This window comes from Phaseolus vulgaris, chromosome 8, assembly GCF_051622355.1.
Source record: "Phaseolus vulgaris cultivar YP4 chromosome 8, ASM5162235v1, whole genome shotgun sequence".
NCBI classification, from domain to species: domain Eukaryota; kingdom Viridiplantae; phylum Streptophyta; class Magnoliopsida; order Fabales; family Fabaceae; genus Phaseolus; species Phaseolus vulgaris.
The window spans coordinates 11,966,832-12,038,920 of record NC_143505.1 but is presented as its reverse complement, the minus strand read 5'-3'; the positions used below and the strand labels follow the sequence as shown (position 1 = coordinate 12,038,920).

At 33.6% G+C, this 72,089-nt stretch overlaps 4 protein-coding genes, 3 non-coding genes and 1 pseudogene across 8 annotated transcripts in view; 4 read left to right on the top strand and 4 right to left on the bottom strand.

Moving 5' to 3' along the window:
• The window catches only part of LOC150025427 (UDP-glucuronic acid decarboxylase 3-like), a 1,322-nt pseudogene extending 182 nt beyond the window's left edge, over positions 1-1,140 (bottom strand).
• Positions 922-7,363, bottom strand: LOC137824588 (uncharacterized). The gene is made up of 6 exons (XR_016514915.1): positions 6,647-7,363; positions 6,555-6,571; positions 5,852-5,977; positions 2,852-2,975; positions 2,431-2,495; positions 922-2,269 (listed from the first exon to the last, which is right to left on the bottom strand). It is a non-coding gene; the product is annotated as an uncharacterized LOC137824588 (transcript).
• A 1,840-nt stretch (positions 7,364-9,203) lies between these two features.
• On the bottom strand, positions 9,204-12,715 carry LOC137826380 (uncharacterized). 2 transcript variants are annotated; one of them, XM_068632327.2, is made up of 4 exons: positions 11,969-12,715; positions 11,124-11,870; positions 10,913-11,027; positions 9,204-9,657 (listed from the first exon to the last, which is right to left on the bottom strand). In XM_068632327.2, the coding sequence occupies exons 1-3, from the start codon at positions 12,611-12,613 to the stop codon at positions 10,914-10,916; spliced, it is 1,506 nt and encodes a 501-aa protein (XP_068488428.1). In that variant the 5' UTR covers positions 12,614-12,715; the 3' UTR covers positions 9,204-9,657; position 10,913. The 2 variants fall into 2 exon arrangements, with proteins under 2 accessions (XP_068488428.1, XP_068488427.1); XM_068632326.2 differs by having other exon boundaries at positions 10,918-11,027.
• Positions 12,716-23,199: 10,484 nt separating this feature from the next.
• Positions 23,200-24,870, bottom strand: LOC137824587 (uncharacterized). Its single transcript, XR_016514914.1, has 3 exons — positions 24,226-24,870; positions 23,390-24,130; positions 23,200-23,295 (listed from the first exon to the last, which is right to left on the bottom strand). It is a non-coding gene; the product is annotated as an uncharacterized LOC137824587 (transcript).
• Positions 24,871-34,509: 9,639 nt separating this feature from the next.
• On the top strand, positions 34,510-35,341 carry LOC137824585 (uncharacterized). The gene is made up of 2 exons (XM_068630250.1): positions 34,510-35,139; positions 35,231-35,341. Exons 1-2 carry the CDS (start codon positions 34,510-34,512, stop codon positions 35,339-35,341), a joined length of 741 nt encoding a protein of 246 aa, XP_068486351.1.
• Positions 35,342-35,367: 26 nt separating this feature from the next.
• On the top strand, positions 35,368-36,135 carry LOC137824584 (uncharacterized). The gene is made up of 2 exons (XM_068630249.2): positions 35,368-35,904; positions 36,043-36,135. The coding sequence occupies exons 1-2, from the start codon at positions 35,383-35,385 to the stop codon at positions 36,133-36,135; spliced, it is 615 nt and encodes a 204-aa protein (XP_068486350.2). The 5' UTR covers positions 35,368-35,382.
• Positions 36,136-57,563: 21,428 nt separating this feature from the next.
• On the top strand, positions 57,564-59,155 carry LOC137824583 (uncharacterized). The gene is made up of 3 exons (XR_016514912.1): positions 57,564-58,177; positions 58,269-58,997; positions 59,066-59,155. It is a non-coding gene; the product is annotated as an uncharacterized LOC137824583 (transcript).
• A 12,861-nt stretch (positions 59,156-72,016) lies between these two features.
• LOC137809552 (uncharacterized) overlaps positions 72,017-72,089 on the top strand; it is a 7,981-nt gene continuing 7,908 nt past the window's right edge. The window contains exon 1 of the mRNA XM_090294020.1: positions 72,017-72,089. This exon is cut by the window's right edge and continues 560 nt beyond it. Coding sequence (XP_090150146.1) covers positions 72,017-72,089 — 73 coding nt within the window.

The following is a 72,089-nucleotide window of genomic DNA, read 5'->3' as shown; positions in this document are numbered from 1 at the left end:
GCTCTCCTATCTCTGCTTTCACCTTTCGAAGTTGTACCAAAAGATTATTTAAGACTAGAAACCGACCTCTTTCACAGTCTCAACAACTTCAGTCATTGTAAATTCACCTGGAATGTAAATATACTCAGATAAGTGACTGAAGTCAGAGAAAAATATACTTTCCCAACAAAGGAAGTAACAACACTCAAATACAGGTCTTGCAGTAGAAACTAACCTGGGTTTTTCAAGGTTGATTGGCCCAGTGTTCGGCCCTTCCATGAGACGGATAAGGCCATCAACCTGGGACATCTCGTAAAAATCATAATCACATTCAGGTACTAATTCAACATACAAAGATTCAGTGACATAATAGAAACTTCGAGTTTGTGTTCCTGGACATTGGATTGTCAAGGGTTCCACCTTGTAATGAAACATTCATTATGTCAGAATTGAATCAAATTACAGTAATAGAAATTATAGTTTGTCACCAAATTAAAGTAAACTTTGAAACAAGTAAATCAAGGATTGATCTGGAGTTGCAGCCAAACATGATCTAGAGTAGCAACATTTTAGCATGAATTCAAGTAGTTACCGAAGTGCTTGACACGTCCATCATCAATATTCACGCGTGGTCCATATCTTGCAATGCGTATATTTATGTTGAAAAGATAAAAATACCTGGAGAAGTCAAAAAACAAAGGAAAACTTACTGCATATGTCTTAAACAAAATGAGAAGCAATTATGAGGAAAAGGAGAGAGCAATTATGAGAAACTTTGATGTTTGATTACCAAGCCCATGCTGCCTATGGTAATCAAACATCAAAGTCTCAGCCAAGAATGAAATAAAGGAACCTACCAATAGGGTTAACATTGCCCCCAATAGCTTTCAGGTTGGGGATGCACAAGAGGATCTCCATATACCTCTGAAGTTGATGTAAGCAAAATCCTATCAGTAAAATTCAAACTAATTAAGATCAACTTGCTCTACTCGCTTTGCATATTCATAGTGCCTATCACATTAAGTATGCATGTGAAGTACAAGGCAAGGGGGTTTCCTTGTATGCATGAAGTTATTGAGGATTTGGGATATATTTCCTCCACTTCGATAGGGAAGGTTATTAACAAAGTCACCTACATTCATCACGTTCTGTTACAGTCATGGATTTCCCAAAAATAAACACTAAAACCTAAACAATGCATTCAAAACCAAAATGGCCACAACACCAATGCATTCAAAAAGCGACCACAAAAAACCCAAAAAAAAATCAACCCTACATACCTTTTTGCCAAACAAAAACTGCGGGCACAACCTTTAAGTACCCGCAACCTCTTCAGACTCCGCCGCACTTTGCCACACTCCACCTACAATCCTTGTCTTCGCGATTTCGCCAAACGAAAACTCCGGGCTCAAGTAAGCACCCGCAACCTCTTCACACTCCTAATGAAACCTTTTCGGACTTCGCCAGTCCTCGCCTTCTTAGGGTTCAACGTTTTCGTGCTACCTCTCGAGCTTTTTCTATTTTCTCACTGCACCTCTCAATAGGGTTTTTTCAAAACAAAATCCCGTGCTATTTCATTTGACAAAAATGCCCCATGCCATGTCAGTTTCACAGCCACCTCAGCAAGGTGTAATCTGGAGCAAAGAGGGAACGGGTGTTGAAAAATCATTTTCCTTTTAGATATGAAACAACATAGATAGATGACATTGGAGTCACAACCAACTCATCTGTCACCATGTACATTACTGGTCCTTTCACAAATCCAGGAAGACTCGAAGATTCTCCAGTAGAGGATTTAGGATGAACAATATTAAATGATCTACCATCATATGAATAAGAACAAGGAAAACTTTCAACCCCAATTGGTAATATCTGGTTGCTGAGGTTAAATTGTGGAGCACATAGAGGGCTAGCTAGTTTTTCTTTGAGTTCCTATGAACTTAAATATCTGTATGAACTCAGTTCATTCATGCTCCTATATAATCTATCTATGCAACTTACTGAAGAAAATCCTTCAAGCATGTGAAGTACTCCTCCCAAGGGAAAAGTGAGAAAACTAAAAAGAAAGTCAACAAACTCTTCCTCAGCTTCAGCAAACAGAATCTTCCCATTTGATTTTCTTATTTGTATTTTCACAACCATTTGCCTACCCTCACCAGATGATATTTTTTCCAATCTCAAATAGGTTTTGGTTTCTAAGGGTGAAATTACCAATATATTTCTTCTTTCTTAAGATTAAATCTGTCAAAGGGGTTCTTGAGATCAATGAAAACTTGAGCATATCTAGTACCTACTTTTATCTTTCTGGGCCCTTTTTTCTGTTTTGTATGGGCCAAGCCCAATTGCATCCCGATTGCATCTTCAGGGTGTATTTAGCATATACCATTTTTCTCTTGTAATTGGTGAATTCAAGTTTAATAAAGTTTTTTTTTTTCTCCTTTGATTAATTACTGTGGTTATCTTCTCTCTCTGCCTCTTTACCACCACACACCGCTCCCTGTTCCTATCCTCTTTCACTGCACCGTCAATTGCCATGTACAAGAAGCACATGAAGAACCTTCAAAAATCCAAGATGAAGACCATGTCCAGCTATAGGGACTCTGAACGGGTAATGTGTTTCTTGAAAGGATTGGGAGAAATGTATAATGTTGTTAAAACGCAAATTCTTTTGACAAAACCTCTACCAGGAATCAGCCGTGTCTTCTCTTTGGTTCTTCAACAAGAACGTCACTTGAATGAAGGCATGGGGATGGATACAAAGATAATGTTCAACAGTGCCAATCAGAAAATCAACAAGAGCAACAACACTGGTCAAGGTGGACATAGTTATGGAAGAGGAAGAGGAAAAAATTATGGAAAGCAGTGTTCTTACTGCCACAAGATGAATCACACTGCTGACGAGTGTTATTCAAAACACGGGTTCCCACCTTGGATGAAGCAGAAGATGAATTACACTGCAAACGCTCTTGAGAAGGAGGGTGATTTGGCGTCTGAGACTGAAAAACAAGCACACAGTGAAACTCTCAATGAGCAAATCTTTAAAGCCTTTGGACCGGAGCAACTTCAACAACTGATAAACATGATTCAAGATTCAAAGAACAAAGACAAGGTGATAAACAACACCATAGGAGATTCTTTTGCCATAAAAAACAACATAGGTAAGAGAGGTATGCACTCTTGGATCATTGACACTGGGGCTACAGATCATGTAGCCTGCTCCCTCTCTTCTTTCACTAGCTATTATAAAATTAAACTTGTAAAAGTTAAGCTTCCAAATAATCAAACTGTCACTGCTGCATGTACTGGAACTGTTACATTGGCTAAAAATATTATTTTGTATAATGTTCTATATATACCAAATTTTATGTTGAATATTATCTCTGTTCAGCGACTGACAAACTCTTTAGGATGCCAACTTCTTTTCTCACAAAATGCTTGTCAGATACAGGAGAAGACTACCTTGAAGATGATTGGTCGAGCTGAGATCAAGAATGGTCTCTATCAGCTGTGTGCAGATAAGGAAGACAATCTTGTTTTTTTCTTTCAGAATGATAACACTTTTAAAGCTGTTGAAAACTTGAACTTTTGGCATTGTAGAATGGGCCATCCATCAAATAAAGTTTTAGAAAATTTAGCCAAGAATCATGCTAGTATACATGCTAATGACATAACTGTTTGTGCTCCTTGTCATCTTGCAAAACAGCGTAAGATCCCTTTTCCCCTTAGCAAAACTAATAGCCAATGCATTTTTTATCTTGTGCACATGGACATATGGGGTCCTCTAGGTGTTTCCTCCATACACGGACACAAGTATTTTTTAACTATAGTAGACGATTTTAGCAGATATACTTGGATACACTTAATGAAAAGTAAAAGTGGAACTAGAGAGCATATGCAACGTTTTGTCACTTATGCTAAGAGTCAATTTAATAAAGATATTAAAACTATTAGGACTGATAACGGAAAAGAATTTTGCTGGAAGGATTTCTATGATAAGCATGGCATAATGCATCAAACTTCATGTAATGAAACGCCACAACAAAACTCTACTGTTGAAAGAAAACACCAACATGTTCTTAATGTTACTCGCTGCATAATGTTTCAATCTAATTTGCCTAGAGCTTTTTGGTCCTTTGCTATTGTGCATGTTGTCCATTTAATAAACCGTTTACCCTCACCTGTTATTCAAAATAATTGTCCCTACAAGCTTCTGTATAATTGTGTGCCCGATCTTTCTGATATCAAAGTGTTTGGTTGTTTGTGCTTTGCTTCAACTCTTGAACAAAACAGAAGCAAACTTGATCCTAGAGCACGAAAGTGCATATTTCTCGGTTACAAACAAGGAACAAAAGGTTATATTGTCATGGATGTGCATTCTAGAGAAACCTTTGTATCCAGAAATGTGATTTTTTATGAGACTTATTTTTATGATTTAAAAGAAAGGAATGAGCAGGTGATTGCAGAAGAGACCAATGATCCAATGAGGTATCACTGTGATGATCCTGAGCAGATTGGAATTGAGAAAAACTTAACAGAACAAGAAGAACAAAGACAAAGCCAAGAACAAGCTGAACATGAAATTCTGAGACGATCTACAAGAGAAAGAAAAACACCTGCATATCTAGAAGATTATCATCATCAAATCATGGAAACACCATGTAACAAGACTCTCAGAAACAATGATAAGGTACTCTATCCACTCAGTTCTGTTATTTCTTATAGAAAATTGTCAGAAAGACAACTAAAGTATACTTTGTCTGTTTCAACACAAACTGAGCCACGATGCTATGAAGAAGCTAAAGAATTCCCTGAATGGGTGAAAGCTATGGAGATGGAAATTAAGGCACTAGAAGTCAACAAGACCTGGGATATGGATCTTCCTCCCAACAAAATGCCCATTGGTTGCAAATGGGTATACAAAATCAAACGAAGAGCTAATGGAGACATCGAGAGATACAAGGCTAGGCTTGTAGCGAAAGGATATACGCAGCGTGAAGGTATTGATTATATGGAAACATACTCACATGTAGCTAGACTTACTACCATACGAAGTATTCTAACTATTGCATCTATCAAGGATTGGCATCTAGAACAGCTGGACGTAAACAATGCTTTCTTACACGGTGATCTACAAGAAGAAGTATACATGGAATTACCTCCTGGAGTCATCACTAAAAAATCTCATCAGGTTACTCGGCTAACCAAGGCTTTATATGGCTTGAAACAAGCTAGCAAACAATGGTACGATAAACTCACTTCCTTTCTTCTTACCATTAATTTTGTTCATTCAAAAGCTGATAGTTCTATGTTTATAAAAAAAAACTGAAACCTCCTTTATGGCTCTCCTCATATATGTTGATGATATTCTTATTGCTGGAAATAATATGAATGAGATCAATAAAGTGAAAAGTTCTTTAAATGTTGCCTTTGAAATCAAAGACCTCGGTAATCTTAAATTCTTCTTAGGATTAGAAGTAGCTAGAACTAAGAAAGGTATCCATATATGTCAAAGGAAGTAAGCTCTTGAGATTTTGGCAGATGCAGGTATGCTAAATGCTAAGCCAGCAACAACTCCTATGGTTAAAAAGAATGAGAAGCTTTTCGAACAGAACCACCCTGTGCATGACATTACCGCATATCGAAGAATTATCGGAAGGTTACTTTATTTGGTGCACACTAGACCAGACATCAGTTTCTCTGTTCAGTTCCTCAGTCAATTTGTTCAAGCACCAACAAAGCTACATCATCAAGCTGCTCAGAGAATTCTAAGATATGTGAAATCATCACCAGCACAAGGTATATTCTATCTTAGAGACACAAACATTCAAATTCAAGCCTTTAGTGATTCTGACTGGGCCTCTTGTGTTTCTACTCGATGGTCAACTACTGGATACTGCATCTTTTTTGGAGAATCTCTTGTATCATGGAAAACAAAGAAGCAGAGCACTATATCAAGGTCTTCCTCTGAAGCTGAATATCGAGCACTTGCATCCACATGCTGTGAAATTCAATGGCTCAAATATTTGCTTGAAGACCTGGATATCAATACCAACAAAACAGCAAGCCTCTACTGTGATAGCCAATCTGCGAGGCACATTGCACATAACAGCAGTTTTCATGAAAGGACTAAACATCTTGATATCGATTGTCATGTGGTAAGGGAGAAACTGCAACAAGGTTTATTTCACTTACTCCTTATAAGCACCGAAAACCAGCCTACAGATCTTCTCACAAAACCGCTACACAGTGAAGTTTTTCATAGGCTTCTTAGCAAGCTTAGTGTACAGAACATTCACCCACTAGCTTGAGGGGGGGTTTTATCTTTCTGGACCATTTTTTCTGTTTTGTATGGGCCAAGCCCAATTGCATCCCGATTGCATCTTCAGGGTATATTTAGCATATAACCTTTTTCTCTTGTAATTGGTGAATTCAAGTTTAATAAAGTTTGTTTTCTCCTTTGATTAATTACTGTGGTTATCTTCTCTCTCTGCCCCTTTACCACCGCACACCGCTCCCTGTTCCTATTCTCTTTCACTACACCGCCAATTGCCATGTACAAGAAGCACATGAAGAACCTTCAAAAATCCAAGACCTACAATAAAAAATGAACGAACCAATGAAAACAAAGAATGAAAAAATATAAAAACCAAGTTAAAAATAGACATACCTCCTATCCACAATTTGTTCCTAAGAGTCTCCATGTCTTCAATCGCAAGCTTAAGAAACAGATTTGCACTTGCTCCAAAAACATTAGGCATTATATGAAGATCATCAGAAACTAAAAAAGAAGCAGATTCCTTCACAAAGCCATTTTCTGAACTCAATATGTCTAAAGATCTCACCACCCTGTTCATTAATTTTCCACAACCACATCTTTGATTCCTAAAAGTGCTCACAAGATACGGCTTTATAATACATTGCAACAAGTTCTCACAAAAGTAGTAGCTTTTAGGTTCAGTGTCATCAATATTCAGCTTCAATTTTTGGCAATAATCTTCCATAGAGTTCCTTGGTTGCAGTAACATTTCCTTGCACCTTTGAATCCATAGAAAATTTTCTTTAAGATGTGACACACTTTCATACAATGTGCTCAGACTGCCAACTTTCAGTGGTTGTACATTGGACTCTTGCGCCACCAGTCTAGCAATAGTCCCTAATGGCAAAGTTAAGAAACTGAGTAGAAAATCCACAAAATCTTTCCCTGCCTCAGCAAACACAACTTTATTTTTCTCTTTGTGTACCAAAACATTCAGGGAAACTGTGTGATCTTGATCCCCTGATGGAGTTGCATTTCCAACCATTGTGGCTTCACAATCACACATCTGCTTTGCCAAACTCTACTTATAGAGCATTATTGTTTTAAATTAGAACTCTTCATATTTGATTTGGTTGACCTGCTACCGATAAAAGAAGATGATAATTCACCTGTTCTACTTTTTAGACGGTTTTGAAAAGGAAAAGTTTGGTTTTGCTACCCATTACCATATACCTTTTCAATTAACAAAATATTACAAAAATCATGAATATTTAAATAATATTTCCATTATAATTAAAGCTTGTTTCAATTTTTTTACTATACTTTTGTTTAAACTCTTCATCTTCTATTTACTTCAGTTATAACCTCTTTTTTTTCACATTCCTCTTAAAGAGGCACCTCAATATCTTTTTTTTAAAATTATCAATAGTTATTTTTTTAAACACATAACTTTCATTAATTTCTATTTTAAAGAAGTGAAATTATATTATACGGTAGTGAATCTCAAACTTAATGAAAACTAAATTTGAAAACATGTTACTATATTAATCATTACTAAAAAATAGAGTTGTGATAAAACATTTTATCAATTATTTTAACGGCTTGTTATTTTAAATATTAACTTGATGAAAAATACTTAAATAATAAAAAACATTCGAGGACCGATTTGTTTTTAAATATGAAATCATGAATATGTATATAGATAATTTATCACTAAACTATCATATTTAAAATGTTAGTTATGTTTATTTAGCATGAATAAAATTAAACAACTATCTTGTTCTATCGTGTGGGTGTTTTATTACATTATAAAGTATTCTCATCGTGTTAAGGTGTACATATTTTTTAAAATGTTTTTAATGGATATTCATTATAAGCTAAAATTAAATAGAGAGGTGAAGAGTTTAAGAAAAAGGAAAAAAGAATAAACACTGAAATAAATTAATTTTGATTACAATAAAAAAAATTACGTTATTTTTTAAGGAGGTATTTAAGAGCTCTATGCATATATTACCAACGTGAATTAACGAACATCCAAGAGACACTTACAAAATATTGTAGCACAGAAAAGAATAAATATATTTTAAGAAAATTAATGTATTAAATGCAATGGCATACCGTTTACTTTATTTGCTTTATGACCAGGCTTATTTAAAAATAGAGTTTTTTTTTTAAACTAGTGTAATTTTGTTTCGATTTTTTTAAAATGGATAATTTCTTTTCTATTTTTAAAATGGACAAATCCATGCATGTTTTAGATAAGACAAAATCGCCCCAATCGTAAATACTTTAGAGAAAAATAATAAATTGTATATGCTAAATACAATTTCTAACATATACATTTTTAATATTTTAATACATTAAATTAAAAAAATTATATATATGATTGAAATCGTATTATTTTAAATATTCTAGTATAATAATATATAAAATTAAAAAAATGTATACAATATATACAAATACGTTTTAAATATTTTAATAGACATTTTTTAATATTTAAAAAAAATAGAAATTTAGATAACTTTAATTGAACATACTGACATTTTTCTTTATGTACGCTCCTTCACTTGTTTTGTTTCACTTGTTTTGTCTTTTTTCTTCATGTACTTTCCTTCACTACATAACTTGATTCACGAGAGAATATTGACTGAAGTTGCACCGAATTACTCCACATCATAGGTGAATTAAACACTACATTATGCTTGAAAGTTGTGTTTTGATAGAGATTCTGAATAATGTTTCCTATTCACTTGTGAAAGCATGACACCGTGGATATGTTGTTTGAATGTGTTGGATTGCATTTAAATTGGTTTGTTAGTTCACAAAAGCATACCATCATTTCCTTCATTGTTGCCTCCTCCTTGTGATTCAAGAGATAGAATTTAACTTGTGTTTTGTACCAGTGTCTAGTCTTCCATATCATCAAGGAAGTATTAAATTTATTTTGTCAACTTAGAAGTCTAAATATTTAAGAAATTTAGAACTTTCATATTTTTATTTTTTCAGCTACCAATGACAACCAATGTACGACTACCATCTGATCCCTTTTGTGGTTGCAACATAAACATGTGACAAAGACTTTATGGGAGGGGAACGAAAGACTGATTTATGGAAGGCCTAGACGACATTCCATTTGGGTTCTCAAACATTTCAAAAGAATTGATCACCGAGTCTGAAATTTAATTGAATATGTTGGGTTTGGACATATACCGACATTGAACAACATTGACATAAATCACATTAGTCGAAAGGTGGAGAATTGAAATGCACACCTTTCATCTGCCACTCCAAGAGACGACAATCTCCTTAGAAGATATTGTTGTTCAACTTGGGCTCCCAATTGATGGGGAACCTGTTATGGACATTAGTAGTGGTGACTTGGTATCTCTCAGAGACATTGTTCAAATCCTTGGCGCTAGAAACTGTAATTCAAGGAAACACAATCAAGATATCTTAATTGAATAGTTCTTTTCAGGACTTGCCACACGATGCAACGAATATTAATATTGCACAACATGCACGAGCACACATATTGAAATTAATTGGAAGTTCATTGATGCCTAACACATCGGGTAGTCGGGTTCATTTGATGTATCTACTGTTATTAACTAACTTGAATAATGTATGAAACTTTAATTGGGGGTCAACTTTGTTGGCGTGTTTGTATCGTGCATTGGATCACAAAATTAATTATAATAAAGACAATATTCGAAAGTGCATGTCGTTATTACATTATTGGGTGTGGGACCGAATGCCTAAAGGTTACTATTAATTTTTTTCATTCAATATTGTACATTAAAAAACTTCATATTAATTATGACATAACAAATATTGATCGTAGGTGAACTCAAGATTTTCATCGATCAAACACAAGTGCGATAAGCATGGTTGAAATCCAGAAAACGTTAGATCAATTGCAACCGAAACAGGTTATCCTTTTCATCCTCTAACAACTAAATTCTTTATAAGTAATCTAACAAATTAATAACGTTATTTTCTATTGTTTGACTCTTTTTTGTGGATTTCATATCGACAACATCAAATTAGTGGTCTAATTACAATTCATGTAACAGTTGTAAGTCAGATAGTTGTACCTTTAATCTATTTTACAACCGTCAAATTTAATCAATTTGAGTATTGACAACACATTCCATACAATACATGCTACCAAGATAAAGTGTACAAAGAAGATATGCGTGGGAGAACAAATATGTACTAACCACAATATCACAAAAAGTGGATAAAAATGTGAAATAACATACAAAATCATTAAATTGAGGAAATACCATACCACGATTTTTTTTTTCAAAATTTAATATATTAAAATATTTTAAAATCATATTTCGCATATAAATATTTTCAAAATCGTATTGGCAAAGTTGTCTTATCTAAAGCGTCTATCGTTTGACGGTTATTCATTTTGGAAATAGAAAAAAATGTTTATTTTAAAAAATAGTGTAAGACTTTTTGTTGGACTTCAGCCCCATCATTTAATTAAACAAAAACACTCATATATACTTGATATTAAGTATTCAAATTTTATAACAAACCGAAAAGTATCAGATATTTTGAAAATGACAGATTCAATAAAATTATACTGAAAGAAGAAAGATTTAATAATTATTTAAGGAGTCTCATAAAATAAGTAAAAGTAAGTAAGTACTTATTTTGTAGCACCTTACAAGATAGAAATAGTTGATAAATTCTCCAGCTCATTGATTTTTGTGAATTGTTGTAGAGCGTTTGATAAAGCAGATGTTGAGGTGAGGGAAGCTTTTAGTATGGCCAAACCCTGCACCATGAAACCAACAGGTATGAGTATACTATTGTAATCTGATTCAAGCAATAGTGTGTGATGGATAACTCAGCATGAGAGAACGTGTCTTACCTCCTTCACACCAACGCTAATGACCCTTTCTTCCAAGTCAGAGAGAGGGACTTGTGACCTATTTAGATATGAAACAGCAGAAATGGATGACATTGGAGTCACAACCAAATCATCTGTCACCATGAACGTTGATGGTCCTTTGGCAAATCCTTTACCAATCCAAAAATCCCCAATAGAGGACTTTCCATCTAAAATCTCCAATCGAACATTTTTGTCATAGTCATAATAAGGAGTTCTGGTTGAGGTAGAAAGAGCGAAAGTGTGCCTTACGCCATCAAAGAAAGTATTGCAATAATAAACAGGCAAGGATACCTCGCCAATTGGTAATATCTGACCACTGATGGTGAATTGAGTGGCACACTTAGGATTAGCTAATTCCTCTTTTAGTCTCTGTGACCTTAAATATCGATCAGGACTCAGTTCGGAAATACTTTTGTGTAATTTATCTATGCAGCCCAAAGAAGAATTTCCTTCCAACATGTGCAACACCCCACCCAAAGGTAAAGTCAAAAAACTAAAAAGAAAGTCTGCAAAATCTTCCTCTGCACCAGTAAACATAATCTTTTTATTTGATTTTCTTACCAGTGCCCTCACAACTATCCTTCTACCTTCATCAGATGATTCTTCTCCTCTCTCAAACCAGGATTCGTTTATTGGGTTGAAATCATCAACTCGTGGTTTCTTCTCAAAGATAAAATCTGTCAAAGGGCTCTTTGATATCATCGACAACTTTAGAAGATCAACCACCTATACAAAATAAAAAGAATGAATCAGAGAGAAAAAGCAATAAAACTAATAACAATAAATGAATATAAAAAACGATATCCTAGCTATTTAGCACATACCTCCCTCTTGCTGATATCCACAGTTTGTTCCTCAATAGCATCCATGTCTTTGATTCCAAGCTTCTGGAGCAGATTCAGACTTGTTACAAGAATATTAGGCAACACAGAAAGATCGTCACAAATTATAAAAGTAGCAGTTTCCTTAACAAAGCCATTTTCTAGAGTATTATTTTCTGGGGACACTATTCTGTTCATTAGTTTTCCACAACTGCATCTTTGATTGTTGAAAATGCTTAAAAGGCTCCCACTTGGCTTTCTACTACAATCCAAGTTTTCACATAGGAAATAGTTTGTGGGGTCAGTGTCGTCGATGTTGAGTTTCAGGTGTTGGTAATAAGATTCCATAGAACTCCTTGGGTGAAGAAGCATTTCTTTGCATGTCGGTGTCCATAGATGCTCTTCTTCAAGATTTGACACACTTTCATACAATGAACTCAGGCTGCCAAGTTTCACTGGTGGAATGTTTGACTCCTTAGCAACGAGTCTTGCAATAGTACCTAAAGGCAATGCTAAGAAACTCAGTAGAACGTCAACGAAATCTTTACTTGCCTCAGCAAACACAACTTTGTTTTCACTTCTGTCCACCAAAACTTTGAGGGGAACTTTGTAAACCTGCTCATTGGATGGAGCTTTTGTTGCAGCCATGGTTGCAATCCCTGAACAACACCTAAGCAAAAATGAATGCTTTTTTTCTTTCTTGCTTTTTCAGCTTTGCCCGTTTGTTTATTTTCAAAGTTTATCAGTAATGCACCGTCCCATCAAATCAAATCGATTAAAGAAAAAGTTACTCGAATAAAAAAAGTTATTTTTAAAAGGTGTCGTGCACTAGTTAAAAAAATTCCTGATATTTGAACAACCATCGTCCAGTATACTGTGACAAAGTTAATATTATTTTATTAAAGTTGTGGGGTTCGCGTTCAATAGACTTAACATTTTATTTTACGGCTAAAATGTAAAGAAATTAGGATTAAGAAACTGCGACATCTCTTCACTTTTTTTTCTCTTTCCATGGTGTTTTTTTTTTTTTTCGTTGGTTCCGTTTTTGTTCACCTTCATTCTTCAGTGGATTGCTGCTGTGACATGTACCTTCTCCTTCACATTTTTGTCGTCCTGTCGTCATCTTTCATCTTTTTATTAAGTTTTCTTCTCCCCTTTCTCTTCTCTTCTATAGTGGGATTAGGGTTTAGGGATTGGTGACAAATGATAATACATTTTCTATTTTTTTTAAGTAAAACATTCATGTTGTGTGCTTTTGTATTGGATGATTCATGTTATTTGTCATGTGTTGACACTTGTATGAGTCAAAGTCTGTGTTTAAATCTGATGCGGTCATAGTTGTCTAAGTTTATTATTTGTTTTTTTTATGGAGCATGACTTGTTTTTTTGTGGAATATATTGTTAAGAGTATATATTTTCGTTTACTTAGTTTGTGTAACTATGTATGCTTTTTTAGTATTATTTTTCTCTAAAAAAGACATTTTCTAAAGCTATTTTGGTTGAGTGGGGCATGATGTGGAGAGAAAGTGAGTTAAATAAGGTTTTTAGAGGCTAATAGTGTAAGGCAATGTTAAGTAAGCACAAAATTCACTGAACTTAGAGGGTGACAGTATGTGGTAACCCTAGTAGGAATATGTGGTGACCTATATTAGACTTCCTGCACAAACCCAAGTAAACTTTTTATGGAATTGTTAAGTGGGTGTTCGTGTTGGTTCTAGAAGGCATGAGGTGGGGAGAAAGTGGGTTAAACGAGATCTTTATAGGCCATGATAGTAGTCCAGTGTGAACTAACCACAAAATCCACTCAACTTATTGAGTGACAGTATGTTATGACCCTAGTACGAATATGTGGTGACCGACATTACACTTCTTGCACAGACTCAAGGAAAATTTTCATGGAAATGTCAAGTGAGTGTTTGTCTTGGTTGAGGAGGGGCATGAGGTGGGGAGAAAGTTAGTTAAATGAGTTCTTTAGAGGCCATGAAAGTAGGAGACTGTGAAGTGAGCACAAAAATTCACTTAACTTAAAGAGTGACAGTTTGTGGTGACCCACATTACACTTCCTGCACATACCCAAGGAAAAAAAATTTGGAAATAGGAAGTGAGTGTTCGTGTTGGTTGGGGTGGGGCATGAGGTGTGAAGAAAGTGATTTAAATGAGGTATATAGAGGCCATGAGTGTAGAGCAATGTGAAATGAGCACAAAAATTCACTGAATTTAGAGGGTGATAGTATGTGGTGACTCTAGTAGGAATATGTGGTGACCCACATTACACTTCCTGCACACACCCAGGGAAACTTTTTTTTTGAAAATGTCAAGTGAGTGTTCGTCTTGGTTGGGGAGGGGTATGAGGTGGGGAGAAAGTGGGTTAAATGAGTTCTTTAAAGGCCATGAGAGTAGGACAGTGTGAAGTGAGCACACAAATTCACTCAACTTAGAGGGTGACAGTATGTGGTAACCCTAGTAGGAATATGTGGTGACCCACATTACACTTCCTGCACATACCCAGGGAATTTTTTTTTTGGAGATGGGAAGTGAGTGTTCGTGTTGGTTGGGATGGGGCATGTGGTAGGGAGAAAGTGGGTTAAATGAGTTCTTCAGAGGCCATGAGAGTAGGACAGTGTTAAGTAAGCACAAAATTCACTGAACTTAGAGGGTAACACTATGTGGTGACCCTAGTAGGAAGATGTGGTGACTCACATTACACTTCCTACACAAACCCAGGGAAACTGTTTCTGGAAATGTCAAGTGAGTGTTCGTCTTGGTTGGGGAGGGGCATGAGGTGGGAAGAACTTAATTGTTTCAAATGATGTATAACTCTGAATAATATGTAATAATAACTAATATTATTGTTTCGCTCTTGACACCATTAGATAGTAATTTGATTAGTTCACACCACTGAAGTGCACCTCAGGTCATTCGATTATTTCTATTATAACTTGTTCCAATGTCTTATTCACTAAATTTGTTATACATCAAGATGTTTTTAAGTCATCTTTCTTATTCCTTTGCAGGTAAAAACAATGCCTTAAGTAAATGTTGACAAATGCGACAATGTATTGAGGATGGAGTTTATGAATTACACGTGTACAATTTTCTTATGTATTATTGAACAATGGTGGTAGATGTTTCGTCACCCATATGCAATGGGTGGGTTGTATATGTTTGTATGAAAATTTTGTGACCGTATTGAATATATTTTGTAAGATTAAAGTAACATGGTTATCCCAAAAAAATATATTTTTTACAAAATGTTATGTTTTCTCTTCTTTGAAAAATCGTTATTCAAATATTTATTTTGGAAATAAGAATGCAAAAGGTATTTCTAAATTAAAAAATTGAGTACTCTTAGCAGTGGTGCATTTTCACTTGACACACCTAATTTGGTTTCACCCTGATGTGACCCAAAAATACATGAAGATGACAAAGGATGTTATACTTTAAGGGTCATCTCAACAAGCAAATAAAGATGTCATCAATAGAAGGAATGGTCATGAACCACAACACTTGAAGTTTTTCTTATTAGTGTTCTTAATACGGAGGCCCAAACTGAGGCCCAAGCCCAACACATGATTTCATCATCCAACATGCCTCAAAAGATTATTAAGAGCAAGGGCACAAGCCATAATAGATGAGCATAAATTGATTATCTTTTTATAATTTCTTTAGAGTAGAAATTAAGTAGAACATAAAAGGAAGGTGTAGATATAAATATAAGGGGTGCTAATGTACAAAGATGAGTCACACCTTCCATGTGACATAAAAAGAAGATATAGGTGTAGTTTTAGGAGGTGCTAAAGAAAGAAACCAAGTCACACCTCCCTTGTGACATGTATTAGGCGCCAAATTGAAATGCTTCTCATTTGAATTTTCCCACTTTAATTTCAGCCCTCTTACATTATAAATAGAGGTGTTATGCTCATGTAAATTCAGATTTGGAATTTGAAGAAAAGTTACTATACACAAATTGTGAGTTGTGAGAATTGTTTCTCCTTCTACTAGTCTTATCTTGTGAGTTTGGGAAGCTCTCAAGTGGCGACATCTTGCCCTTATCTTGGATCAATCACCATCCAAGTGACGTGTTCATCCCTTCCATGGCTTCATTCACATAAGTTATTCCTATCATTCATCTTTTAATTCTGTTTTTCTCCATTCCATTCAATTCCAAAATATGTTGTGTTGTCTTGTTCTTCAATTCTACTGATTGTTCTGGTTATTCTTGTGTTTTCCTTTTCAATTCTGCACTTAATTCTTCATTTCAATCGGTTCATTTGCTTTATATTGTGTTTTTATTCGGTTTAATGTGTTGTTATTGCTTTCCTTTCAATTTTCACATTCTATTCTAGTTTTTTATTCGTTATTTTGTTGTGTAAGGAAATGACACTCATGTTCTATGAGTTTGGTTCATCATTTGGAAGGCATTGAACTCCATTGATGTTTTCTTAAGCCTCCTTATTGTGTTGCACCTTGTCTTCTTTTAGTCCATTCCTCATTTTGTTCTTAAAGTGTATAATGAATCTCAAAATCAACTTACATCACACCCAAAGGCCAAAATTACTTGTATTTAAGAAATGATGTTTTTTTCGCTTGAACTAAATAATTTCGGTCGAGCTAAACATGTCCAGTGGTGAAGGGGTGCCTTTTCAGTCACACTAAATTAATAGCTTGAACGAAATTGATCCAGTTGTGAAGGGGTGCACTCTAGCTTACACTAAAAATATTGGATTAAGCCAAAAATGATTCAATGGTGAAGGGGTGCCTTTTTGGTCACACTAAAATTAATGGCTTGAACAAAATTCATCCAGTGGTGAAGGGTTGCACTTTAGCTTACACTAGAAATATTGGATTGAGTCAAAATGATCAAGTGGTGAAGGGGTGCCCTTCCCAAAATGTACTCTGTGTGCAGAAACTTTGTCACAAGTCACCACATATTTCTTCATAGGTCACCACTTATTCCCTACCAGATCACCACCAAGTCTGACATGACCTAAGTCCATATGTCATTGCGCTTGTTCACATGCATATAGGTGGCCCCCTCCTCATTCACTTAACACAGACATGATGTTCATGCACCGCCCTTTCGAGAAAATGCACTTTTCTCTATGGGTCAAATTAAGAAAATGTACTATGTGTGCAGAAACTTTATCACAGATCACCACATTTTCCTTCATTGGTCAAGACTTATTCCCTACCAGGTCACCACCAAGTCTGACATGACCCAAGTCCATCTGTGATTGCCCTTTTTCACATGCATATAGGTGGCCCCCTCCTCACTCACTTCACACGGACATAATGCTCATGCACCGCCCTTCCGAGAGAATGCACTTTTCTCTGTGGGTCAAATTAAGAAAATATAGTTTGTGTGCAGAAAGTTTGTCACATGTGATATGATTCCAATAGCAAGATATAGATGATTCTTTGACATTTTATGGAATCAACTTGAGTTGGAGATTGAATAGGCACTTTTATAGAAATGGATCAATGTTTTATGTTTCAAGAACTCACCAAAACTTGCACCAATACACCAAAACTCATATGGAAGCCCCTTTCTTGTCAATTGAACCGATTAAAAGGTATAAGAATTGAAATGAACCGATTAAATTGCCTTAGAAGTTAAATGAACTGAACAAAGCCATAGAAAGGAAGATGAACCGATTATATTCAGCAAAGAAGAAGATGAACCGAACAAAATAACAAATGAAGCTAAAACACCGAATAGAATTGCAAGAAAAGTCCCAAGACATGTTTAAGGAGTTCATATGGACATGGAAATGGAAGAAATAGATGGAAAAGAAAGAAGACATATGTGGTTATAGTTCTTGGTTGATGAACACGCCACTTGAAGTGTGATTGCTCCAAGATAAGTGTGAATTGCCGCCACTTGAGGAACCAAGGCACTCAAGATGAGACTAGGAAGATGAGAAGACAATTCTCACTCACTCAATCACCAATTTGAGAGAGTTTTGTTACTTCAAAAATGAATTCTGTATTTAGAAGGACCCAAGCCCTCCTTATATAGGAGAAGGACCGGTCATGAATTTTACAAAGCTTACACAACAAGCTAACCAAAGGTCTCTTTCATGCTACTCACTTCTAACGCCTATAGTGAGACATGAAGAGTCACCTTCTAGAAAATTCTAATGCCTAAAGATGCTTTACAAAAGAGATATCTTAAGGTTTCCGTCTAAGCACCTTCCTAAACACTATTCTATATTATTTACAATTTTATACAAAAGAAACTATAAAGAGAGATATTTAAATGAAGTCCATTCTTGAAAGCTTGTAGACTTCTTTGGCTTTAGGCTTGATCCTCTCTTTATTTTATGTCTTCTTTTTAATTTTGAGAAGACTAGAAGGAAGAACTTCAAATGTGTGGGTGAATGACCTCTTCCTTCATTAATAAAAGCCTCTCCTAAGAAAATATAGTTTGTGTGCAGAAAGTTTGTCACATGTCACCACATTTTCCTTCATGGGTCACCACTTATTCCCTATCAGGTCACAACCAAGTTTGACATGACCCAAGTCCATTTGTGTTTGCACTTGTTCACATGAATATAGGTGGCCCCCTCCTCACTCACTTCACACGAACATGATGCTCATGCACCGCCCTTTCCAAAGAAAGCCCTTTTCTTTGTGGGTCAAATTAGGAAAATGAAATCTGTGTGCGAAAACTTTGTCATAGGTAACCACATTTTCCTTCAAGTATCACCACTTATTCCCTACCAGGTCACCACCATATCTGACATGACCCAAGTTCATTTGTGATTGCACTTGTTCACATGCATATAGGTGGCCCCTTCCTCACTTACTTCACATGCACATAGAGTTCCTTAACATTTCCTTGCACCTTTGAATCAATAGAAAATTTCTCTAAGATGTGACACACTTTCATACAATGTGCTCAGACTGCCAACTTTCAGTGATTGTACATTGGACTCCTTCGCCATGAGTCTAGCAATAGTCCCCAATGACAATGTTAAGAAACGGAGTTTTGATCATCATGGGGACTTTTTTTCCGCTTTTACCAAAATGGGGTCACTTTAAAAAAAATAAAAATATGGGCAAGTCGTGCCAACATAGCACAACTTCATATGTAGAAGTCGTGCTAACTTGGCACGACTTTGTCATGTCAGCCTGAAGTTTATATTTTTAATAAACTTGTAAAATTTTCTTATTTATATTTGTCATGTCATGTCTGCCACGTCATATATATATTTTTAATTTTCTTGTAAAATTCTCTTATTTATATATTGAGTAGTAAGTTATGTAATGTTTAAAATTAATTTGATACATAATTTTCTAAGGGTGTTAGTTTTAAGCAATAAAAACATGAATAATTGTGTGTGGATCATGGTTGATAATAAAATTCAATTTCAAGTTTGATTATTAATTTTCTCATTTTCTTTACCTAAGTATTTATTCCTTCATAAAAAATTTATTTATCAAATTAATTTCAAATATTACATAACTTATAATTTTAATTATAATTAAATAATTATAATATATATATATATATATATATATATTTAAAAATAAGAAAATTTTAAAAAAAAATGACGCGGACAAAGTCGTGTCAACTTGATACGACTTCAGGTTAACGTGGCAGAAGTCGTGCCAAGTTGACACGACTTGCCCCATATTTATAATTTTTTTGACAACGATCCCATTTTAATAAATAAAAAAAAAAGTCCCATGATGATAAAAAAAAAACTTTAAGAAACTGAGTAGAACATCCATAAAATCTTTCCCTGCCTCACCAAACACAACTTTATTTTTCTCTTTTTGTCTACCAAAACATTCAGGGAAACTGTGTGATCTTAATCCCTGATGGAGTTGTATTTCCAACCATTGTGGCTTCACAATCACACAACAGCTTTGCCAATCTCTACTTATAGAGCATTATTGTTTTAAATTAGAACTCTTCATATTTGATTCGGCTGACATGCTACCGATAAAAGAAGACGATAATTCACCTGTTCTACATTTTAGACGGCTCTGAAAAAGATTATTTTGGTTTTGCTACCCATTACCATATACCTTTTCAATGAACCTAATATTACAAAAATTCACGAACATTTAAATAATATTTCCATTATAGTTAAAGCTTGTTTCAATTTTCTACTATATTTTTTTTAAACTCTTCATATTCTATTTACTTCAGTTATAACCTTTTTTTTTTTCACATTCCTCTTAAAAGAGGCACCTCAATATCTTTTTTTTTTAAATTATCAATAGTTAATTTTTTTAAACACATAATTTTCATTAATTTCTATTTTAAAGAAGTGAAATTCTATTATACGGTAGTGAATCTCAAACTTAATGAAAACTAAATTTGAAAAAATGTTACTATATTAATCATTACTAAAAAAAATAGAGTTGTGATAAAACATTTATCAATTATTTTAACGGCTCGTTATTTTAAATATTAACTTGATGAAAAATACTTAAATAATAAAAAACATTCGAGGACCGATTTGTTTTTAAATTTGAAATCATGAATACCTCAGTGTATATAGATAATTTATCTCTAAACTATCATATTTAAAATGTTAGTTATGTTTATTTAGCATGAATAAAACTAAACAACTATCTTGTTCTATCGTGTGGGTGTGTATATATATTGTTTTTTTATTAAATTATAAAGTATTCTCATCATGTTAAGGTGTACATATATTTTAAAATGTTTTTAATGAACATTCTTTATAAGCTGAAATTAAATAGAGAGATGAAGAGCTGAAGAAAAAAGAAAAATAAAATAATAAACACTGAAATAAATCAATTTTGATTACAATAAAAAAATTACGTCATTTTTTTGAGGTATATAAGAGCTCTATGCATATGTTACCAACGTGAATTAACGAACATCCAAGAGACTGTTACAAAATATTGTAGCAAAGAAAAGAATAAATATATTTTAGGAAAATTAATGTAGTAAATGCAATGGCATACCGTTTACTTTATTTGCTTTATTACCAGGCTCATTTAAGAATAGTTTTTTTTTTAAAGTAGTGTAATTTTTTGTTTCGATTTTTTTAAAATGGATAATTTCTTTTCTATTTTTAAAATGGACAAATCTTCTAACATGATGCATATTTTAGACAAGACAAAATGGCCAATCTAAATACTTTAAAAAAAAATCATATATGCAGAATACGATTTCTAACATATACGATTTTAATATTATAATATATTAAATTAAAAAATTTATATATATGATCGAAATCGTATTATTTTAAATATTATAATATCTAAAATTATAAAAATATATATAATATATACAAATATGTTTTAAATATTTTAATATAAATAATTTTAATATAATTTTTTTAGTATTGAAAATAAAAATAATAGAACATTAGATAAATTTAATTGAACATGCTCGTTTTTTCCTTCATGTTCCTTCACTTGTATTGGCCTTTTTCTTCATGTGTTTTCCTTCACAACATAGCTTAGTTCACGTGAGATTTTTTATTGAATTTGCAAGGAATCACTCCATATTATAGGTGAGTAAAATACTCCATTATGCTTTATTTGAAAGTTTGGTGTTTTGGCCGAGATTCTGAATAATGTTTCCAAATCACTTGTGAAAGCATGACACCATAAATGTGTTGCTTGAATGTGTTAGATTGCATTCAAATGCATATAAATTGGTGTTAGTTCACAAAAACATACCACAATTTTCTTTATTGTTGTCTCCTCCTTGTGATTCAAGAGATCAAGAGTTTAACTTGTACCTTATACTACTGTCTAGACGTTCATATCATCAAGTAAGTATTAAATTTATTTTGTCAACTTAAAAATCCTGGTATTTAAAAAATTTAGAACATTCATATTTTTTATTTTTCAGTTTCCAATGGCAACCAATGCATGACTACTATATGACATGTCCCCTTTTGCAATTGCAACATAAACATGTGACAAAGGCCTAGATGACATTCCATCTGGGTTCTCAAACATTCCAAATCTAAAATTTTATTGAACATGCTGGATTCGGGCACATACTGACATTGACATAAATTATCATCTACTTACGGCATTAGTCGAAAGGTGGAGAACTGAAACACACACCTTTCATCTGTCACTCAGAGAAATGACAATCACAAAAGATGTTGTCGTTCAACTTGGACTCCCAATTAATGGTGAGCCTGTTACGAACATTAGTGGTGATGACTTGGTATCTCTCTATGAGACATTGTTAGAATCCGTGGCACGAGAAACTGTGGTTCGAGAAAAGACAATCAAAGTATCTAATGTGTGTTTCATCTGTCACTCAGAGAAATGACAATCACAAAAGATGTTGTCGTTCAACTTGGACTCCCAATTAATGGTGAGCCTGTTACGAACATTAGTGGTAATGACTTGGTATCTCTCTATGAGACATTGTTAGAATCCGTGGCACGAGAAACTGTGGTTCGAAAAAATACAATCAAAATATCTTGATTGAATAGTTCTTTTTTTAGGACTTGCCACACAATGCAAGGAATATTCAAGTTCATTTGATGTATCTATTGTTACTGAATGAATAATGTATCAAACTTTAGTTGAAGACTATGTTGGCATGTTTGTATCATGCATTGGATCAAAATATTAATTATAATCAAGACAATATCAAAAGGTGAACATTGCTACTACATTATTGGGTTTGGGACAATATACCAAGAGAACACTATTTATTTTCTTCCTTTCAATATTGTTTATTAAAAAACTTCGTATTAATTATAAAATGACAAACTTTTGAAATTTCCAACAATTAAACAAAAATACAATAAACACGGTTGAAGTCTAAAAAACACGCTAGACTAGCCGCGACCAAAATAGGTTATCTTTTCATTTGTAACAACTAAATTCTTTATGAATAAACCAACAAATTAATAATGTTATTTTGTTTAGTTTAAGAATTTTTTAAATTCGACGACTTTTGCATATTGACAATTATGTCTTAAGTACATAATGTGTTGACGGTCTATTCATTTTGAAAAATTTTGGAAATAGAAAAGAAATTTGTTGATTTTAAAAAATAGCCCCATCATTTAATTAAACAAAAACATGCATAATAGATATTAAGTATTCAAATTTTATAACATACCAAAAAGTATCAGATATTTTTAAAATGATAAATTCAATAACATTTTACTGAAAGAATAAATTTATAGATTTAATAAACATTTAAGATGGCTCATAAAATAAGTAAAAGTAAGTACTTATTTTGTAGCACATTAAAACATAGAAATAGTTTACCAATTCTCCAGCACAGTGATTTTTGTGAATTGTTGTAGAACTTTAGATAATGCAGATGTTGAGGTGAGGGAAGCTTTTAGTATGGCCAATCCCTGCACCATGAAACCAACAGGTATGAATATATAATTGTAATCTGATTCAAGTAATAGTGTGTGATGAATACCTGCATGAGAAATCGTGTCTTACCTCCTTCACACAAACGCTAATAGCCCTTTCTTCCAAGTCAGAGAGAGGAACATGTGACCTTAGATATGAAACAGCAGAAATGGATGACATTGGAGTTACAAGCAAATCATCTGTAACCATGAACGTTGATGGTCCTTTAGCAAATCCTTTCCTAAACCGTAAAACCCCAGTAGAGAACTTCCATCTAAAATCTCCAATCGAGCATTCCTGTCATACGCACTACAACAAAGCCTGATTGAAGTAGAAACAACCAAATTGTGAATTTTGCCATCAAGGAAAGTATTGCAATAATAAACAGGCAAGGATACCACGCCAATTGGTAATATCTGACCACTGATGGCAAATTGAGGGGCACACTTAGGATTAGCTAATTCCTCTTTAAGTATCTGCGACCTTAGATATCTATCAGGACTCAGTTCGGAAATACTTTTGTGTAATTTATCAATGCAGCCCAAAGAAGAATTTCCTTCCAACATGTGCAACACCCCACCCAAAGGTAAAGTCAAAAAACTAAAAAGAAAGTCTGCAAAATCTTCCTCTGCACTAGCAAACAAACTTTTTATTTGATTTTTTTACCAGTGCCCTCACAACTATCCTTCTACTTTCATCAGATGATTCTTCTCCTCTCACAAACCAGGATTCGTTTGTTGGGTTCAAATCATAAACTCGAGGTTTCTTCTCAAAGATAAAATCTGTCAAAGGACTCTTCGATATCAACGACAACTTCAGAAGATCAACGACCTATACAAAATAAAAGAATGAATAAGAGAGAAAAGGCAATATAACTAATAACAATAAATGAATAACAAAAACGATATCCTAGCTATTTAGCATACCTCCCTCTTGCTGATGTCCACAGTTTGTTCCTCAATAGCATCCATGTCTTTGATTCCAAGCTTCTGGAGCAGATTCAGACTTGTTACAAGAATATTAGGCAACACAGAAAGATCGTCACAAATTATAAAAGTAGCAGTTTCCTTAACAAAGCCATTTTCTAGAGTAATATTTTCTGGGTACACTATTCTGTTCATTAGTTTTCCACAACTGCATCTTTGATTGTTGAAAATGCTTTAAAGGCTCCCACTATACTTTCTACTACATTCCAAGTTTTCACACAGGAAATAGTTTGTGGGGTCAGTGTCGTCGATGTTGAGTTTCAGGTGTTGGTAATAAGATTCCATAGAACTCCTTGGGTGAAGAAGCATTTCTTTGCATGTCGGTGTCCATAGATGCTCTTCTTCAAGATTTGACACACTTTCATACAATGAACTCAGGCTGCCAAGTTTCACTGGTGGAATGTTTGACTCCTTAGCAACGAGTCTTGCAATAGTACCTAAAGGCAATGCTAAGAAACTCAGTAGAACGTCAACGAAATCTTTACTTGCCTCAGCAAACACAACTTTATTTTCACTCCTGTCCACCAAAACTTTGAGAGGAACTTTGTAAACCTGCTCATTTGATGGAGCTTGTGTTGCAGCCATGGTTGCTATCCCGGAACAACACCTAAGCAAAAATAGAACTACTTATTTATAGCAAAGAAGTTAAAATATTTTAAAACTGATGATTAAAATGCAGAATTAAATCAATTCTAAGTAAATACTACTTTTTATAATAAAACTGGTTTTTATTTAAAATTTACATGTATTCCAAAAGTATTACCTTTTTTCTATTTTTTACCTGCTAAAACATGGTTTTGATTTAAATTTACATTTAAAACTGAAACTAAAATGTGTGGTTAATTCCCAATAAATTTATCGTGAAACTATTGCACTCCTATAACCGTTCCACTGATTGGTAAATTGGATTTGAGTGTGTTAGGAGTAAATGAGAATATGAAAAAAGGCTAGTTAAGATAACTACGTAAGGAGTCTCTATGAAACTCTTCCATTCCCTTCTATTCCAACTACTCTTCATTAATGAAACCGTTTCATTGTACACTCTCACTTCATAAATCGTGACATATTTTCAATATTAGGAAGCGAAAAGGCGATGCTTGCACTGTGAAGAAGATAATTGATTTAGATCCAATGTTGTCAAGAGTTTTGTTATATATTTAATGTTTCAATATGTTAACTTTTTTATTTTATTAATTTTGGTAAATATTTAAAAATAAATTTAGTGATCTGATAATCAAATTTAATTTTTTACTTCGTTGTGTTGATTGAGTAATTTTAAATTTGTGCCTATACGAATTTGACTTGGTCTAAGGTCATTTTTAAAACCTTTTATCAATTTGTACAGTTGGTAAACAGTTTAAATTGAGTTCCACTGTTAATTTTGAAAAACGTTTTTCAATATCGTGAAAAACAAGTTTATACATTTTGTAAAATAATAAAGATTTTTTGACACTTCAATAAGACACTTTCATTTGACAAAGTGCTACATGCCGCAGGGACGAGGTGGTAGTCAAAGAATATATTTGTTTGGAAGAGAGACCTAGAGCTAATGAAGAATGCGGAGGATGGTAAAAAGGATGGTCTCTTATGATAATTGTCAATCTAAACATAAGAGGCTTGTGGGAGGAACTAAGGCTAGGTACTTGAGGCATATAATAGAGCGTGAGGAAGCATAATTTGTGTGTCTGCAAGAAACGAAAACAAGTGAGCTTTCGGATGATAGATGCTTCACCCTTTGGGGGGATAACAAAGTTGGCTGGATTCATAATACGGGTGATAATGGTAGTGATAGTCTGTTGTCTTTGTGGAATACAGAATCCTTCAGCTACGAAAGTCACATGATGGAGAAAGGCTTTATTGTTATCTCTGGTCAGCACCTGAGATCCTCATCTAAATGAGTCGTGGCCAATGTTTACTCTCTATGCTCTTTGAGTGGAAAGAAGACTCTATGGGAGGATATTTCCAAAGCCATATCGGTCTCTGAAGATCTAGTATGGTGGTTGTGTGGTGATTTTAATGCGGTAAGAAACAGAAGTGAAAGAAAAAGGGGTTATGGAAAGGGGTGTGCAAGCAAGTGAGTTGAACGAATTCAATTCTTTCATTGACTCTAACCTGTTGATGGAGTTACCTATTGTAGGAAAGAATTTCACGTGGTTCAAACATGATGGCTCGGCAAAGAGTAGAATTGACAAAGTTCTTGTCTCTGAAGACTGGCTTCGGTTAGGGCCTATGAGCAAACAATACGTTTTAAGGAGGGAAATGTCAAACCATTGTGCGATTGTGGTAAAGTTGGTGGAGAAGGATTGGGGTCCCAAACCCTTTAGAACAATTGATGTCTGGAACTTGGAAAGGGGCTTTATCAGGATGGTAAAGGATAAATGGTAGTCCTACTCAACCCATGGGAACAAGTTAATACAGCTCAAAGAAAAATTGAAACTCCTTAAGTTTGATCTCAAAGCATGGAATAAGGAAGTGTTTGGTAACCTTGATTCTGCCAAGAGGAAGATTTTGCAGGAAATAGAGGCCATAGATTGCTTAGATTGTGAATGGGGCCTAGTGGAATCTGACAGGTGGAAAAGGATGGAGCTGGCAAGTCGTTTAAAGGAGAATGATATCAAACTTGAGTCCCTTATCCGTCAAAAGGCTAGAGCAAACTGGTTCAAGTTTGGGGACTAGTGTACTAGGTTCTTTCACTCATCTGTAAGATGGAGAAGAGTCAGGAACGAAGTGAAGGGTGTTCAAGTGGGTGACCAATGGTGTGAGGAACTAAGTAGAGTGCGAATTGAGGCGAAAAAGTTGTTCGAAGTCAGATTTAAAGCAACGAAGGACCTAGGGGTAAGACTGGATGGAGTTGAGATTAAATCTATTAACCCGCCTAATAATGAAAGCCTTCTAGCTATTTTCTCTGAGGAAGAGATTAGGGACGCTGTGTGACAATGTGAAGGTTCAAAGAGCCCAGGGCCAGATGTGTTCAACTTCAACTTTCTTAAGCAAAGTTGGGAAATTTTAAAAGACGATATTGTGACAGCGCTGTCTTTCTTCCATGAGTCGGGGAACCTCCCAAAGGGGTGTAATGCATTCTTCATTGCGCTTGTTCCGAAGGTTAAGGACCCTATAAAGCTTGAACAGTATCGTCCCATCTCACTAGTAGGAGCCCTATACAGAATCATTTCGAAGGTGTTTGCAGGAAGATTGAAGAAGGTGTTGCCCTCTGTTATTGACGAAAGCCAATCAACTTTCTTAAAGGGCAGGGATATTCTTGACAGTGTGCTTATGGCCAATGAAGTGTTAGAGGACCTTAAGAAAGTTGGACTTTGAGAAAGCTTATGACTCGGTCAGGTGGGACTTTCTATATGACACACTCACTAGGATGGGTTTTAACAACAAGTGGATATCGTGGATCCGAGGATGCTTGGAATCCGCCTCAGTGTTTGTACTAGTCAATGGATGTCTGACGGAGGAATTTAAACCTTCAAGGTGACCCCCTAGCACCTTTCCTTTTCCTCGTGGTTGCTGAAGGCCTGTCGGGGTTAGTAAGACAAGCCATGAAGAACAACCTTTTGACAGGTCTCAAGATAGGCAAGAATGAGCTAGAGGTGTGCATCCTTCAGTTTGCAGATGATACTCTTTTTCTGTGTGAGAACACCTTCAGTAATGTGGTAACCCTAAAGGCAATCTTAAGGGGCTTCGAGCTAGCATCTAGTCTGAAAATAAACTTCCACAAGTCAAAACTAGCAGACATCAATGTGCCAAGTAATGTAGTGGTAGTTTACTCTAAGACTTTGAACTGTACTCAGATGAGGGTACCTTTTAAGTATCTGGGTCTTGAAGTAGGAGGAAACCCAAGGAAGAAACTCTTCTGGGAGCCTGTTATAACCAAGTTAAAAGCAAGACTCAGCATGTGGAGAGGGAGATTTTATCTATGGCGGGGAGAATATGTCTTATTAATTCTGTTATAACGACCATTCCCTTGTACTATCTATCACTCTTCAAAGCACCAAATTCGGTTTGTAAAAGCATCATTAGTATTCAGAGGAGATTCTTATGGGGATGGGGGAAAGTGAACAAGCCAATTGCATAGGTAAGATGGAAGGACGTATGTAGACCTAGAGAGGAGGGAGGCCTGGGAATTAGAGACATACATATGTTCAACCATTCTCTCCTAGCTAAATGGAGATGGAGGTGTTTATCACAAGAGAGTGGTAGGTGGAAGGAACTTTTGGGTTCAAAATATGGATTAGAGGTTGGAAGCCCCCAAACACCTGTCAAGCTTCAGTCTTGGTGGTGGAGAGACCTAGCAAATGTGTGTGGGGAGGGAGGGGGAAAAGGATGGTTCCAAGAAGAAATAAGGTGGGAACTAGGATGTGGAGATAAAGCAAAGTTCTGGGAAGATATCTGGGTAGGAAATTCTGACCTCAAATCTTTGTTTCTCAGATTGTGCTCTCTGTCTCTAAACCAGGGATATACAGTGGGAAATGTCGGTGATTGGGTGGAATCGAAATGGAGATGGTGTCTTAGGTGGAGGAGAACCAGGTTTGAGTGGGAAACTTCAGTGGAAGCAAACCTCACCATGCTGTTATCCAGGGTTGTATTGAAAAAGAATAATAAGGACGTACATGTATGGGGTAAGGAGTTATCGGGAACATATTCTGTTAAATCTGCTTATGAATGCATAGCAAAAAAAAAAGCCTGACATAGGCTCTCAACACGATGTATTTAAAATTCTCTAGAAGGCAAAGGCATTTCCTAATGCAACGACAACTGCTTAGAGAGTTTTTTTGGGTAGAATGCCGACAAGACAATACTTGAGTAGGAGAGGGGTCCTGATAAACACTATGCTATGTACCTTTTGTCAGGTACATGATGAATCGTGCCAACATTTGTTCCTGGAGTGTAAACATGCACAATGTGTATGGTCTTTGTGTTTCAATTGGATTGGAATCTCTTTTGTCCAACATAATGATATAAAGGTGCACTTTGAAAGTTTTGCTTTGACCCAAGCTAGTTCTAAGCAGAATTTGGTCTGGAAAGGAGTATGGGTTAATATTATAAGAGGCATTTGGGATCAAAGGAACTTGATTGTCTTCAAGCAAGGTGTAGTGGATGAGGAAGAGGTTCTTCAGAGGGCGCAACTCAAGTCTTGGCTCTAGTTGAAGCATAAGGTGCATTCCTTTAATTACTCCTTTGTAGACTGGATTCTTAACCCTTTGATTTGCATTAATAGTTATAAATAAGGCCAGTGGACGGATGAGATAACTATCGTTCAAGTATGTTGGGGTGGGAGGTGTTAATAAAGTTGTGAAGGGTGTATTAGTAGGTTGCAGTAGAATGTTGCAGCAGTTTAAAGCTGCTGGATGGAGTTGATGCTGATGACTACGTGGACTGAAATATGGTTGATGCACTCTGGCTGATTGGTTGCAGCAAGTGCACCTATTGGACGAGATCCTTGAAGGAATTGGTGTGGTACTCAATAATCAAAAGAAAGTGGAAGCATAGTGCAATGACAAGGAAATGCAAGTACTCTGGAATATGGTTGCTGGTTGGCTGTTTGGCTGCAGCTAATTCACCTGCAAGAGGAGATCCTTGAAGGACTTGCTGGGTTACTCAACTACTCAAGACAAAGTGGTGAAGCAAAGTACATAGAGATGGAGAGGCAAGCACTCCTAAGCTTCAAAGAAGGCACCAAAGATGAGTTGGGCACGATGTCTCTCGGACCAATCATCACAACAAACCAGATTACTGCAACTGGTAATGTAGTCTATGAAACGGTTGTTCAATATGGTGCAATAGGAAGGTCTGATGTGGAGGAAGAGCTAATCACTGCTACAAGATTAAAAGAGAACCTAACACTACAGGAAAATGTTGTCTTAAATAGAAACACTTTGTAGATATGCTGGGTGATGCGGTCTGGAAAGCTGGAAAGAAAGGTTGGTGTTGTTGATTACAACTCTTATAGCGGATCACTAGAGGCATGCAAAGTATCAAAGTATGGTCATTCGAGATGCAGTGTTTTGGTGAGCAATGAGGTGTATACTGTCTTGTTTTTGGTGTTTTATAACTGTTGGCTGGGATGGCTGGGGTTCTGGTTTTGGTTGCTGTAAGGGACGGTTTTGGTAGCTATGTGGGCTGGTTTTTTAGGTTAGTATAGATTGTATTTGTCTTATGTAGGTGGTGTTACAGCTGTGTGGTTAATTAAGATGGCTTGGATTTCGGCAGAACTAAGGATAGGGGAATCGTGTAATGCCTTACTGCTGTGTGGTAGGATGATATGGTTAGCAGATGGACTATGTGTTGTTTCAGTTGCAAATATGCTTTAGCTGGCTGGAGCTTAGTGTGTTGATTATGTTCCCTATAGCATGAGTCCAATTATATATAGATGAAGGAATGGTAAGGTTGGCCTGACGGTTCAAGAGTAAAATCAAAATTTATGGCTTAATACTGAGGTTGCAGGTCTTATTTCCTTTGTATGCTGGTGCTGGAAAATTTTTGAGCCACGAAGAATGCACATTTATATTATGGAGACAGTGTATCTTAAAGATGCTTATGCAGGGATAGCTTGGAGGAAGTTCTTTATGTTGTAGAGTTTGGATTCTTAGTGGCCCCTGTATTTGGTTCACTCCCTGGGCTTGGCTGTAGTAATTTATATGGGTTTGGTCTAATGGTCTAAGGGAGTTGTAATGTATTGTTATGACTGTTTTTTGGAGAGGTTTAGGATAGATCTTAGGTCTTAAACCTTTCTAGGCTTTGTATACGGGTTGGGATACCCCTGAAGTATTCCTCTAATTAATATTAATTCTTTGCTGATAAAAAAAAAATTGACAAAGTGTTTTTTACTATTTATCATGTCGAATATCAATTCTTTGTATAACGATTATGCAAACATGGAGTTACGTAGCTCTTTAGTAAATTAGAAGCATAGTTTAATCAAAAGTTTTGACAAAAGAAAACATTTCTGATAAATTATATATGCCAATTTGTTGGACTTTTTAACTCGAGTTACAACATTCGTTTATGCAAAATCTTGTTTTTGATGAATGTAGATGAACTTTTTTATGGTGTTTCGAAGGCTGCCAAATTTCTAGTTCTAGATGAGATTATGCATATTTTATGTTACATATACTAACAAGAAGTAAATGTTTAGTATGGAATTTTGTTTGGGGGTCCTTTTGACACTCAAAAAGTGTAAAAATTTGTAGAAGTTCTTCCTCTAATGAAACACAATTTTGTTCTTAGCTAACAAAGGAAGATTGAGTGGAACTTTTTAATTTCGATGGATGTAGTTTATTTATAAGGTTTTATCAAGGGATATTTTGCGAAAGAAGTTTCGATGTTTTTTCTCAAAATATTTGCATAAAGGCGTTGTACTACACAGTGCGAGATGTTTTAAGCATGACCGTAAACATTTCAAGCATACGAATCAAACAGTGTACTAACTATTCTGGTTGAGTCTACCTCGGTAGCTTAAGGCCAAAGTCTTCTAAATATGGAGTTAAGAGGAATTTGTAATTTATGTAAAACTAATACAAATATTAACTATAAAATTCGTACTAATATAAGTCTACCTAGTGAGAGAATCTAACATATCCCTATAAATAGGTTTATTAACACCAAGTCAATGTATACATTTAATATCTGTCACCCTCACTAACCGAATACTAAATACTAACTTCAACATCAAATGACCTTTTGTAGGTATTTTTCCCTCTTGATTGAGAACTAAACGCTTAGAACTAGTAGGAGTCATCCCAATAAGTCTAAAGAATTCATGCAACGATGTAACCTTCCTGACCTATACAATAACAAAATACACTACTCCATTTTTTACATTAGGCAACAATAAACTAGGTCACACTTATATGATCATTGTCTAAACAAAGAAAAGTCATCGATTTTATAAGTGTGATTTAAGAACTACCAAAGTTCACATTCGTAAAAGTGTTGCTTATTTATAACACATTTTCTTAAGTGTTCTCTTTAGAATGTGTGGACTAAACAAGAATATTGTTCTAAAAGTGGAAAATGCAACACTTTTACGAATGTGACCTAAATGTAAATGCAATAATTAAAAAATAGTTGCGTGAAGTTTATGATAAAAAATGTTGCATAAAAAATGTTGCTTACATGTTGACAAAAAAATGTTGTCTATTCCATCAATCTAAGACAACATAAAAAAAAAAAAAATTGTTGCATATTCTACTAGCCTAAGACATTGAGAGAAAAAGTTTACATAATATAATAAGTGTGGTGTAGTAGTTATAAATATTAGGTTCACTCATGACCCGAGTTAGATTCTCTCCATCAAACAAATTGTTCATAATAATTATAAAATTAATAATAATAATAACAATAATAATATTATCATGAATAGAATAATATATTAAAAAATAGACTTTAAATTTAATTCAATTATATAAAAGTGAATATAATGTTTAGCATAAGAATTTTTTACATTTTCTCATAATATTTGCATAAAGGTGTAAATATAAGACTAAATAGAAAAGGAAGAAATTATAATGATAATAATATGTTATGTAGATTTTTCTGATTAATTTTCAAACTAGTATGTATGATAATAGTATTTTTATCCATTTGTTTTCTTTATAAACTCTACTTTCAATCACTAACAAATAAGTCTGTCATTATAGAGAATATGATGAGATTTTAAATATGATAACTCTAAGGAGAAAAGGGATCAAGACTAGTAAAAACCACTATTTCAGTGAATGGTTAAAAATTAGAACCAAGAAAGATGATATATCATTTCAAGCTACCTTTTCGGTGGTTATATATTTTATATTGACTTCAAGTTATATAGAATCCCAAGGCTCCCAGAATAATTTTATATAAAAAATTATTATTACTCCTTAAATTCTTTTGTAAAATTAAAATGTCAATTATCTTTATGTGCGAGGCAACTCTATGCTATTGAGAATAGTCACACCTATGGTAGTTAGTTTGACAAATAATAGTTTTGACGAAAATTACAATGGTTATAGTTTCGTTTGAAAGGAAGACAACTATCGTGCAGGTGATGTTGATAATAATAAGTTGACATTTTAATCTAAAAAAAAGTAAATAGAACTACTTATTTTTAACAAACAAGTTAAAATATCTTAAAACTGATAAAATGCACAATTCAAGTCCAATTTAAGTAAAAACTACTTTTTATTTTAAATTTACATGTATTCCAAAAGTGTTACTTTTTTATTTCTATTTTTTACCTACTAAAACATGCTTTTTATTTAAATTCACATTTAAAACTGAAACTAAAATGTGTGGCTAATTCCCAATAAATTTCTCCTCAAACTATTGAACTTCTATTACCCTGCTTCTTCAATTTAATTGAGTGTGTTAGGAGTAAATGAAATTATGAAAAAAAGGCTAGTTAAGATAAATTTTTAAGAAAATATCAATTGTGAATTCTTTTGTTAAGACTAATAATTTTAAATTTTTTAATTTTGATGAATAAATGTATCAATAAATTATGGAAATACTAGCAGAAATGCACTAGTTATTGTGAAAGCTGTAGCTATTGATTGCATTTAAAATCAATTTTAATTATAAGAAGAAAATTAACGAGACTATACAGGATATCCTGTACTCCATCTCATCAATATATTTGTGTATAAAAAAATGAAACTATATTATTAATGAGAGCTATGATTAAATTATTAGTAAAAAATTTAATTGTCATGGTTATTGAAAAAGAATACAGACAAAATATGCGTGTAAACGGAAAGGAAAACTATGATTATGAGAAACGATGATGAGTTTTGAAATGAGAGGGTATTATCTCATTCAGACATCATCACATTCAAACCCCAAAAGATTATTAAAGATATTCTTTACGTTTCTTCTGGACTCTGCATATTCTACCACTCTCAATGTACACTCACACTTCATAAATGGCGACATATTTTCAATATTAGGAAGCGAAACGACGATGGTGACAGTTCTAAATAAAGTGCCGTCTTATTTCACCAATCTTGGAAGCAGTACTAATTATATTGGTTTTCCTTCTATTCTTTTAATCTCCTTACAATTAATGAACAATTCCACCCAAAATACTACTTCATTAGAGTCTAAGTGTCTTTACGTTTTCAATATAAATACTTGAAATGCTTACAAATTTTATTATGTGAAATCAAAAGAGAAATCCTTTCAAGCATTCTACAACAAAAGGTTGTATTCTTAGATACTCGATACTTGTTTTTTTCCGCTACAATGGCTTCAGTGGGAACAGAGAAATGTATTACCTTGAAGCTCAAGGTACTCAAAGAAGAAAACAAAGTTATCTTTGCCGAGGCAGGGAAGGATTTTGTGGATGTTCTGTTTAGCTTCTTAACATTGCCGTTAGGAACAATTTCAAACCTCGTGCGCAAGGAGTCAAAGTTGCAGCCACTTGAAGTTGCATCGCTGAGCTCAATCTATCAAAGTGTAGAGAATCTTGACAAAGGGTGTCTTCGTACAGATATGTGTGAAGAAATGCTACTGCGTTCGAGAAACTCAATGGAAGATTATTGTAGGAGTTTGAAGTTAAACATTGACGACACAGAACCCACACAGTATTTTATATGTAGCAACTGGGATGAATATGGACACGAAGACCCAGTCTTGATAAGCACCTTTAGAAATAAAAGTTGCAGATGTGGGCTTATCCTTCAAAAACCAATTTCTCTTGAAACCTCTGATGTCTTTGATGGTTTTGTTTATAGTAATGCCAGTTTCTTGATCACGGATGATCTGAAAGTTTTCCCAAACTTATTGGCTACATGTGTTAATGTGCTGAAGGATAGTGGAATTAAAGACATGTCTTCAGTAAGCGAAATGACGGTGAATTTAACAAAGAATCAGGTTTGCATTTCATCTTCGCTTCTTAAGATACAGTTTATTAACTGTGTGACTTAACACTGTGATGATTATGCATCGAGTTTTGTTTTTTTAGGTTGTGGACCTGTTGAAATGTTGTTTCTTCTCAAGGACAGTTTTGACAGATTTGTTCTTAGAAAAACTTCCTCGTGACATATCACAGGAAAGTGGAAGAATAACTCCCTGAATCTTAAAGCAAATAATTGTGATGAAATCATAGTGAAAATAATGATGAGAAAATCTAATGGGAAGATACTGTTAGCGGAAGGAAAAGCAGATTTTGCAGACTTTCTTTTTAGTTTGCTGACTATTCCTTTAGGAGGAGCATTACGTTTGATGGAAGGCTGTTCGTATGTTGGAAGTGTGGATGGATTGTACAAGAGTGTTGTTGATCTAGATGAACATTATTTTACCACAAAGGAAGTAAAGAACAAGTTTGTTAATCCTCTACTTGCCCCACAGTTCAAATTGTGTAATTTGCTACCTTTAAGTTGTGACAATCTCCCCGATGATTTTTGTTTCGATAATCGATACTACGGTGACATGATAAACAAATTTTTGTTTGTGGATCCTCTATCTGATCCAATAAACAATGGTGAAGGTTATATTAAAGGACCGACGGCATATGTAGCAACTGATGATTTGGTTGTGACCCCGTCGTCGTCCTTTTGCCTAATATCTTTGTTGAGCAGTATGAGCATTCCCGTTGATGACTTAGAAGAGAAAGTGGTTCGCATTGGAATGGAGGAGGTAAGAGCAGTAAAATAAAAAGATTATGCTTTCTATGTAATCTAGTCCTAACCACTTCTTTGTTCATATAATTTCTGTGAATCTACTCCTCACTTTTTAGTTTTCTTCTTTACATATAATATATTTTTTATGTTGCAGGGTGTGCGCATACTACAAGCGTCTTTGACCTCTAAATCAGCATTAACATTAGGTCTGAGCCACTTATTAACTAAAGTGAAGGAGGAGAACTGAGTTATCAATAGCCTTCTCCACAGCTCACTATACATTTTGGGAGCAAAAGCTTTATCTTGATTTGAATGAGCTATATTTACTAGCAATCCTTTTTTTCTTGTTTTTTTTTCATTTCCCGTAATTCTATTTCCATATTTAGTAATGTTCTTTTGTCGTACAATGATTTTGCAGTATTGCAAGCTTGATTATTATATTTCATCTTTTTGTTTTGGTATGATGTTCCTGATTTTATGCAGGAGAGAATGTCTTCTTTAAATATATGGGTTAATTTTGCTTGAAGAAATAATGTTTTCTTTGCATATATGAGTTACTTTTGCTTGCACAGTGAACAATTAAGGCTATCTTTGAATTGGGGAGGGAATTTGTAAAGATTTGGGGGAGTAAATATATATGAGGATGTGAAAAGAAAGTGTGAAAAAAGTGGGAGTGGATGTGTGAAGAAAGTTTATGGAGTTTGTGAGGATGTGATGATTGCGAGAAAATTTTAATTTTTGTAAAGGTGTAAAATGTTATTTTACAGATTTATCCTTGTCTATTAAAAAATTTAATAATGAAATGAGTTGTTTTTGTTTAAAAGTGAACAACTTTGACATATTTCGTAGATTTAAAAATTATAATTAAAAAAAATGTTAAATTTAAATATGTATGATATAAAAATTATAATTGGAAAAAAAATATGTATTCAACAAATTAAATAAAAACAGAACTTCAAGTAATTTCTTTAAAATATTAAATGTGTGCTATAAAATTGGAAAATAGATAAGATCTTATATAAATAAAAAAAATATTTATCCAGTAGTAATGATAAATAAAAAATACTACAACAACAAAAATATAACGTAATTAACAATAGAAAAAAATTTCATAAAAAATTATAATCAAATGAATTATAACTAATTATAATAATTATACATAAAAATATATTAATATAAACACAACAAATAAATAAAAACAGAAATTCAAATAATTTCTTTAAATATTAAACATATACTATAAAATTAGAAAATAAATCACATCTTATATAAATAAAAAATTACTACTTTTTAATATTAAAAAAATACTATTTATCACCATGGTCTTGGTCAAGAAAAACATCACGAACCTTGTATACCTTTTAAGAGAATATGTTTTGCATGGGTCATCTAAAAAGTATTGTGCTCATTAAACCAAATAAAACATAACATAATACATATTTTAATATATCAATTATCTGTTCAGTTTCTAATGAATAATTTAAGTTATAATAAAATTATTTTAAGTGTTTAATTATCACTACACTCTTTTGAGAAAAAAAAAAGAATACAAGAAATTTTAAATTACCCAAACAGTGATTACTTATTTATTTGAATATATTTGATTGACTGAATTCAAACAACATTATTTATATAATTTTAAATATTTAAACATGGAACCATAAAAAGTCTTCATTTTAGGATTTTCTGAAACTCCATCAACATTCAAATTTGAATATAAAATAATATAAGATACAAAGATAAAAAATTTGGATAAGTGATGAGTTGTTTTTAGGGATTTTTTGTATTAAATAAATTAAATATTTAGAATAAAATAAAATGAAAAATGATCCATGATCCAACCTTTTGTATAACCTTTTGGTGATGCCCATGATCCAACCTAGGTAATATTTTCAGTGTTAATTAGATATAGTATATTCTTTTCTTTAAACAAAACTAAATCCAACCACATTTAATAAAATATCTTATTAGAACTTGAAAAATATGTATCACATGATTTACTCTAATAACTAATATATAAATGGAAGATTTTATTTAACTATATATTTTTTTACACTGGATTATCATTATTTACATAATTTATATTTTATAAAATAATAAACAAACTTAAAACTTCCTTAAAATTTATGATGATTTGTTTCTTTATTTTAAATATTATATATATATATATATATATTAAACATTGTACACTATTTTTTTAAAATATTAATACATTTAAATGAAGCACTGTGATACATTCAAATGAGAGTAAATTTGGAAATAAAGGATGCTGATATGGTTTTTCTCTAAATCTCTTCATTTTGAGAGGAGATAATATTTACTATTCACATGTATATCCTCTCATTCTCTTTCCCACACAACTCTGGATCCAAATAGTTGATATATCTTCACTTTTTTGCCCGTGAACAGGACATCCATAGAAGCAAACAGTGAGTAATTGATTTAGATCGAATGTTGTTGAGATTCTTGTTATATATTTAATGTTTCCTAATGTCAACTTTTTTTAAAAAAAAATTTGGTGAATATTTAGAAATCAGTTCGGAGATCTCAAAAACAAATTTCGTTTTTTTACTTCATTGTGTTGATTGAGTAATTTTAAATCTGTTTCCATACGAATGTGGGTTGTTCTAAGATCATTTTTAAAACATTTTCTATCAATTTGTACAGTATTGTTGAAAAGTTTAAATTCAGTTACCGTGTTATTTTTTATAAACGTTTTTTAATATCGTGAAAAAAGTTTATATATATTTTAAAATAATGAAGATTCTCATTTGACAACTCTTTATAATAATATAACAATATTTTAAAGTAAAAAATAAAATAAATATAATCAAAATGTTAATTAGTTAAGTTATTAAATGAGTGTTTACTATTTATCATGTTAAATTATCAATTCTCTGTATAACTATTCAGCAAACATGGAGTTTCGTACTTCTTTAGTTTAGGGTTTAATTAAATGTTTTGACAAAAGAGAACTTTGCAGTTGCGTAGCTTTTTAATTAATTATAAGCATAGTTTAATTAAATGTTTTGACAAAAGAGAACATTTCTGATAATTACATATGCCAATTTGAATTTCACAACATTCGTTTCTGCAAAATCTTTTTTCGATAATTGCATTTGAAACTTTTTTACTGTGTTTCAAAGGCTGTTTAATTTGTTAAAGATATGTTTAAAAGTGTGTGAATGATATTGAAAGGAAATAAGTCATTACAATTTTGCATATTTCATATTACATTTCGGACCGGACATGTTACATTCAGGACCGGACGTATACAAAAACATAATACACTATAATATTTTTCAAATTAGACAATATTTTTTTAAGTATTGTCTTTTAAAATATGTAAATTAAATAATAAAATCGTGATTTATAAATTGCTACAGATATACTTGTTGATTTTGGCTTAACCCAAGTCCCACATCGGTGAGTTCATTGTTTGTGAAGGAGGTTTGAGGGTTATATATTAACATCCCCTCATTCACTGTTATAGATCCCAAATTGTAATATCTTCTCTCATAGTAATAAAAGTGAGTTGTTTTTGCTGTGCTTGGATATTAGGCTAAACAGGCCGAACTCCGTTAACAATTTTCGAGTGTGTTTTTTCCTCTTTATCTCTTTCAGTATTCCGCTTTATTTATTCAATATTATTTGTCGGGTAGCTCTGTTAGGGTTTTATTTTAGTGGGAAAATTACCCGTTTTTCCCAACAAGTGGTATCAGAGCTGAAAGTTCGCCTTGGGTTGTTTGAAATTATTTGTGATATTGAATATTATATTTTGAGTTTGTAATGGCAAATCAAGAAGAAGAAGCGAAGGATGTATCCAGAGTGTCGGGCTCCTCGTCATCATGGTCGAGGTTCCCGGTGTCCACTTTGAAATTGGCGGTAGAAATATTTGATGGCACTGGACATTTTGGCATGTGGCAAGGAAAGGTCTTGGACTCTCTTTTTCAGCAGGGTCTTGATATTGCTATTGAAGGAGAGAAACCAAAAGAGGTAGAGGAGAAAGACTAGAGTATCATCAACCGGTTAGCATGCGGAACTATTCGATCCTGCCTGTCCAGAGAGCAGAAGTACGCTGTAGAAAACGAGACTTCTGCACACAAACTGTGGAAGGCATTGGAGGACAAGTTTCTGAAGAAGAGTGGTCAGAACAAGCTCCTGATGAAGAAAAGGTTGTTCCGATTTGACTACCAACAAGGTACTACTATGAATGCACACATCACTATGTTTAATCAATTAGTAGCAGACCTGTTGAATTTAGATGTGAAGTTTGAGGATGAGGATTTGGCTTTGATGTTGTTATCATCTCTTCCTGATGAATTTGAACATTTGGAGACTACGCTCCTTCACGGGAAGGAGAATGTGTCGTTAGATGCTGTTTGTTCTGCTTTATATAGTCATGAATTGAGAAAGCAGGATAAGATGAAAACCAAATCAACGACATCAGAAGAAGCATTGGTGGCAAGAGGTTGTCAGCAAAGCCAAACAAAGGAGAGAAGAGGGATGTCTAAGTCTAAAGGTCGAGCCGTTGCCAAAGATGAGTGTGCTTTCTGTCATGAGAAAGGACACTGGAAGAAAGACTGTCCAAAATTGCAGAAGAAAGAGAAGGTTCCGCAAGATGCAAATGTTGCAGAATGCAAAAGTGATGTGGAATCAGATATCTCTTTAATTGTCCCGCTTTCAGCATCATCGTATCCAGATGAGTGGATATTGGATTCAGGTTGTACTTATCATATGTGTCCCATTCGGGATTGGTTCTTTGAATTTCAAGAACTCGATGGCGGAGTTGTTTACATGGGTAATGATAATCCATGTAAGACAGTCGGGATAGGTTCAATCAAGCTGCGGAATCATGATGGATCCACCAGAATTTTGCGGGATGTACGGTACGTGCCAAAGTTGAAGAAGAATCTCATCTCATTGGGGGCTTTAGAATCTAAAGGCCTAGTCGTGACGATGCAAGATGGAATTCTTAAAGCAACTTCAGGAGCACTGGTGATGTTGAAAGGCGTGATGAAGAACAATTTGTATTACTATCAAGGTAGTACAGTGGTGGGGACAGTAGCGACAGCAACTTCTAGCTCTAAGAAGGATGCTGAGGCAGCGAAGTTGTGGCATATGAGGTTGGGACATGCTGGAGAGAAATCCTTGCAAATTCTTACCAAGCAGGGATTGTTGAAAGGTACGAAGGCTTGCAAACTTGAATTTTGTGAGCATTGTGTTCTGGGAAAACAACGAAGAGTGAAGTTTGGCACTGCAATTCACAATACCAAGGGTATTCTGGATTATGTGCATTCAGATGTGTGGGGACCTGCCAAGACTCCATCAATCGGAGGTAGGCATTATTTTGTCACTTTTGTTGATGATTTTTCCAGGAGAGTTTGGGTGTTTACTATGAAGAACAAAAATGATGTGCTTGAAATTTTCCTTAAGTGGAAAGCTCAAGTTGAAAACCAGACAGGAAGGAAGATTAAGGTTCTCCGAACAGACAATGGAGGAGAATACAAGAGTGATTCGTTCCTGAAGGTATGCCAAGATTGTGGCATAGTTCGGCACTTCACTGTTAGAAAAACACCACAGCAGAATGGAGTGTCAGAGCGTATGAACAAGACACTTGTGGAGAAAGTTCGTTGTATGTTGTCTAATGCTGAGTTAGGCAGAGAGTTTTGGGCTGAGGCTGTGACATACGCTCAACATCTCGTCAATCGTTTGCCATCATCTGCTATAGATGGCAAAACCCCGTTAGAGGTATGGTTTGGAAAACCTGCAACTGATTATGATTCTTTGCATGTTTTTGGTTCTATTGCATATTATCATGTGATTGAATCAAAGTTGGATCCATGGGCAAAGAAGGCTCTTTTCATGGGCTTTAGTCTTGGAGTGAAGGGATACCGTTTGTGGTGTCTAGAGGCAAAGAAGACGATTTATCAGCAGGGATGTTACCTTTGATGAATCTGCCATGTTAAAGAAGGTAAATCCAGAAGGAGCTGATAGTACTCCACAACAGGTGGAGTGTGCCCGGAAGCAGGTGGAGTTTGAGCCGACAGTGGTGATCCCAACACGAAATACCACAAGTGACTCTCCTATGGTAGGAGAAGAGTCAGATGAGGAAGAGGTTCCTACCCAAGAATCTCAACAACAATCAGCGCCAATTGCAGTTAGAAGATAGAGACGAGATATTCAGAAGCCTGCTCGTTTCATGGATATGGTTGCCTATGCACTTCCAGTTGTTGATGACATTCCATCCACTTACCCAGAAGCCATTCTGAGTTCAGAGAGTGGTAATTGGGCAGGTGCGATGGAAGAGGAGATGCAGTCTTTGAAGAAGAACAAGACGTGGAAGTTGGCACAATTACCAAAAGGTAAGAAGGCAATTGGGTGCAAATGGGTATTTGCAAAGAAAGAAGAATTTTCTAACAAAGAAGATGTTCGCTACAAGGCAAGGTGGTTACACGGGCCAAGTTTGAACATTGTTTAGACTTGGTTAATATTTTGCACATTTGAAGTTGGCGCCCGGAGGCGCAAATTTGAAGCACTGCAAAGTTTGTTTTTGTTATGTTGTGAGAAGATTTGTTTTAGGTGGGACTTGAAATTAAGCCAATGTGGAGATTTGTTGATTTTTGGCTTAACCCAAGTCCCACATCGGTGGGTTCATTGTTTGTGAAGGAGGTTTGAGGGTTATATATTAACATCCCCTCCTTCACTGTTATAGATCCCAATTTGTAATATCTTCTCTCATAGTAATAAAAGTGAGTTGTTTTTGCTGTGCTCGGAGATTAGGCTAAACAGGCCGAACTCCGTTAACAATTTTTGGGTGTGTTTTTTCCTCTTTATCTCTTTTAGTATTCCGCTTTATTTATTCAATATTATTTTTCGGGTAGCTCTGTTAGGGTTTTATTTTAGTGGGAAAATTACCCGTTTTTCCCAACAATACTGTGGCATAAAAGTAGAAAAAAATTTATTTTTAAAAATGTGACTTAAACATAAATGTAATAGTTAAAAAACTGTTGTGAAAGTTTATGATAAAAAATATTGTTTATAAGTTAGTACAAAAGTTTTGCTATTTACAAATCAAAATTTAAAACTAACTTTAATTCTAAAATCTAAATTCAAATTATTAATGCTATTATTATTATTATTGATAATAATATTTTTAACAATAATAATAATTATATTTTTATTATCAATAATAATAATATTATTATTTTTATTATCAATAATAATAATAATAATAATAATAATAATAATAATAATAATAATAATAATAATCATAAAAATTGTAATATGATAACATAATTTGTTTAATGTAATGTAGTGGTTATAACTGTTATCTTTATTTGTAGGATTTAGGTTAGATTTTCTCCAACAAAATTAGTAGTAATATGATTAATGTAATAATTTTTTTAAAATTATATTGTACCGGACTGAAAAGGGACCATGCACCCCAACATAACATTTAAGGGACCACGCAGCCCAACATTCCTTGACGGAGAAAAAACATCACCATCAGTACAATCTTAAAGAGGCAGAGTAAACAAAGATATATAAATAGTTCACAAATGAAAAATACACTTTGTGGTAGATATTTTTATGCTCTAACAACATTCACATTACTCATTTCGATGGATTTATTTAATTAATAGTTTATTCAAAAGGTTTTATTATTAAGGTAAATCTAGTAGAAGAAGTTTTGACATTTTTGTTAAAATATTTTTATAAAGGTATAAATATAAGGGTAAATAAAAAAGGAAGAAATTATAAGGATAAGAATCTATGTTATGTAGATTTTTCTGATTAATTTTCAAACTGGTGATGTATGATAATAGTATTTTTATCCATTCTTTCATTTATAAATTCTACTTTAAATCACTAACAAATGTCTATTATTATAGAGAATATGATGAGATTTTAAATGTGAAAAGTTTAAAGATAAAATGAATGAAAAATAATAAAAATCATAATTTCAGTGAATGGTTAAAAATTAGATCCATGAAAGATGATGCATCATTTTAACTTAAAGAATTGTCTCGTGCTTCTAATAATGTTGCAAAGAAGTTTTCAAGTTATCTTTGTTTGTGCTTATATATTTCATATTAGCTCCAAGTCAAGGAAGTTTTGAGTATGAAAATCCAAGGATTGAAAATACTAACATAGAACATGTCACTTATTATGGAGAATAATTACATAATTGACTTAGATTATGGTCATTTTAAATTACTATTGTTTAAGTGCAGCTGGTTTAAAGATGGTGAAGATAAATATGGTGACATGATTTAATAATATTTTATATAAAAAAATAGATATTTATGAATTTTAATTGATAAAATAATTATAATTCAACATTTAATTTAGGAATTTAAATATTTTAATATATTTTTTTATTATAAGATGAATATGAACGATTTATTCTCAAATTTGTATTAATTTCAAGAATTTATGAAAAAATGGAGATAAAAGGGCTAAAGGAGAATGAACTAGTTAAAGACAAGATGAAAAGACAAAGTTGGAACATTGAAAATTCGCCCAAACTCATCTAAGCAAGATCACTCCAGAAGAACTCACCCAAGGCTCGCTTATGCAAGTTCACTCTAGTGAAGTTAGGTTTTTTCTCATGAAACTCGCGTATGCAAGTAATATCTCGCTTGAGTGAGATGTCACTTAACCCAATCTCAATTAGGTTAAATAGAAGACGTAAGGTATAACCCTAAATATCATTGGGAGGGTATTGAGAGATAGAAAACCCTAGAGGAGACAATCGTCAAGGAGAAACATCATGAATCTTTTTTTCTTGCTTTCTATGCTTGTAATGGCCAATATGAGTGACTAATTCTTCCATTTGGGATTGAGAGTCTGTTCAAATTCTTATGTATTGAGGTGATATTTATTTATGATATTCTATTCTTGATTGATGATTGATATTGTTATTTTATTATTAAAGTTTGAATCTTTATTTATGTTTTTGATCCTTAGATTTGACTGGAAAGTATTTTTAAGCATCTATGGAGGAGCGACGAGCCTGTACGCCGAGACGATAGGAAAATAATTAACACAATCGATGCAGGATTCCCTGGAGGGGGTAGCTCGAGTTGGGCTCAGAAGAAACACCTCCGAGCTCTACGATCGGTAAATTATACTTCGTTTGCCTTCCGACAGAGGATTCCCCCTATCACTTTTACGGATGAAGATTTTAAGGCTATCGACCCCGCCTAGGACGACCCTATGGTCCTAACCGTAAATATCGATAATTTTTCGATAATGAAGACATTAGTCGACCAAGGAAGTTCGATCGATATCCTATACTGAAAAACCTTTAAAAATATGAAGTATACATAATCGAAGATCAAATGGTACGACGATCAGATCGTTAGTTTTTTCGGGCGAATGAGTAGATACATGGGGCTACATTGATTTGTACGCCAAGTTTGGTGAGGACAAGCGTAACCAGACGATCAAGATACGATACCTAGTGGTGGAAGCCAACAAATCTTATAACATCCTGTTGGGACGACCGTCTCTCAACCATCTAGGAGCAATTGTGTCAACGCCGCATTTAGCAATGAAGTTTCCCTCGGTGTGTAGGATATCCTGATCCTGCACGTGGTTCAGAAGGTTGCATAAGAATGCTATGTGGCTAGTGTAAGAGTGGAGCCAACAAACAGAGACACACCTCAAACGAGCCGGGGACGATCACAAGTATGAAAACCCTCCCGAGAAGGGCCTAGACCCCTGTGGTGAGGACACACGGTTGCATTGGTTGACCTAAACCCTTGGATAAATGAGGTCCAACTCGAACCTGAAAAGGATCCTCGACCGATCCTTTGCAGGACTATGAGCATACAAAATATTTAAGGACAACATTATCTACTGTTGACGCATCAACAATTCATCAAACACTCAAAGAGAAAGCCGACCTCTTTGTGTGAACCGTGTCCAACATGCTGGGGCTAAGCCTTGAGGTAATAACACATAGACTCTCGGTCTATAAGGAAGCACGATCGGTCGCCCACAAGAAATAGAAGCTAGAAGAGGACAAGTGCATGACTACCAAGGCGAAAGTCAAGAAGCTTCTAGAAGCTGAATTTATCCGGGAAGCCCACTACACTACATGCTTGGCTAATGTAGTGATGGTCTGAAAGGCAAGCGAAAAATGAAGGATGTGTATCGATTACACAAACCTGAAAAAAGCTTGTCCGAAGGATGCTTACCCCATGACGAGCATCGATCGGCTTATCGACAGAGCAGCCAGTCCCCGAGTTTTTAGTTTCTTAGATGCATATTCTGGGTACAACCAGATCTGCATGGATCCAAGAGATAAGGAGAAGACAAGCTTCATGACCGATGATGGTAATTACTTCTATTAAGTCATGCCCTTTGGTTTGAAAAATGTCGGAGCAACTTATCAACGACTAATGGATAAGGTTTTTAAGTGGATGATCGGATGGAACATCGAGGTCTACGTTGACAATATAGTTGTCAAATCTGATTCGTGCGATCAACACGTTAAATACCTGGAGGAGGTCTTCAATGCGTTGAAGGTTACCAACATGAGGTTGAACCCCGAAAGGGTGCATTCTAGGTCAAAGGAGGAAAGTTCATAGGCTTCATGCTCACATACCGAGAAATTTCAAAGGCCTGGGCGTGATTGGGCTCGCCTAGACGAGTTGGACAAAAATAGGCCCAACTTCATTGGAGTGATCTCGCCTGGGCGAGATTAGGCTCGCATGGGCGAGATCCTCTGGGAGCTTCTGTCTTGGGACCCTAAGTGAGTGCTAGTGCGTTCCAACTTTTCCTTTTTATCTTTGTATATTCTCCTTTTGCCCTTTCATCTTCATTCTTCTCTGGAATCCTAAAATTAACACAAATTTGGGAATAAATCGTTCTTATTCAATTAGGGGTTGTATTATGGTTCTTTTATCAATTAATACTCAAAAGTGTTTGTATTTTAATATGAAATATTACTGAAATATGAGACTTATCATAGTGCCTACCGCTCAATATGTTATATCTAGAGTAAGCACTAAAATAACAAGATGTCATATTAGAACACATAACATTATGTAATGTAGAAATAATAATATATGTTAAATATTTTTTTTAACCAATCTACTATTTGTTTGAAATAGTTAGGAGGTTTTTTATGCAAGGAGCGAAACCATGCAGCGGTATGATCTTGAACAAATATGATTGATAGTTTTCAATGATGCATTAAAAAACTAGTTAGTCTCTTTTATTTCAATAATTTAGTATAACTTTTTTTTAATGAAAACGCAACTTATGCAAATTGTATGATGCAGACCACAAGCGCACGAGGGGACATAAGTCTCTCCACCACCTAGACTTCCCTTTGGTACAATGTGCTTTATTCAAGTTTCTTCATAAGCCATACACTACAAGAAAATAACTATTTAGCCACTGAATTTAGCGACCGAAAATGAGTGGTCACAATTTGCGACTGAAATAGCCACTGAATACCCTCAGTCTCAAATCTGCAACCGAAATCGCGACCGAATAAATTTTTAGTGATGTTACTTAATTTTGCGACCGAATGAGTGATTGAACATGAGAGTGACAAAACCATCGGTCACTAAAGTGGTGGCTGTTTTGAATAAATTTGAAAAAATATATCTGCAACCGAATTAGCGACCGAAAATGTTTATTTTTTAGCCAGCGATTTTCTTTTAGTCGCTAAATGTAATTGCTTTTTTTTGTCACTGAATTAGTGACCAAAAATGTTTATTTTTTAGCCACCGATTTTTTTTCGGTCGCTAAATGTAATTGTTTATTTCTACCACCGAATCAACCACCAAATATGTTTATTTTTTAGCCACTAATTTTCTTTTGGTCGCTAAATGTTATTGCTTATTTCTATCACCAAATAAGCCACCAAATATGTTTATTTTTTAGAAAATGTAATTCTTTAATAAAATAATAATAATAAATAAAAATAGAAATAATAAGAATAAAATAATAATAATAAATAATAATGATAATAACAAAATAAAAATAAAAATAAAAATAATAATAAATAATAATAATAAAATAAAAATACTATAGTTATCCCTAGTTCTCCCTCTCCTCCAATTCTCATTACTCATCAACGCCAATAAACCAAAGACCAATGATACAGCCCTACACAGACATATTAAACATACTACTCAACATATTCGGTGGCTAAAAAATAGAGAAAGAGAGCGTCCTACAATCTGGTTGTGATTTTCTTCTACTGCTCAACTTAACCTTTACGCGCTCTTCCACAATTAATCCTAACCGACCTATTGGACCTTCCCCTAATTTTTTTCTAACATTCGATCTCCACGATCCGGTGCGATGACTCTCTCTGTTAGGGTTCAACCGCTTCATTCTCTCTCACTCAATTCCTTAATAGTAGGGTTTCTGTTCGCGACACGTTCCACTTCTCCCGATTCAACTCCACGGTTAGGGTTTTGTTGTTTCGTGGTTCGCCTCTGCGATGCTGCGTAGTTCGAAGCACAAATTGAGCAAGCATGGTTCTCGGATGCGAGGGAGCACTCCGACTCCGACTGAGATTCCGACGCGAAGGATCGGAGGAGCAAGGAAGAGAGAAGGCGTCGAAGGATTCGAATTCCAGGGAGAAGAGGAGGTTGGATTCGAAGAAGGCGCATGGAAATGGGGAGTACTTTGACGAGTACGCATCGTCGTCAAAGCGACACAAGGAAAGCAGTGAGGGATACAGGTGGAATGGCGGCGAGGAGGGAACGAAGAAGTCGAAGACAACGGGGGTAAAGTAATTAGTATTGAGAACCCACCAATAGCACTAAGTTGTGAAGCTTTCATAATTTTAATTTAGTGGTAATGTAGTTGGAGCGGGCCATGATTTTGTCCTCAGAGTTCAATCGATGATCCACTGTGAAGAATTGCTTAACACTTTATGCATCAACACAGGAAGAAGTGGATTCTCTAAGAGGGTGATAAATCCTCCTCCATGCCTTTTTCTTTTGCATCTGCAATTTTTTTGCAACTTGGATGATAAAGCATTTTGATGGATTTTAAGGCTATTTATCTGGGAACGCATTCATGAATTTACTTCATTATTTCATAATTCTCTTTACTATTTAAATAAACAAAGTAGCAAAGTGGTTTGCCTAAAACGTATCACTTGTTGATATCTCTGTTTTAAATTTCTCTAGGTTTAGGTGGATGAATCATATGTACCAGCTCTTCAAGATGAAGTAATGGAAGTTGAGCTTTTCTGCAACCTAGAATCAATCTTGCTTCCCAGGATGGTATATTCTATTTTAATGAGTAGATTAAGAAGAAATGCTATGTTGCTGAAAATCTTTCCTCTATATTTTGAATTTAGTTTTAAATCAAGTAGTGGTCATTCTTAAATGAATTGAAACTATTATTTTTGATTCTATATTGTTTGATAGAGATTGCTTAGAAGTTTATTAGAATTGATGTTGCATTGTAAGAAAACCAAACTTTTTATATTTGATATATTATCATTGATTGGAATTTCTCCTAGTCCATTTGGCTCAATTAGATAAATTTAATGGTTGATAAAGTTGTATTGACAGTGTCCTATATTCAGAGCTTAACAATAGCTTTTGCTTTTAAACTTTTTATTGGGGAGATATATCTAATAGTAGTAAAGTGTTTACATTCAATAGGTTGTTTGGATTCTGATACCACTTTGAACAAAAGGATGATTTGGAACAGGATATATTTCTCTTCAATCTCTTTGTTGCTGTTGGGGTGATATTTAAGCTAGATTTCATATATTTTTTTATATTCTGTGCTTGTTAATAATTTTTTACTTGAGTTTGTCATCTGATGTTTATATCACCTTGTTTAACATCAATTCAAATTGCATAACATTACTAGTTAGTTACATAACATCACGTACTGTCAATTTGATGGATTCATTGATCATTGGGTAAAATATAAACAAAAGTTCTAATTTATGAAACAAAATATCTTCTTATTCTAAATTATAATCTCTTGAACTTTATTAAAATAATGTAGTGTATATTATCATAACGACTGCCTATTGCACTAAGATGTGGTGGAATGAACTTAAAGATTAACAGAACAATATAAAATCAAGAAAATGTTACTTAATTTTTTAAATTGAAATCTAGTTTTAGAGAAAAATTAAATTGAAAAAAATATTGTGAGTGGTATTAAGGGATTAAAAAAAGTATTGCAAGATGTCTAAAGATGCTCTTAAGTACCTACGTGAGTATTTTGAGTGGATGATTGAAGTGATTTAATAATTATTTATTTGATATGTCTTTGTTTTCCTAAATTAGGTTGACAGTTGTCCTTTTTATTACATTAGCTAAAAATAATGGGAACAATTGGTTAAGGGTCTTGCACTAAAAGAGGAAGTTGGGGTACATTAATTTATGGGATAAAATTTAGGTGGTTTCCTTAATGATTTGTTAATTTTTATTAGTTTGGTAACACACATTCAGTCTAGAAAAACCAAATTCCAAATTGTATCTTTTGTACACACTAAACATGTCACTAAATAATAATTCCAAATAAAATGAATTGAACAATTGACAATAATGAAAGTCATTTCACAAGGAGCAGACACTTCAGTTCTAAACACAAACCATAATAACTCTATATTTTTTTTAATATTTAAATTTCTTTATTCCTTTTTGCAGAATGGATTCCTTATAGTGGCGGTGAGGACAAAAGTATCATAGCATGGGATATCAAACCTGGAAAAGTTGCATTGCTTGGAAGACGCACATACTTCTCATTGCCAATTTTCAATATGTTTATATGTTTCTTATTATTTAACACTTGGATATTTTAGTTTGTATTAGTATTTGTCACTTTAGAAAACCATAAAAAATTGATTATTTTTTTAAGTAATACCTCTATTTTTTAGTTTCTCATCTAAATTAAATGAATAACAATTATAGTCATTTGATCACAATATAGAAAATATTTTATTATATAATTTGAAACTGGCAAGAGACAATATTTCATATAAAAAAATATCATTTTAAATAGGTATTAATAATAAATATAAAAACAGCCATTGAAACTAATTTTGTAACTATATTTACAAAGCTGCCTAGCGACCGAAACACAACCGGTCGCTGTAATTAAAAGAAATATTTAGCCATCGAAATAAAATTGGTCGCTATAAGGGTCTTCATTTAGTTTCGAACTTAAATTAGTCGCTATAAGGGTCTCCATTTAGTCACCGAATTAGTAACCACAAGTTTTTTTTAATTAATTTTTTATTTATTTATTAGCGACCGAAAATGGTGGTCACTATCACATTCTATTTCAGCCACCGATTTAGTCACCGAAAATAGTGGTCGCTAATTTGGTTACTATATTTTGGTGACCAAATTTTCTACGACTGATTTAGCCACCGAAATTTCGGTTGCAAATTTGCGACCACTTTTTAATTCGGTCGCTAAATATTTTGCGACTAGGGTTTTCGCTACCATCTTTATTTGGTGGTCGTTTCGATCGTAGATATATTTAGCGACCAATTATAGTGTTTTTAGCGACCGAATTTGGTGGTCGCTAAAAGTGATTTTTGTTGTAGTGATACTTTGACTCTAATATATTTTCGGTCCTCCATCCCACCGATCCCTAATTCCAAAGGTACTTTCTTTGTTCTTTTTTAATTTCTTCACGACACATAATGAAACCCTTGAAAAAAAGACATATAACATAATAGTAAAGTTGTGATGAAAAATTTAACTAGACATACTCTATATATATGTGAGAAGGACAATAACTTCCATTTTATTAATTTCCGTTTAATTTTATTTAGCACTGGTTGCCAAAAACATGTCTTTGACTATTAGATACATTTACGGATAAGGAAACAAATGTGCAGATTGTCTATTCCATTTTATTAATTTACGTTTAATTTTATTTAGCACTGGTTGCCAAAAACATGTCTTTGACTATTAGATACATTTACAGATAAGGAAACAAATGTGCAGATAGTCTACCTAACATTTTTCTTGTTGTATGATGTCTTGCTATTAGGTTGAAGGGTATACTTTTTTTAAGAATCATTTGGGATTCACGTAACATAGTTCCTGCTAGTTTTTCTATTTTTTTCTCATGGTTTTTGTCTTGTCTTTCTATGTTTTATCCGATTCTTTTTTTTCTTTTCTTTAGGTTGTGTTTTGACTTAGGAGTTTTTTTTTATCAGCAATAAAAAATCAATAAATGAGAACCACTTCAGGGGTGGTCCAACCCTTTTACAAACACACATACAATTTAACTCCTAACTCGACACCCAAAACCGTCGGTCAAAAGACCAACCAAACCAAGCGCTAACTAGCTTTACCGAATCAGCCGTATACAGGCCAAAGGATCCAGAACCCAACAGGGATAGGAAAAATAAACTTCGCGGGACTTTGCAGCAATCCAAGACCACACCTTTACTTGTGCTGAGGCAAAAACTTCTAACGCATCTGCCACTCCTCCATTAAAGACGACCGAGTTCCTATGCTTCCAAATTTCACTCACAATTCCAACCCAAATTGCCCCCCAAACATCATTAACCGAAACAGATGCCTGACTCAACCTGAATTGAATAAAATTTTGCATTGGATTCGAATGGATTACGAACGACACTCCAAGCCACTCAAAGCAAAGGCACCATACCCTCCAAGCAAAGTCACAAACGGCGAACAAGTGACTCGACGACTCATCGACCTTCCCACACAAGCAACATACAGGTTTTTCAACCACCATCCCGCGCCTTACCAAATTAACCCTAGTTGCAATCCTATTTTCCAAAACTCTCCAGGCCAAGAATACAGCAGAAGGCAAGGCTTTACACCTCCACAACCTACAGTAGGTCGGAGAGGACTCCCCATCACTAACCCTCCTTACCTTGCTATAAGCTGAGTTAACAGTAAAACTTTGAGACCCCTCAGCCTTCCAGATCCAGCTATCCACCCCTCCCACATCCATCTTCACCCCTTGCAGCAACTGACTCAACTGCTCCTCCAACAATTTCTCCCAGTCAAAGAGGGATCTACGCCAGCACAAATGCCAAATCCAAACACCATTAAACCAGTTCCCGAACTCGGCCACCTTAGCAGCTTTAGCCGTGCTAAGCGAATATAATCTCGGAAACATTCCCTTCAGAGCACCACAATTCAACCAGCTGTCCTCCCAGAATGAAATATTTCCTCCATCACCAACTTTCCACTCAACCCCATCTTCAAAACTTCTGCCCCAGCCCACCGAGGCCCAAATCTCCTTCAAGTCTCTCCACCAAAGAGAACCCCTACAGGGTTTACCTTCCGCTCTCAAATTCCTCCATCCACCATATTTAGAGTCAAGAATCTCTTTCCACAAACCTCCCTTGGCCGACCCCCACCTCCAAATCCACTTGCCTAGCAGGGCCAGGTTAAAAGTCTTTAAGTCAATGATTCCAAGACCCCCGTAGTCCCGAGGCTCGCAAACCTTATTCCAAGAGACCCAAGCAATCTTCCTTCTGTCAGAACCCCACCCCCAAAGGAAATTTCTTTGGATCCGAACTAACTTGTCAACCACCCCAGATGGCAGTTTGAATAGGGACATAAAGAATAACGGAACTGAGGAGAGGACTGACTTAATCAAACAGATCCTCCCAGCCATCGACAAACACCTGCCTTTCCACCTCGACAGCTTGCCCTGAACTCTCTCTAACACCCCGTTCCAGAAAACACTGCGCTTATGGCATCCTCCTACCGGTAACCCTAAATAGACAAAAGGAGTTACCATCACCTTACAGTTAAGAGTAGCTGCAAAACGCTGAAGCGAACATTGATCCAACCCCATCCCGCCAATACTGCTTTTTAAAAAATTCACCTTAAGCCCAGAAGCGAGCTCAAAGCAAAGCAAGATAGCCTTAATATTAAAAACACTTTTGGTATTCGCTTCGCAAAAGAATAATGTATCGTCAGCATATTGTAACATACTAACCTTCACCTTATCTCTTCCAACCTCCAGACTATCAATCAAATTCTTCTCTTCAGCCATCCTAGACACCCCAGCCAACCCTTCTGCAACTATAAGGAAGAGGAACGGAGCAAGCGGGTCACCTTGACGAAGTCCCCTCCGAGGAGTAAATTCCCCAGTTGGACTGCCATTCACTAATACAGAGACTGAAGCAGATTCTAAACAACACTTTATCCATCGAATCCATTGAGCACAAAAACCCAATCTTTCCAACATATAATATAGGAACTCCCAGCTAACCGAGTCATATGCTTTTTCATAGTCAACTTTGAAGAACACACAACTCTTCTTTTTCCTTCTATATTCTTCCAGCACCTCATTCGCTACCAGCACACTGTCCAACAAACCCCTACCTTCAAGAAAAGCAGACTGTCTAACGTCAATCACTTTGCTAATCACCTTTTTCAAACGTAGAGACAACGCTTTTGAGATAATTTTATACAAACATCCTACCAAAGAAATAGGCCTGAACTCACCAAGCTGCAAAGGATTTTCAACTTTTGGAACAAGACAAAGGAAAGAAGCGTTTGAACCTCTAGGCCAATGGCTCTTTGTCGCAAAATCCTTCACCGCTGACATCACATCCATCCTTAAAATTTCCCAACAAAACTTTATGAAACCAAAATTAAATCCATCAGGGCCAGGGCTCTTAGAACTTTCACAACTCCAAACCGCAGTCCTAATTTCTTCTTCAGAGAACTCCCCTACCAACAACTCGTTGTCTGCTTCCGATATAGAATTGAACCTTACGTTATCTAACCTAACCTGACAGACATCGTTCCTGTCAAATCTATCCTTGAAGAAGTCACGGACCTTGTCCATGATTACCCCCTTATCCTCACACCACCTACCCTCAACAAACAACCCGTGCAATTCATTCCTCGACCTTCTCCATTTCACAGATGAGTGAAAAAACTTTGTGGGAGTGAAAGTGTTTTGATTCGAGCGAGTGGATATGTGAGGATTTGAGAGGAAAGTGTGAGTAAAGTTAGTGTGTTTGGATTGATGTATGTAAAGTGAATTTGTGAGGAAAATTTATTAATGTTTGTGAGTAATATGATGGTTGTGAGAGTATTTTTTTTTTAAAGGTGTAAAATGTAAGATTACAAATTTACCCTTATATTTTAAAAAATAGAATAATCAAATATTAGGAATTTTTGTGTAAATTTAGATGAATTAAAATTATTAGTAGTATAATACGATATAGTTCAATAATTAATTTCTGAAAAAAAATATGAGTTACTTGACGAAAAAATAATTTACATGTAAAATTTTGAATATATGTAAAATGTTTCAATTATTATATAGAAATAAATAATTTAAATATTAATAAATTTAAAAATTGTAATTATAAAATTCTTTTGTATTAAATGTAAATAGTATTATTATATTTATAATAATTATTATATAATTTGTTTATTATAAATAAGTATATATTTTTGTATTAAAATTTTATTTTATTATTAATTATTATTATTTAATTTTATTAAAATATTTGTGTTAGTTAAATTTATTTAATAAGTGTAAATTCGGAGATAATCCCATACTCACGTAATTTTCCCTTTGTTTCTCTTCATTTTAAGGGAAGATGATATCTATTGTTCACACTTATATCCTCTCCTTTTCTTTTCCATCAAATCTTGAATCCAAATATCTGATATTCTCTCACATCTTTGCTTGTGAATAGTATATCCAAAGAAGCAAAGAGAAGGTATGTTTGCTTTAAGGGAAATGTTGTTCATGTGGATGGAAGTGCAATGATATCCTTCATTGGATCCATTGATGTGCACGGGTGAGAAGGGAGGATCAACGTCAGCAATGTTTTCCATACTTCCCCTCATTGCAAAGAACATTGCGAAAAACCACATAAGCATGTGTGATTTTCCTATTTTAGCCTATTTTTGTCTTTGCATGAAAGTGACAAATTACTTTTTTTTCCATTGTATAATTCATATATATATATATATATATATATATATATATATATAACATAATATAATACAAATAAAATAATATTAAAATTATCTAAATACAAATATTAATTATTACATAAATTTAACTAACACAAATATTTAATAATATTATTAATAAAATAATAATAATTAATAAAATTAACAATAAAATAAAATTTTAATATAACACAAACATATATAGTTATTTATAATAAACAAGTTATATAAGAATTATTATTATTGTTATTATAAATATAATAATATTATATACATTTAATACAAAATTATTTTCTAATTATACATTTTTTATTTATAAATATTTAAATTATTTATCTATATAACAATTTATTATTTTTTACATGTACTGATAATTTTACATCTGAATTTTTTCGTTAAGTAACTCATATTTTATTAAAAATAATTATTCGATGGTACTGAAAATAATTTACAAAATTTTAACTAAAATCAATACAAAAATAATTCATATTTCATTATTCAAATATTTTTAAAGACGAGACTTACATTTTACACCTTTAAAAGAAATTAAAAATTATCTCACAACCATCACGTTACTCTCAAATTTCAATAAACTTTGATCACACATCAATCCTAACATACCCTAATCCAAACACATAAATTTCTTCACACTTTCCTCAAATTTCCATATATCCCCTCCTAAATCCAAACACTCTTAATGTTATTTTGACCCTCAATGTTATTTTGATGTTCAATGGAATCTCAAGACTCTCATAGAATAATTTTATAAAAAAATATTATTATTATTTTTTTCTTTTATAAAAAAACATTATTATTCTTTACATTCTCTTGTTAAATTAAAATGTTAATTATCTTTATGTGCGACGTAACTATATATGACATTGAGAATAGTCACACCAATGGTAGTTTAGACAAAAAAAAACAGTTTTAACTTACGATGGTTGTAATTTTGTTTGAAATGAAGATAATTATAGTTCAGGTGATTTTGATAATAATAAGTAAACATTTTAATGTATAAAAATAATAGAACTTTTATAACAAATAAGTTAAAATATTTTAAAACTGATGATTAAAATGCACAATTCAATCCATGTTAAGTAAATACTACTTTTTATAATAAAACTTGGTTTTTATTTAAAATTTACATGTATTCCAAAAGTATTGCCTTTTTTCTATTTATTTTACCTGCTAAAACATGGTTTTGATTTAAATTTACACATTTAAAACTGAAACTAAAATGTGTGGTTAATTCCCAATAAATTTATCGTGAAACTATTGCACTTCTATAACCGTTCCACTGATTGGTAAATTGGATTTGAGTGTGTTAGGAGTAAATGAGAATATGAATAAAGGCTAGTTAAGATAACTACGTATGGAGTCTCTATGAAACTCTTCCATTCCCTTCTATTCCAACTACTCTTCATTAATGAAACCGTTTCATTGTACACTCTCACTTCATAAATCGTGACATATTTTCAATATTAGGAACCGAAAAGCCGATGTTCACAGATCTAAATAAAGTGACCGTTTTATTTCACCAATCCTTGCTGTTGTACTAATTCTCTTGATTTTCCTTCTTTTCTTTTATTCTCTTTACAATTAACAAACAATTCCACACAAAATACTACTAGTTCATTAGAGTCTAAGTGTCTTTACTTTTTCAATATAAATACTTCGAATACTTACAAAACCTATTGTGTGAAAACAAAAGAGAGGTACTGGTTTTTTCCCCGCTACAATGGCTGCTGTTGAACCTGAGAAACGTATTTCCTTGAAGCTTATGGCACTCAAAGAACAAAGCAAAGTTATCTTTGCCGAGGCAAGGAAGGACTTTGTGGATGTTCTGTTTATCTTCTTAACATTGCCTTTAGGAACCATCTTTAGACTTGTTCGCAAGGAGTTAAAGTTGCAGTCACCTGGGCTTGATCTATCAAAGTGTTGAGAATCTTCCCAAAGAGTGTCTTCGCACAGATATGTGTGAAGACATGCTACTGCGTCCGAGAAACTCAATGGAAGCTTATTGTAGGAATTTGAAGATAAACATTGACGACACAGAACCCACACAGTATTTTGTATGTAACAACTTGTAGTGCTGTGGACACAGACCCAGTCTTGATAAGCACGTACAAAAATAAAAGATGCAATTGTGGGCGTATGCTAGATAAACCAATTTCTCCTAGAACCTCTGATGTTTTCGATGGTTTTGTTAAGAGTAATCCCAGTTTCATGATCACGGATGATCTGAAAGTTTTCCCATACTCATTCGATAAAATTATTAATCTGCTGAAGGTTAGTGGAATTAAAAACATATCTTCACTAAGCGAGATGACGGTGGACATAACAAAGAATCAGGTTTGCATTTCATGTTAGCTTCTTAAAATACTGTTTATCAAATGTCTGATTAAGACTGTAATGATTATGCATCGAGTTTTGCTTTTTTTAGGTTCTGCACCTGTTGAAATGTTGTTTCTGCTGAAGGACAGTTTTGACAGATTTGTTCTTAGGAAAACTTCGTCGCGACATATTACATGAAAGTGGAAGAATAACTTCCTGGAATCTCAAAGCAAATAATTCTGATGAAATCGAAGTGAAAATAGTGTTGAGAAAATCTAATGGGAAAATACTGTTAGCGGAAGGAAAAGCAGATTTTGCAGACTTGATTTTTAGTTTGCTGACTATTCCTTTAGGAGGAGCGTTGCAGTTGATGGTAGGCTGTTCTTATGTTGGAAGTGTGGATGGATTGTATAAGAGTGTTGTTGATCTTGATGAACATTATTTTACCACAAAGGAAGTAAAGTATAAGTTTGTTGATCCTCTACTTGCTCCACAGTTCAAATTGTCTAATTTGCTACCTTTAAGTTGTTACAATTTCCCCAATTATTATTATCTTAGTTGCAACCGCAGTAAGATTGAAAACTATTGTTTAACTACCCGATATATTCTTCCCACCTCCTCCACAAGTTGTGTGTCTTCGGTTTATGTGGATCCCCTCTCTGATCCAATTAACAATGGTGAAGGATATATTAAAGGACCGACAACGTATATAGCAACAGATGATTTGGTTGTGACGCCGTCGTCGCCCATTTCTGTTATGTCTTTGCTGAGCGGTATGAGCTTTCCCGTTGACGACTTAGAGGAGAAAGTGGTTAGAATTGGTACGGTGGAGTAAAGAGTTGTAAAATGTAAAGATTGTGCTTTCTATAATTTGTTATTTCGTATAAGTTGATGGTGTTGTTGCAGGGTGTGCGCATACTTCAAGCGTCGCTGATCTCTACATCAGCTCTTACATTAGGTCTCAGCCACTTGTTAACCAAAGTGAAGGAGAACTGAGTTATCAATAGCTTTCTCCACAGCTAACGATTCGTTTTGGGAGCAAAAAACCAATTATCTGAAATGAGCTACATTTACTAGTAGTCCTTCTATTTTAGTATTTTTGTCATTTTCCGCAATTATGTTTCCATTTTTAAAAATGTTCTGTTGTCGTATAATGATTTTGCAGTTTTATTTTGGTTCATGATTATTTGACCTTCTTAAGAACTGTTGAAATTGAGTTCCCGTGTTAATATTGATAAACGTTTTTTACTGCAGTGAAAATCAAGTTTATATATTTTGTAAAACGATTCAGCAAAAGTTGCTTTTTAGTTAATTGTAAGCATAGTTTTAATGAAATGTTTATTACATTTATGTAACGATAACCAAGGAGTGGTTTGTATTGGTAATAAAATCTCCTATACGCAGCTAAAATCAGAAAAAAAAAAATTATTTCTGATAAATTATATATTGGAATTTGTGGGTAAATTCCATATCTAGCATCATTTACACTTTTATTTCTTTATCTAGCATTCTTTTGTTTTTATTTTCATATCTAGCACTCTTTTGCTTTTATTTCTCTTTCTAGCATCCTTTTATTTTTTATTTCCATATCTAGCACCATTTCAAAAATAAATAAATAATAAATTATTATTTTTTGATATTTTTAATTTTGAATGAGTTAAAAAATAAATATTTTTAATGTTTAAAATAGTTAGAAATATAATTAATGAATAAAGAAATGAGTTTATGCAAAATAAAAATAAAAAAGTAATAAATTTAAAATGTTTAGTTTAAATTTTATTTTTTTTAAGAATGAAGAAAATAAAAAATTAAACCCTACAACAACATAAAAGTTGAATCTATAAACATAAATTAGTATTTATTTTTATTATTATTGATGATGTAATCATGTTAATTTTAAATAAAAAATACAGGACATAATTATAAAAAAAAAACAAAGTCAATTAGTATTAATTAATAGTGGACACGCAAATAGTATTGAAGTGTCTACCTTAAATGGAAAATCTTTAAAAAAAACTAAAGCAAATGTTAATGCTTAAAAATGAGAAGAAAAAAATGCAAAAAAAAAATAAGTCTAGAAAATAAAAACAGCAGCAATAAAATAAAAACAAAAACATAAATAAATAAAGAATGGAGAAAAAATAAGATAAAGATAAAAGATATAAAAAAATTCAAATAAGATAAATATTAGAGATATAAGGCGAGACTAAATAAATATATGTTGATCTTAAAAAGAAAAATAAATGAAAGATAATAGTTTGTGCGAAATGAAACATAATTAATGATGAAAAATGCACAATATGTTGGGACAGGTTCTTTATGTGTGTCCTGGTGTTTGACAATATGAACATTTGTTTGTTCGATTGTTCTCTTGTGTCCATATCAGTTCTTATTCAACATAGTTTTTTTTTAATAATTATGTCTTGTATTTTTTACTTGAAATTAACATGATTACATCATCAATAATAATAAAAATAAATATTAACTTATGTTTATAGATTCAACTTTTATGTTATTGTAGAGTTTAATTTTTTTATTTTCTACATTCTTAAAAAAATAATTAAACTAAACATTTTAAATTTATTACTTTTTTATATTTTTTTGTACAAACTCATTTCTTTATTCGTGAATTATATTTTTAACTATTTTAAAGATTAAAATTATTTATTTTTTAATGTTTTCAAAATTAAAATTATCAATTTTTTTAATTTATTATTATTTTTATTTATTTTTGAAATGATGTTAGATAGGGAAATAAAAAATAAAAGAGTGTCAGATAGAAAAATAATATCAAAAGGTGTTAGATAGAGAAATAAAAACAAAAGGTGCTAGATGGGAAAATAAAAATGTAAATGGTGCTAGATATGGAATTTACCCGGAATTTGTTGGATTTAATTCAAGTCACAACAATTTAAGGATTTATTTTTTCATTTTTGCAAAATCTTGTGTTTCGGTAATTGTCGATGAAATTTTTTATGGTATAATTGTAAAGGATACTAAATTACTAGAGGAGATTATGGAAATGTTTAAAAGTTTGTGAATGTTATTTAAAGGAAATAAATGTTTATAGACCTCAGTCAAGAATCGTACCGGGACAGAGTTTAATGGGAAGCCATGTAATCGTAAAAATAAGGGTTAGGCAAATTCTTCTACACCCAATATTATTTTTGAACCTCAATTTCAAAATTCTAAAAATATCCTTTATTTCAGAAATTAAAAATAATACATTTAGAAAAAGTAGATTTAGAAGAGCTTTTGTGGTTTGGAAATAAAAATCTGAAAAAAAAATCAAAAGCCATTTTCGGATTAAAAAATTTGCAATACAAAAATTTGTAAAAGAATTCCGGAAACAAAAATCAAAAGCCTTTTCTAGATTAAAAAATTCGCAATACAAAAGTTTGTAAAAAAATCTGAAAACATATTTCAAAGAAGGAGTCCGAAATATATTCTTACATGTACTCTATTGTTTAAGGGTATTTTTGTCTTTTCCATGCAATTGGGTGTTGTGATATGTTACCGGAAGCAATTGGCTAAGGCTTATACCATTTCATTCCACAAAGATTTTAAAATATCCAGCCTTAATATTTTTGTAGACGAGGTAAAGGGAGCAAAAAGAATTCTACACAGATGACTAGATAAAGAAAGCCAACTTATTGGATGAGCCAGACTTATTGGATGAGCCAGAGACAAATTATAATAAAAAGGAAAAATTGAGGGGACGACCTCAATCGTAATAAATCACAAATAAGTCTAAAAGCCTGAAGAATCGCCCAAGATTTAGGATGTAGTTGGTTGGTGCTACATTGAGAATTCTAAGGATCCTCATTGTGAACTCACCAAAAAGAAATCGTAATGTGTAAATATGTGAAAATATATGTATAAACATAAAAGAAATTTTGGGGACCATTTTCTCGAACGTGACAAACACGCTCAAAAGAACTACAACTATCAACTACAATCACATTTTAAAGAAAATTGGATTTTAACATGAAAATCCTAAAAATAAATTTGTCCACAACAGATGAACCTTGAAAATGGGTGATTTGCTCGATTACATGAGGATCAACTCACTCGTAATCGACGAGGCAGTCAGCTAGCAAGGTCGATCGCCCGACTAAAACCCTAAACTTCCCCCCTAACCTCACTAGGATTGGTAAGGGTTTTTTTTTCTTCTGATGATGTAGAAGAAGCCAAAGAATTAGAGGAAGACACGACTAACCTTTAGAAGGGGAAAACACCTAGCTACGGTTCAACACTCAGAATATCACTTAGTGTCCAGAGTCGGAGTGAGTAAACGAAACATAGAACAATTCGAAATGAACTGTTATTTATAGATTTTCTACGACGAAGAGATAAAATATTGTCTTGTTCTCCTTCGCACTAGTGCAAATAATGCATATTACATCGGTTCAGGGAGACATATTAAATCGGTTATACCACCGACGTAGATCTCATTGATGTAAAATGTCCATCACATATTACATCGGTGGTAAGTGGCAATGTGGTCCCACCCTGCATAGGCCCGTCCCGTGCAAGGATTGCATGCTCATTTCATTGGCCTGTCCTGCATAAAAGTAGCCCACATAAAAAAATAATTTTTTTAAAATATTAAAATATCATTAATTATAAAAAAAAAACTCATTTCTGTTTTTGAAAATTAAAATTTTATTGTTTTAATTCATCGAATTAAAAAAAAAATATGATTCAAGTACGAAGGTGGTTAGAAGGTTTGATTAAAAATAATTAAAGTTTCTTTTGCATCTATTTTCTATTTTCTCTATATATGTATGTAAATGTATCAAAGTTTTGTTAGAAAATATTTTAATGAAGATGACTAATTTTTTAACGAGTATCTTATTGAAATCTCTTCTTTATACTATTTTTTTTACTAACAAATTTTAAATATAAGACTTTCACTACAAGAAAAACATGAAATAGAAACCAATTTTAGAGACTAAAAATAATTAGTTGCTATAGTGACTAAATTAGAGACCATTTTAGAGACTAAAAAATTTTTGGTTTCTAAATTAGTTTATATTATTGTTAAATGGTTTCTAAATTGGTATCTAATTAGCAACCAAGGTTTTAACTATCAATTATTTAGTTTATAAATTTGGTAACACTTACATAAATAACCACTTACATACACACAGGTAACCAGTTTTGCGTTGTGGAGGAACCTGTGGCTAAGTAACAAGTTCTGGTAGGGTTATTACACCGGCGAACCCATCTAACTGATGTAATATATGGTTCTTATTAAAAAAAATGATTTTTTTATTCATGAAGAGTAGGTGACTATAAACAGTCACATAAATAACCACTTACGACACACGAGTAACCAGTTTTGCGTTGTGGAGGAACCTATGGCTGAGTAGCAAGTTCTGGTAGGGTTATTACATCGGTTAAGTCATCTAACCGATGTAATATATGGTTCTTATTAAAAAAATGATTTTTTTCATAAAGAGTGGGTGACCATAAACGTCACATAAGTAACCACTTACAGACACACGGGTAACCAGTTTTGTGTTGTGGAGGAACTTGTGGTTGGGTAACCAGTCCTCGTGGCGATGGGCCTTACACTGACGTTTGCGATAGCGTTTTGAGAGTTGTGTGGATCTGTTTCGACGCCAACCAGCTCCGCGCCATCGTCAGCGACAGCGACCGCACGAAAGGCCTTACTGTTAGCGTTGGAGGTGCTGAACGTCACCACCGACCTCAGTGTCACCACCGACCTCAGTGTCACCACCAATCTCCCAATTCCAACACCGCTTTCTCCCTCCGCGTTGAGAAAGTTCAACTTCTCACACCGTTTTCAAACCCTATGTTCTCCCCTTTCTCTCTCCCAAAAGTGATGTGAGTTGATTTTAGGATTTTCATTTTTTGGTGTGACACTTTGCTTAGATTGTGATTTTAGGAATTTAAGAGTGAAAACCTTAAGAAAATCTCCACTGGACATTAACTTAACCAAGTGGTTAAGTAGATGTGAATGTTCATTTCACAAAGACAAAGATCAAAAGACAAGATATGGTGAGAATAGATGCAAAACTCAAATGATTAAGACAAAACCGAAAACAATATAATGAAGGAAACAAAGACAATGAACATGGAATGGAAGGTGAAAATGAAGGAGAATGTAAGAAGGAAACTTATGGAAAATGAGAGTGATGTTCACGCCACTTGATGGGTGGTAACCAACAAGATGAGTGGAAGGCCGCCATTTGAGAGCTTCATTCTCATCAAGATAAGAGCAAGGGAGAGGAGATAACACTCACTCAAGCTCACACAATATTTGTGCATAGTAACTCTTCTTCTATTAATTTCAACTTGTAAAATACACTAGGTATGCTTCCTATTTAGAGGTGAAGGAGCCTTGGAGAACAAGCTAAAGGGGTAGGATGGGAAAAGGGAAAAAATGGGCAGCCTTAGGGTGATTAAGTCAATCCCGCATCCTAGGCTTGTCCTTATAGAAACTAGGTTAAAATGCCTTCCAAAAAGGGCTAGAAACAAGCTAAAATGCTACACACACCCCCTATTATGCTAAAGGTACCTTATTCTAGCCTATATTTTCTATTTGGACCCCCAAAGTGAGCCTAAATTATTTACAACATATGCTAATTATTCTTAAGTAGACCAGCAAGAAGAACTAGAGATGCTCTGGTCTTTGTCCATTTCTCCCTCTGGTGAGGTCTTCACTTAAATGTTGAGACGACCTTTCATAGTGTGCATCCTTGGCCATCTTCTTGTTGTCTTGGTTTGTATCACAAAGCCACATCACCATCATGACATTTACAACAATGTCCTTGCCGCATCTCCCACTGTTTCCACGTTTGCAGCGTCAAGAGTGTGTAACTTGATAGAGGGTGTTAACAAAATGTTTTCCTACTCATAACCATGCGTGCACGCGTAATGGAGACAACGCTTATATGTCTTCTTATTTTTTGTGCTCCTTTCCAATAATATTTTACTTTTACAATAAGAATTAGAGGATGATATTTTCCACATTTTTATCCATTATTTTATTCTAAAATTTTATTTATTATAATTATCTGAATATAATATTTTTATTATTAAAAAAATTGTTACGTAGTTGTGTTCAAAATTATTATCAACAAGTTATTATTTCTCTAAAAAATATTTAATTAAACATACTCTTATTTTCTTATTATTTTTTATTTCTTTAGTAAGTGATTTTGTCTTGATATCAAGTATTATTACTTAAATAAATAAATAATACATTTTTTTTATCAGCAAAAAATAAATGAAGAGGTATTTCAAGGATACCTCAATCCTAATACAAGTCAACCTCAATCTAAACCATACGACCAAACTCCTTGCTCAAACCGAACAAGATAAGTTAATAAGACATACATAAACATAAAAGAACTCCGAAATCAGAAGAAAAAAAAACCATCTAACTTATTCTAACAAATCTCATACAGATTAAAGGCTAAAGACACCAATCGGAATACGAAAAACTTACCCTGCGGACTTTGAAGTTTACCCAAGATCAGACCTTCACTTGCACCATGGTAAAGATTTCAATGTGATCTACTCTACCACTGTTGAAAATCGTTTTATTCCTATGTTTCCACAACTCAGCTGTCATTGTCACCCACACACAACCCCAAATCTAATTAACGCTTTTACTCATCCCACTTATCTTAAAATTTGAAAAGTGCACTTTTGGGTCACAATGCTCTGTCAATGCCGCCTCCAACCACTCATAACATTTAGACCAAACTAGCCAGACGACTCTGCATGTGCAAAAGAGATGGGACGTAGTTTCCTCTTCCTCCCCGCACAGACCACAAATACACTAACCATACTAATTTCTCTTCTCACTAGATTCGCTTTAGTCGCTATCTTATCCTCCAGAACCCTCCAGGCAGTGAAGAGAGCTGAAGGTTGAGCCTTTAACTTCCACAGTCCCACATACGTGTCCCTTGCATCCTCCTGAGTTTCTTCCTAAAGAATTTTGTAAGCAGATTTGACAGTGTACTCTTTGGTCTCGTCAGCTTTCCAAACCCAAATATCCTCTTTCTCCATGTTGACTCTCTTCTCTTCCAGCTGACTCAACAAATCTTATTCTTGGGCCCTTTCCCATTCAAACAAATGCCTTCTCCATTCTATCTTCCACTCCCACCCTATATTTTCTTGCCTCTCCCCTGCTTGCCAAAGGAGAGATTCCTTTTCAAAATAGATTGAGAGCAACTTTGGAAATTTTTCTTTGAAATTCATATTTCCCACCCATTTGTCTTCCCAAAACCTTATCTCCCTACCATTCCCTATCTCCCATGAGTAGTTATCCTCAAAGTTTCCTTTCCACCCCTCAAGTGCCCACCCTTCCTTCAAATCCCTCCACCAAAGAGAGTCTGAAATACACTTCCTTTGATTCCTAACTTCCCTCCATCCGTCATATTTTGAATCCAACACTTCTTTCCACAAGCCCTTTTTCTCATAACGCAACCGCCAAATCCACTTTCCTAACAAAGAAATATTGAACCGTCTGATTTCTAACATTCCCAATCGCCCATCTTCCTTCGACTTACATACATTTGTCCACGAAGCCCATGCTATTTTCCTTCCTTCCGATCCTCAACCCCACAAGAAATTTCTTTGAAACTTCACCATTTCCTTCACCACCATAGCCGACATTTTGTACAGAGACATGTAAAACAGGGGAAGAGATGACAAGACCGATTTTATCAGACAAAGTCTACTAACCATACAGATATACTTGCCCTTCCATCTACCAAGTATTTTTCTCACTCTCTCCACCACCCCTTCCTAAAACTTACTTCTTTGACATCCCCCCTACTATCATTCCCAAATATTTAAATGGAATCTCCATCAGAGCAGAATTCAAAATAGATGCACAACGTTGCACCGTTTGCAAATTATCTCCTACCCCACCAATATTACTCTTCTCAAAATTAACCTTTAAACCAGAGGCTAATTCAAAGCAATTAGGATAGCTTTGATGACAAACACACTTTCCACTTTCGCTTTGCAAAAGAACAAGGTATCATCCGCATAATGAAGCATGTTTACCTTTATGGACTTGTCTCCGATCTCCTGGCTTTCTAGCATGTCTTTCTCCACTGCCTTCCTAACAACTCCAACCAATCTTTCTGCCACAATTAGGAAAAGAAAAGGAGTTAGAGGGTGTCCTTGTCTCAACCCCTTCCGCAGTTTAAACTCTTGAGTAGGACTCCCATTTACTAGCACGGATACCGAGGATCATTTGAGACATGCTCTTACCCATTCAATCCATTTTCTGCAGAAACCAAGCCTGCCTAGCATGTAATAGATGAAGTCCCAGATGACCGAGTCATAAGCCTTTTCATAGTCAATTTTGAAAAACACACAACTTGTCTTTCTCCTCTTCACTTCTTCCAAGACTTGTTTTGCACTAAAACGTTGTCCATCAACCCTCTTCCCTCCAAGAAAGCGAATTGCCTACCATCAATGACTTTGTGCAAAACATTTTTCAACCTCAAAGAGAAAATTTCAGTCACAATTTTGTATAGGCAACCAACCAAAGAAATTGGTCTAAAATCTTTCAGCTTTTGTGGGTTATAAACCTTAGGAATCAAGGAAATAAACAAGGCATTCGTCCCCCTAGGCCATCAACCGCCTTTCTCAGTATCACAAACAACCCTGAAGACATCAACCTTTAAAACCTCCCAACAAAACTTAATGCACCCAAAGTTAAATCCACCCAGTCTCGGGCTTTTATCACAATCGCAACACCAAACCGCGTGTTTATTTCCTTTTCAGATATTCTTCCTACCAACTTTTTTTTTAAACTTTTGAGAAAACTTATTTAAAAAATAAAAAAAATAAAAAAAATCAGCTTTCGCCTATTTTGTGAGAAACAACTTGTAATTCTTCTCATATCTTATGCGTAGATGCACAAGAAGATAAAAAACACACCAATTAAAAAAATACATAAATTGTGTTCATATGAAAAAATTAATTATTTTTTTAGTATAAATAAACAAACCCTCTATAACACAAAAATGTGACATGGAGTAAATGTAAAATTAACAAATTATTATTTTAATAAATTTTATACACAAATTTACATTTTATATTTATTTTTCTTTTTTTAACTCTATCTAAAGAAATAATTTTGTATCAACAAAAAGGTAAATTATAAAATGTATTATATATAAAAGACTTTTCAACCCGTATAAATAGCGACTAACACATAGAGTGAGTTACATTGATCAGGATTTATGACACCTATTACTTCTAGTCGTCTTCAAAAAGTCCTATAGTTACTATATATGCCAATAAACATGTTATACAAAAATTGTTTACCATTTGTAAGAGGTAGTTGTAGTTATTACCCAATTACTTTTCCTTTGTTACAATTCCATTGTAATATTTAATCATTTGGAAACTTCTAGCTGCATCATTCTTCTAACTGTTTCTACTATTGCATATTGCCCTGCAATTTGTGGATCCAATTCTGTCGTTTTTTTCTTTCCATGAACTCTTCCTCTTTTATGTGTTATCAGGTTGCGCCTCAACAACCAATTCAACAAGCCAAAAGAAAGGTTATACTACATTTTGTATAACATATATTATTGTTTTTTAATTGCTACATTATATATCTTCTTATGATGTTTCCTACAATGTAATGAATGTCTTATTCTCCCCTCCTTTCCTGATTGCCTATGTTATTATCAGTTGTACATATATTTGTAGCAAGATATGGACACAACTTTATACTAGAACGTCAGAATGGTTAAAACTTGTTTATTCTTTCAGTTTATATTCATTTCCTGATAGATTATGACTGCATTGATTTGGTGCATTGTACGAGATATAAGTACTAATCAAAATATTAGAATTTAACTTTTGGAGTTTTATACTTCATCCACCAATTTTCTCATTTGGCTCACCTTCTATCCTAAACACACTACTATTTCTATGATTCCAAGCACTCATAATAGATATCCCACACACCCCTCAAAAACACAATCCTTTTCTAATTAGTTCCTTTAGATTAAATTGTTGAAATGGTTTAGCTTTATTATATTATAGTGTATATTTGATAAGTGTCTAATTTCAGTAATATTTCATATTAAAATATAGGCACTTATGAGAATTTAGTGCTAATTTACCTATAAAATAATCTCTAATTTATGAATCATTCTTACATTTTTATGAACTTTATTTGAATAAGAGCATTTTATTCCCAAATTTGGTGTTAATTGCAGATTTCTAGGGAAGATTGAAGATTTGGAATAAAGAAGAATAATTTGAGCTAAAAAGATAAAGCTGGAAGGTCCCAAAATGGAAAAAGATACAAAGAAAGATTGAGCATTTTTTTATGTTTTATTATTTAGCCCATTAGCGCGACCCAGGAAACAACTTAGCCCTAGAAAACTAGGATAAGTATAGGGCTAGAGGTTCAACCCTAGGGTGCCAGATTGAGAGGAAAACACCATAGAGTGAATTGTAACTCGATTGGGAGAATGCAATGTGTTAGAAGTATGGGTAGCTAATTCTACCCTTTGGGATTGAGAGTAATTTGCTCAAACTCTTATGTATTGAGGTGATATATTATATATTAATATTCAGTTCTTGATTGATTATTCGTATTGTTGTTTTACTTTTAACTTTCCGTGACAAATTGAGAATCTTAAATATGACCGAGAGGTATTTTTAGGGTTTGGACCTAAACATCAATACTTAGCATATTTGAGTGCTAAGGATATAATTGCCATTAACGTCTGAGTGTGATTCTAAGTTGTTTTTATAAATATGCGATGGATCGATATTTAGGAAACATTCTTAAGGATTTTATATGCAAGAGATCGATATAAATGAATTTTCTACGGACATCAATTTCAATCAAAGAACTCAATATTAACATGCTAATCAAAATACATGAGAGTTGGAGAGATGAAACCTAATCAATATTTTTCCAATTGAAGCAACTAATTCTTTGTTTGTTTTCTTATTTATCAGTGCCAACACAATCACTTCTAAACTCTTTTTATTGTTATGTTGTTATATTTAACTAATATTGTACTTGATAATTTACTGTTCCTTGTGGGATCGATATCTGTCTGTTTTTAGGAACAATTATTACTTCTGACAAACACGGTGCACTTGCCGTAAAAAGTCATCAATATTACACACCCTAAACCTTACAAAAATACATAATACAATGGTAAAGTGTGATGAAAAATTTAACCAGACAAACTCTCTCTGCGAAGGACAAAGAACCTATCATTCGATTTTGTTAATATGATTTTAATTTTATTTAGCAGTAGTTGCCATTTGTTTTATTGGATTTCCTCCTACCTTCATTCGTAAAACATGAATGGAATAGTGATAAGACCAGAATTTAGAGTGCTCGAAAACCTTCTCAGTTGGGCGTCCAATATGCCTAATCCTCCAATCTTACTTTTATGAATATTTCAAAATTCATTTTCAACCGGGAAGCTGAAGTCTCTCATAGAATAATTTCATAAAAAAAGTATTATTACTCTTTACATTCTTTTCTGAAATTACAATGCTAATTATCTTTATATGCGACGCAACTATACGCTATTGAGAATATTCACACCAATGGTACTTAGTTAGACAAATAAAAACAATTTTGACGAAAACTATAATGCTTGCAATTTTGTTTCAAATGAAGATAACTATCGTGCAGGTGATATTGATAATAATAAGTTCACATTTTAATCTAAAAAAATAAATAGAACTATACTTTTTTTAACAAATAAGTTAAAATATTTTAAAACTGATGATTAAAATGCACAATTCAACTCCATTATAAGTACTACTTTTTATAATAAAAATAGTTTTTATTTAAAATTTACATCTATTCCAAAAGTAGTATTTTTTTTCTATTTTACCTACTAAAACATGTTTTTGATTTAAATTTAAATTTAAAACTGAAACTAAAATGTGTGGTTAATTCCCAATAAATTTCTCCTCAAACTATTGCACTGCTTCTTAAATTTAATTGAGTGTGTTAGAAGTAAATGAAATTATGAAAAAAAAGGCTAGTTAAGATAACTTTCTAAATTTATCTTGTTTAAAAAAATATCAATTGCGAATTCTTTTGTTTAGACTAATAATTTTTAATTTTGATGAATAACTGTATCAATAAATTATGGAAATACAAGCAGAAATGCACTAGTTATCGTGAAAGCTGTAGCTATTGATTACATTTATCAATTTTAATTATACAGGATATTCATTGTACTCCATCTCATCAGTATATTTGTGTATAAAAAAACGAAACCATATTATTAATGAGAGCTATGATACAATTATTAGAAAAAAATTAATTGTCACGGTTATTGAAAAAGAATACAGACAAAAAATATGCGTGTAAAGTGAAAGTATGATCATGAGAAACTATGATGAGTTTTGAAGTGAGAGGGGATTATCTCATTCAGACATCATCACATTCAAACCCCAAGAGATTATTAAAGAGATTCTTTACGTTTCTTCTGGACTCTGCATATTCTACCACTCTCAATGTACACTGACACTTCATAAATGGCGACATATTTTCAATATTACGAAGCGAAACGACAATGGTCACAGTTCTAAATAAAGTGACCGTCTTATTTCACCAATCTTGGAAGCAGTACTAATTATATTGGTTTTCCTTCTATTCTTTTAATCTCCTTACAATTAATGAACAATTCCACCCAAAATACTACTTCATTAGAGTCTAAGTGTCTTTACGTTTTCAATATAAATACTTGAAATGCTTTCTAATTTTAATATGTGAAATCAAAAGAGGAGATCCTTTCAAGCATTCTACAACAAAGGGTTGTATTCTTAGATACTCGATACTTGTTTTTTTCCGCTACAATGGCTTCTTTGGGAACAGAGAAATGTATTACCTTGAAGCTTATGGTACTCAAAGAACAAAGCAAAGTTATCT

Coding starts and splice junctions, on each gene's coding strand:
- LOC137826380 (XM_068632326.2), bottom strand. CDS start 12,613: ATGGCTGCAACAAAAGCTCCATCCAATGAGCAGGTTTACAAAGTTCCC. Junction 11,871..11,968: donor TGGATATCAGCAAGAGGGAG/GTATGTGCTAAA, acceptor TATTTTGTATAG/GTGGTTGATCTTCTAAAGTT. Junction 11,028..11,123: donor TTAGCGTTGGTGTGAAGGAG/GTAAGACACGTT, acceptor TTCATGGTGCAG/GGTTTGGCCATACTAAAAGC.
- LOC137824585 (XM_068630250.1), top strand. CDS start 34,510: ATGGCTTCAGTGGGAACAGAGAAATGTATTACCTTGAAGCTCAAGGTA. Junction 35,140..35,230: donor TGAATTTAACAAAGAATCAG/GTTTGCATTTCA, acceptor TTGTTTTTTTAG/GTTGTGGACCTGTTGAAATG.
- LOC137824584 (XM_068630249.2), top strand. CDS start 35,383: ATGATGAGAAAATCTAATGGGAAGATACTGTTAGCGGAAGGAAAAGCA. Junction 35,905..36,042: donor TTCGCATTGGAATGGAGGAG/GTAAGAGCAGTA, acceptor TTTATGTTGCAG/GGTGTGCGCATACTACAAGC.